Source organism: Bos indicus x Bos taurus, chromosome 4 (genome assembly GCF_003369695.1).
Source record: "Bos indicus x Bos taurus breed Angus x Brahman F1 hybrid chromosome 4, Bos_hybrid_MaternalHap_v2.0, whole genome shotgun sequence".
In the NCBI taxonomy this organism is placed as follows: Eukaryota; Metazoa; Chordata; class Mammalia; order Artiodactyla; family Bovidae; genus Bos; species Bos indicus x Bos taurus.
In genome coordinates this window covers 2,916,345-2,987,624 of record NC_040079.1, presented here as the reverse complement: position 1 = coordinate 2,987,624, position 71,280 = coordinate 2,916,345, and the positions used below count along the sequence as shown (strand labels likewise).

Below are 71,280 nucleotides of genomic sequence, written 5' to 3'. Positions count from 1 at the left end.
GAGTTCTCAGAGCTCTGGAGGCTGGAAGCTGACAGTCAGGGTGCTGCAAGTTAGGTTCCCAGGGAGAACCCTCTTCCTGGTTCACAGATGAATCCTCTGGCTCTGTCTGTACCCAAGAGAGACAGGGAGAGCTCAGGACTTTCCTCGTCTTATAAAGCCCCTAAGGGGGTCGCAAGAGTCAGACATGACTTAGCAACTAAACCACCACCACCAGTCCCATCGTGGGGCCTCATCTGTACCCAGCCACCTCCCAAAGGTCTGTCTCCAAGAACCATCCTGTTAGCGTTAGAGCTTCGACAGGTGAACTTGTGGTGGGAGGGAGACACGCACGTTCCATTCAAAGCCGAGGTTCTCATCTTCACCTGGCATCCCTGAGAGAAAGGTTTCAGGAGAGCTGCTGAGCAGAAGCAGGGACCCTGGGGTGGCGGAGGAGCCAGCCTCCAGGACACGGCCTCCCGAGGGGAGCTTCTCAGAGCGTCAGGACAGGCGGGCCACCGGGCACTGGCCCTGAGACGCCTGGGCTCCCTTCTGCAAACCACAGGCTCAAAGAAGCCAACCACCGTCTGAATCCCATCACTCACTACATAGATAGGGGATCAGAAGACCAGAGAAGGCAAGGGAGTTGCCCACAGTCACACAGCAAGGCAGCCGCAGCCCTAAGGCAGCGCACTCATCGTTTCTTTCTTGAGGAGTGATGCCCAGGCCCCCCTCCAGGGTCTAGCACAATTCTCTGGGTGTGTGTGGGGGGCAAGCCCAGCCTCCAGTCCAGAGCCAGGTTTTCTGAAAATGGGTGTCATGGTCTCTGTTCCGAGCAAACGACCAATCCGTGGATGCCTCCAGTCCCCTTCTGGTCAGCCCTCTCTCCTGGGATCTCAGTGGATCAGCCTAGGAAGCAGTAGACGCTGTATCTGTGTCCCAGGCCAGGGTCTGAAGCCCATGAGGGTTTGGAAGCAGAGCACCCTGAGTGGGTCACACGTCAGCCTCCACCGTGTTCCTTACCAGGACCTCCTGTCCTAAAAACAACTCATGAAAATGGTTACCATGGTGCCTGGCCAGGGAGGGCGGTTTCAGTCAGCGTGCTTCCCCTAACAGAGGTGTTGGGGCGTGGGCCCCCTCCCGGCTTCTGGGGGTCCCTTCGTTGGGGTGGAAGACCTCTGACCTTCGGACGGCCTTGCCTAGCCTGCCGACGTCCACGTTTCCCTGTTCCATGAGGACACCTCTCCCCGGTCAGGAGCCACCCTGCCGGCCATATCCACACTTGTTCCTCTGTGATGGTGGAGCAAAGACCCCTGGAGAAGGTCCCATCCATTCAAAGGCCCTGCGGGTAAGTTACTATGGGGTGGGGGTGGGGGCAGTGATGCAACTGAGCCCCTAATGCAGGGTTTCCTGCCAAGGACAGCTTGGGTGTGGAGGAGGAAGGGGTGACGGGGCCCGAGGAGGCGGCAGGCCTAGGGGTCCGTGAGCCGGGCTGTCCTCCCACCTCGACCCCTGCAGGGAGAGGCCACTCCAGCAGCCAGGCTGCCCCTGGAGGGATCCGTGCGCTTCTGGGAAGGGGCGGCCACAGCTCCCCGGACCCTGCAGGGCTCCCCACTTCCTCCGGGCTCCCGTCTGGATTCTCCCAGTGTGCACCTCAGTGGAGCCGGGAGCCATCCACAGCCCTGCCGGCAGCTCACGGCTCAGGGAAAGGCTGTGGGGCCCGCGGCTACACCCACATGGGAAGGCCCGCAGGAGCGGGACTGAGGGGCCTGACCCCCCACCCCAGGCATGTGCTCCTGGGCCTGCCAGGGCTTCCCACGGGCAACTGAAGGCCTTTCAATTCTAGAAAATCCCCAAAGCAGCTTACTGACCCTCGGGAGGTGTAGCCCTCCTGCCCGCCCCAGTCTTGCCTATAGAGGCCTTCCCACCAGGGCTTCCGGCTTCCTGAGTGCGGGCTGCCCGCCCACCCTCCTTCCTGGCCCCGGCCGGAAACCTCTGTCTGCTCCAGGTTCTGTTCGGCCTCGCTGGACGTCAGGCATGGCCTGGGAATCCAGGTCCCACGGCAGTTGGGCCTGAGGGAGCCATATTTGCCCCTGGCATCGTGGTTTCTACCAGAATACCCCGCCAGGCGCAGGGGGAGATTTCCTAGGCAGACACCCGGGAGAGGGTCGGGCAGGCTTGCTGCCCGTGGGGACACCCCGTCCCATCTCCCAGGATGGAGTGGACAGAGGCCCTTCTGACGGTCAGTGAGCGGCGGGGTATAAACCCACCCAGCAAGGATGGGCTGGCCCCGACCAGCGTCCAGTCCCCTGGCCTCCCCAAGAGGCCGTGAGGGCAGACAGGTGGGGTGCAGCCTGCCGGCCGTAGGCTCCACACTCAGAGGGCTGCCCTCCACCTGCCTGCCGGCTGCTGTGTGTCCCGGGCAGGTGTCCTGGCCTCTCTGGGCCCCCGCCCCACCTCAGGAGGCAGAGGCCAGCTCAGAGGGGACAAGGACGTGGGTGGCATGTGATTCAGGATGCCTGGGAGCCTCGTCTCACCCAAAGAGCTGGAAGGATGCCTGACAGTTTGCATTCTGAGTTTCTTAAAACTGCAACCTGAAGAACCTCTAGGAAACAGGTTTCTGGGCTGGAGGTGGGTGGGTTCTAGACAGTGGGGGAGTGCTGGGTGGGCTGAGGGTCCCCCAGGCTGCAGGTCCGAGAAGCGGGGCGGGGGGGGCGGTACTCCGCGGGGGATCACGGGCCAGGGTCACAGTGGGGCTGCCCCAGGCCTTCCAGACACCAGGCCGGGGGAGCGGTGGGCGGAGCCTGCGCCCTGGGGGAGGGCCCCCCACCAGGCCTGAGTCAAGAGCTGCAAGCCAGCAAAGGGAGCCCCCCACCCAGGGAACACCCACTCACCGCCCCCACCTGCTGGGGAGCTGACGCTGTGGCCTGAAGCCCACAGAAGCCGGGGCAGGAGAGGCCTCGCTCGGGGACCCCCAGCGTGCCCCAGTTGTCTGGTCGGGTCCCTGTCACAGGCTTGCTGGGGCGAGGAAGCAGCCAAGGACGCAGGAGAACTCGAGACCCCAACAGGGCAGCGTCACCCCCTGCCCCGGGGCAGCTGTGCCTGCAGTCCGTGTCCAGACGGGCCGGGGAGCGCCCAGGGTCCTGGAGAACCCTGGGGACCAGCGGCTGGCCCGGGCCTCGTGTGCGGGGGATGCCCAGGCCCCCCAAAGCCGCAGCATGGCCACCCCCGGGACGCTGTGGCTCAGGCACTGGATTCTGAAGCCCCCTTCCCCCGCCTGCACCCCTCAAGGCAGTTGGGACCCGTGCATCCTGCAGGCAGCTCGGCGCCTCCACAGGAATGTGCTTGCCTTTGTGCGGCTGTTTCCTAGGAACTGGGGGGTCAGCTGTGCCCGGTTGGCGCTGAGCTGGTTGTGGCCAGATGGGACCAGAGCCCTTCCAGCTGGGCCTGCACGAGTGCCCGGGGCCTCTGGCACGTGGGGCGGCCTGAGGCCCTGTGAGCCTGCGTGAAAGGACCAGTCCACACCTTTTCCCAATCACCTCTCCCCGTGCTCCCCACGTGCGGCTTCCTAATTCCTCATCCTATAAATGCCCTAGCCCCAGGCCTTCTGGGAGGCAGACTTGATTTGTTCCCGTCTCCTGCTCGGCCGCCTTGTGAGCAAGCCCTGGGGTCTCTGCGTTCGGCTGAGCAGCCGCCAGGAGGAACGGGTTGAGGACCGGCTGCACAGCCTCCCCTGGGACCTGGCGCTCAGGACCACTGACTCCCGCTGTCTCCACAGGCTTGCCATTTTGGAGACACCAGGTAAGGTCGGCTTCAGGCAGAACTGCCCCATTTGGGCTTCTCGGCGAGTGCCACATGCATTCCCAGGCCTTGGGGGCGTCCGGGGGGGCCCTGCAGCCCTTGCTGAGGGCTGTGTCCTCCCTCAGGCCTTGCCGCTGCTCCGGGCTGGTCCTTGGCATAACTGGTTCCTGCTGCGTGTCTGGTTCTTCTTTGTGGACAGGCCGTGTTCTTACAGGAGCTTCTTCTCAGGGAGTCTGACCAGGGCCGCGAACTGAGCAGTGGACTGCTGTTTGGTCGATTAACTCATGTTGGGCTCTTTGTGACCCATGGACTATAGCCCGCCAGGCTCCTCTGTCCATGGGATTCTCCAGGCAAGAGTACTGGAGTGGGTTGCATTTTCTTCTCCAGGGGATCTTCCCCACACAGGGACGGGACCCGCATCTCCCGGATTAGCAGGCAGCTTCTCTCCCACTGGGCCACCGGGGACGCCTCAGCAGGTGACTGGTGTGTGCTGAGACCTGCTGGTGTAACTGTCTTCAGCGGGAGATTGCATATGATGGTTGTCATCACTACCACCTGGTACCGTTAGACAGTACAACGAAGGAGACCCAAGCCTTGGCTTATGGGCAGTAGTATTTATCCTTCTTAGAACAACGTCCTTTTCCGAGGAAAGTTATCTATAGAGGATAGTTTGTTGTTTAGCTGCTGAGTTGAGTCTGACTCCTTCAAACCCCATTGACTGTAGCCCATCAGGCTCCTCTGTCCATGGGATTTCCCAGGCAAGAGTACTGGAGTGAGTCGCTTTGTTCTTTTTCTTTAAGATGGTTTTAGCAGTTCTGGGTCTTTATGTTTCTACATAGGTTTTAGGATTATTCTAGCTGTGAAAAATGTCATGCGCAATTTGCTACAGACCGCATCCAATCTGTAGGTTGCTTTGAGTGGTATGGCCATTTTAACATTCGTTCTTTCAATCCAAGAGCACGGGATATCTTCCCACTTTCTTTCAGCCATCTTCAGTTTCCTTTATTAACATTTCTTAGTCCTTTTATTGTTTTAAACCTTGGGATATAGCTGATTAACAATGTTGGTGATAGTTTGAAGTGAAAAACAGAGGAATCCTTTATTAATGTTTTATATTAATTCTCAGTGTGTAACTCTTTCACTTCCTTGATCAGGTTTATTCCTAAGTACTTTATTTTGGGTGGGGGATGCAATTTTAAAAGGGAGTTTGTTTTTTCTTAAACATTCCCTTTTTGCTATTTCATTTTTAATATAAGAAATGCAACCAATTTCTGTACGTTAATCTTGTATCCTGCTGCCTTACTGAGCTCATTTCTCCGTTTTAGGAGTTTTTCTGTGGAGTCTGCAGGGTTTTCTATATATCGGTATAGTATCCTGTCCTCTGCATATCATGACAGTTTCACCACTTCCCTCCAATTTAAATACCCTTATTTCTTGTCTTTTTATTGTGGCTAGGACTTGCAATACTGTGTCAAATAGAAGTGGTGAGTTCTATCTTTGTTACAGATTTTAGGGGGAAGACTTTCAGCTTTTCACTGTTGAGTATTATACTATCTGTGGTTTTGCCATAAATAGTTTTTTATTATGTTGAGATACAGTCCCTCTATATCCACTTTTGTAAGCTCTTTTAAAATCATGAATGGATGCTGAGTTTTTGCAGAGGCGTTTTTTCAATCTACTGAGAGGATCGTGTGATCTTGGTTTTTGCCTTGGCTTTTGTTGCTGTGGTGAACGACACTGATTTTGCATATGTTGAACCATCCTTGCAGTGCTGGGATGTATCTGATTTGGTCACTGTGTATGATCCTTTTTATGTCTTGTTGGATTTGGCTTGCTAATTTGTTGAGAATTTTTGCATCTATATTCGTCAAAGATGAATCAAACAAAACAACATATTCATCAAAGATAGTGGCCTACAGTTTTCTTTGTAGTGTCTGATTTTGCTATCAGGGTGACGGTGGCTCCATAGAGTGTCTTTAGGAGTGTCCCTCCACTTCAGCCTTGTGGAAGTTTGAGTGGAACTGGTGTAAGCCCTTCGCTTGTTTGGTCGAGCCCCACGTGCAGTCGTCAGGCCCTGGACTCGGTTGTTGTAGGGGCCTCTTGCCTTTTGTTGTTTAATCTGCAGGTTCTGTTTCACTTCTGGGCTTCCAGGTGGTTCCATGGTGAAGAATCCACCTGCCAATGAAGAGAGATGAGACATGTGTATGATCTCTGGGTCAGGAAGATGCCCTGGAGTAGGAAATGGCACCCCACTCCGGTATTCTTGCCTGGGACATCCCATGAACAGAAGAGAGTAGCCTGGTGGGCTACAGTCCATGGGGTTGCAGAGAGTCACAGACACAACTGAGCAACTGAGCACACACGCACTTCAATTGTCAGATCACTTCAGTCGCTCAGTCATGTCCTACTCTGAGACCACATGGACTGCAGCACATCAGGCTTCCTTGTCCATCACCAGCTCCCAGAGCTTGCTCAAACTCATGTCCATCAAGTTGCTGATGCCATCCAACCATCTCATCCTCTGTCATTCCCTTCTCCTCCTGCCTTTTATCTTTCTCAGCATCAGGGTCTCTTCCAATGAGTCACTTCTTCCCATCAGGTGGCCAAAGTACTGGAGTTTCAGCTTCAGCATCAGTCCTTCCAATGAATATTCAGAACTGATCTTTAGGATGGACTGGTTGGATCTCCTTGCAGTCCAAGGGACTCTCAAGAGTCTTCTCCAACACCACAGATCAGAAGCATCAATTCTTTGGTGCTCAGCTTTCTTTATAGTCCAACTCTCACATCCATACATGACTACTGGGAAAACTATAGCTTTGACTAGATGGACCTTTGTTGGCAAAGTAACGTCTCTGCTTTTTAATATGCTGTCTAGGTTGGTCATAACTTTTCTTCCAAGGAGCAAGTGTCTTTTAATTTCATGGCTGCAGTCACCATCTGCAGTGATTTTGGAGCCTAAAAAAATAAAGTTTCTCACTGTTTCCATTGTTTCCCCATCTATTTGCCATGAAGTGATAGGGCTACCTGCCATGATCTTAGTTTTCTGATTGTTGAGTTTTAAGACAGCTTTTTCACTCTCCTCTTTCACTTTCATCAAGAGGCTCTTTAGTTCCTCTTCACTTTCTGGCATCAGGGTGGTGTCATCTGCATATCTGAGGTTACTGATATTTCTCCTGGAAATCTTGATTCCAGCTTGTGCTTCCTCCAGCCCAGCGTTTCTCATGATGTACTCTGCATATAAGTTAAATAAGCAGTGTGACAATATACAGCCTTGTTGTGCTCCTTTCCAATTTGGAACCAGTCCATTTTTCCATGTCCAGTTCTAACTGTTGCTTCTTCATCTGCATATAGGTTTCTCAGGAGGCAGGTTAGGTGGTCTGGTATTCCCATCTCTTTAAGAATTTCCCACAGTTTGTTGTGATCCACAGTCAAACTCAAAAATCAAAGAGCTTTAGTGTAGTCAACGAAGCAGAAGCAGATGTTTTTCTGGAACTCTCTTGCTTTTTCTATGATCCAGTGGATTTTGGCAATTTGGTCACTGGTTCCTCTGCCTTTTCTAAATCCAGATTGAACATCTGGAAGTTGTTCACATACTGTTGAAGCCTGGCTTGGAGAATTTTGAGCATTCCTTTGCTAGTGTGTGAGATGAGTGCAACTGTGTGGTAGTTTGAACATTCTTTGGCATTGGAATGAAAACGGACCTTTTCTGGTCTTGTGGCCACTGCTGAGTTTTCCAAATTTGCTGGCATATTGAATGCAGCACTTTCACAGTATCATCTTTTAGGATTTGAAATAGCTCAGCTGGAATTCCATCACCTCCACTACCTTTGTTTGTAGTGATGCTTCCTAAGGTCCACTTGACTGCGCATTCCAGGATGTCTGGCTCTAGGTGAGTGATCACACCATCATGATTATCTGGGTCATGAAGATCTTTTTTATACAGTTCTGTATTTTTGCTCCCTCTTCTTAATATCTTCTGCTTCTGTTAGGTCCATACCATTTCTGTCCTTTATTGAGCACATCTTTGCATGAAATGTTCCCTTGGTATCTCTAATTTTCTTGAAGACATTTCTAGTCTTTCCTATTCTATTGTTTTCCTCTATTTCTTTGCATTGATCGCTGAGGAAGGCTTTCTTACCTCTCCTTGCTTTTCTTTGGAACTCTGCATTCAGAGGGGTCTATCTTTCCTGTTCTCCTTTGCCTTTCACTTCTCTTTTCTCAGCTATTTGTAAGGCGTCCTCAGACAACCATTTCACCTTTTTACATTCCTTTTCCTTGGGGATCACTTTGGTCACTGCCTCCTGCACAATGTCACGAACCTCCATTCATAGTTCATCAGGCACTCTGTCTATCAGATCTAGTCCCTTGAATCTATTTGTCACTTCCACTGTATAATCGTTAGGGATTTGATTTAGGTCATACCTGAATGGTCTAGTTATTTTCCCCTACTTTCAACTGAAGTGGGAATTTGGCAATAGGAGTTCATGAAATGAGCCACAGTTGTTTTTGCTGACTGTATAGAGCTTCTCCATCTTCGGCTGCAAAGAATATAATCAATCTGATTTTGATACTGACCATCTGGTGATGTCCACGTGTAGAGTCATCTCTTGTGTTGTTGGAAGAGGGTGTTTGTTATGACCAGTGTGTTCTTTTGGCAAAACTGTTAGCCTTTGCCCTGCTTCATTTTGTAGTCCAAGGTCAATCTGTTACTCCAGATATCTTGACTTCCTACTTTTGCATTCCAGTCCCCTATGATGAAAAGGACATCATTTTTGGGTGTTAGTTCTAGAAGGTCTTGTAGGTTCTCATAGAACCGTTCAACTTCAGCTTCTTCAGCATTAGTGGTCGGGGCATAGACTTGATTACTGTGATATTGAATGGTTTGCTTTGGAAACAGAGATCATTCTGTCATTTATGAGACTGCACCCAAGTACAACATTTCGGACCCTTTTGTTGACTATGATGGCTACTCCATTTCTTCTAAGGAATTCTTACCCACAGTAGTAGATATGATGGTCATCTGAGTTAATTTCACCCATTCCCGTCCATTTTAGCTCATTGATTCCTAAGATGTCAATGTTCACTCTTGCCATCTTCCTGCTTGACCACTTCTAATTTTCCTCGAGTCACGGACCTGACGTTCCAGGATCCTAGGCATGATTGTTCTCTACAGCATCGGACTTCACTGTCACCACCAGACACATCGTTAATGGAGCATTGTTTCCACTTTGGCCCAGTCGCTTCTTTTCTCTGGATTTATTCGTAATTGCCCTCTGCTTGTCCCCCGTGGCGTATTGGACACCTTCTGACCTGGGGGCTCATCTTGTGGCATCACATCTGAGAAATTTCCTCTCCTTCCACGTTAAATGACAGCCCTCCTGGGTAGAGTGTCCTAGGTGGCACGGTTTCCCCTTTCAGGCTTCTGAACTTACCTGGCCACGCCCTGCTAACCTGCAGTGTTTCTGGAGGAGTCCACCGGCAGCCTTGTGGGGGTTCTTTTGTAATGAATCATTCAGGCACCTGAATGCTTCCTTTAGACCCCTCTTTCACTTCTGACATTTCCATGACCCTCTGTCTTGGTGTGGGTCTGCTTGGGACCCCAGCCTCTGTGGGGTGCAGGCAGGCGGCCCTTGGTACTGTGTTCACAGAGCCACCAGTGCAGATCCTCTGGAAGCAGCAGTTGTGCACCCAGGCCTGCCGTGGGAGCTGCAGAGCAGCTCAGGCCTGGCCCGGCCCCCAGGTGCACCCACAAACCCACGGCTGCCTGGGCCGGACCTGCCCCAGCCAGGGAGCCGCTGCTGTCCACTCGAGTGCCCTGCAGGCGCCGCGTGGACAGAGCCAGAGATCGGCCCATGGCTCAGCCACGGCTCCGCAGGCGAGGGCCCTGCTGGTGTCCCTCGAGTGCTCCTGGGGCTTGTGGTGGTGGGGCTGTGCTGGGGAGTGTGGAGGCTGCTGGGGGCCCACCCTGCCCTTCACACGCTCCTTCACATCGGTGCTTTGCTTCTACAACGGCCGGGGCGTCTTCCACGCCACCCCAGTTGCAGCGGCGCCACACTCCAGCCCCTCAGGCTGTTCACGCAGCCAACCGTGGTCCTCTCCCAGGCTTGTCCTGCATGAACCAGCCGGCACGCGTCTCCAGCTGGAGACTGGCTGCGTGCAGGCAGCACAGAGCCTCTCTGCCCTGCCTGCTACGTGCTCCTCTGAGTCTCTGACCCCCCCTCTGCCCCGGCTGGTCCCCCCTTGGGTGAGAGCCCTTCTGGGGGCCGGAACCTGTCCCCTATCAGAGCTTCCTCCCAGGGGCGCAGGCCTGGTTTTTCTTCCCTCCCCACCACCACCTTTCATCCCCCTGGGTTCCCTGGAGATCTGTCCTGTGCTCCTTGGTGCCTGAGCTTTCCCACCAGGAGGTAATGGGAGAACTGTTCCGTATGTAGATGTATTTGTGGGAGGAGGTGAGTTCCACGTCCTTCTGTTCTGCCATCTGGATTCAAAGTCATGTACTCGTCTACGCACAGGTTTGAGATGACCCTGGAGGCTTGTTCGGATACCGAGTGGGCCGTCTTCAGTCATATCTGTGTTTCTCCCACCCATTTGCAAAGTGAGACAGTGCAGACCAGCCACACCAGCTCACCATGCACTGGACATATGCCTGGTGTGAGAGGAGGGCTCAACTGTCGATCTTACCGTTAACTAACTTTAAAAAAACCTTCACTTAGAGTAACTTGGGTATGCAAATCTACTTTTAGAACTGTAAGTGGTCTGAGATGTGAAGTATTTTTAAAAATTTTTTAAATATTACTTATAAATGAAGTAACACTTCAGATATATTAAACTGTAGAAACTAAAATCTAAAAGGTTTTTTATTGCGGCTACTAGAAACTTTAGAATTACATATGTGGTCTACATTATACTTCTGCTAAATCTTGAGTCAGACCAAACAACGGGACTGAGAGACTTCCTTTCTTATGAGAAATAACTTTACAACCCAATCAACCGAATAAGTTGATTTATCTTTTTCTTAAATCTTCATATGTAATTTCCTCTGAGTCTCCAAGTCAGCGCTCAGCAGCTGTGCGGGCCAGTTGGCTGTAGACAGCTCCTGGAGTGTTTAAGGAGTATTGCTTGGCAGCTTTTGAAAAAATACTCATTGAAAGGTTAATCAAATCAGTCAGACTTGCATGTTGCTTAAACAAACCCCGTTTTCACTGAAGACTGAACAGATGCACAGACTCTACCCAGAGGCTTTTATGCCATGGTCACGTTCACTTTCCTTCAAGGGTGTAAGAAGCAGGCCCATACTCTGAATACTGAGCAATCAACATTTGTGCCAACTCATGGAACTCCTGCCGTACTTCCAGGACGTTACAGATTCTCCATTCTTTCACATCAACATTCGTTCCACCTGTGGCTCATGAGCAGAGTCAGTTCTACAGTAAGTTTGTTTGCTTAGGTACAAAAGTAGGAACCACAACGGACACACACTGTGAGATACTGTTACAGATGCAAGTGCCAATGGGGTGTGTTTCAAAGAGCTTGACGTATTACTGTTTCCAGTAGACCATCGGCATGTCACGTACGAGTGCCGAGAGACTTAACGGTACCCGCACGGCAAGAGACGGGTCACGGCGAAGTCGCCACAGGTCAGGTCGCAGGTGTGGAGCCTCACTTCCCAACTGTGATGCAGAGTGGTGAACTGCAGGACTGACCCCACGTGGCTCCACGTCAGAGCCGAGAGGACATCCCACGTCCTCGGCGACGCCCGAGCCTTGCTTGCAGCAGTGCTGACCACTCCTGTGACGTGGAAGTCCCGATGTGTTTAATGCACGTGCTCCCCTCCACTGTGGGAATTAAACAGTAGGGACTGCACGACAGGAGGACAGACTGGAGCCAATTCCAGCTCGTCCTGGGAAAACACCTCAGCAACTGCCGTGGAGGCAAGCAAGCTCAGTATCTGAGGAGCACGGGGATGGGCGGTGATGCCGGGCAGGGCTGAGCCTCTGGCAGCGCTGGACCGGAGCACACGCTTCCTGTGGTGTATTCAACAGGCTCAAACGCCAGTGGTCACTGGTGACGATGGTAACCGGAGCATACGACACCTGTGGTGTATTCAACACGCTCAAACGCCAGTGGTCACTGGTGACAATGGTCTCCACTCGCATTTTTCTACCTACAACCCGACAGGAAGTGTATTAGAACTGTATCTGGAACAGAAGCAGGAGAGATGTGGGTTCCTGTGGTGGTAACGAGTCTGGCCGGTGGATGCCTGTGCTGTCGTAACTGCTAATGCTGTGAACATACCTCTGCTCAGGAGTTCATGTCTCACCTTGATAGAAAATTACTTCCACGAGAGAAAATTCTACCAGAAAATACTTTGCCTTGAAATTACTTAAAATGTGATCCACTTTCATGCAAACCCTGTAAACTATACAAAAAAAATGTGTCATAAGAAAGGATCACTCAATTCTAAGTAAAGTTCAAAAGTACATTTATTTAAAATGTGGGCAAGATTTCAATATAAAAGAAAAGAGTATAAGAAATAAAAATAAAAGTACAAAACATTTCAAATCTTTAACATCCATAATTTAGAGATAGCAAGGTCTTTATTTACATCATTTCTATTTGCAGCTAAAGTTCCATTAACAGTGTTGTGAAAACATTTAAAAACCCGGCAAATGAATCATAAAACCTAATGTGGGCTCTTAAAAGTCGTATAATACAAAACATAATTTATGTTTCCTCAGAATAAAATTACACATCTTAAATAAGATGCAACATATTTAATATATTTGTCTTCCTGCTTTAAAAACGCTTGTCCCGAAGAAAGCAGCTGGAAAACAAGGGCGTCTGCGGGCACGGCTGGGGCAGGCCGCGGCTCCTGGCAGCAGCGCAGGGGCGTCAGTTGAATTTATATGTAGGCATGTTAAGGAAAACAATCCACAGCAGTGCAGACCAGGCCCACACCCAGCACAGCCGCGTGCAGACACAGAGCCCTGGGTGCCTTAAGCCCTGCTTCTGGAAACCGGGCCCTGCCTTCCCCTGCAGCCCAGGCCTCCGCCTGCAGCAGCACGACGCAGCTGCTCTCAGGCTGCAGACGCAAAGAGAGGCCCGAGGGGTCACCCACAGATGGCTCGGGTGAGCTTTACGCTGAGTCTTCCTTCCGAAAGGAAAGGCAGCGCAGAACGGACTTTCGGACAGAGACATGGAGAAGACGGGAGAGTGCCTGGAGGGATGTGAGCGCGCCTACTCTAGAGGACAGCCCACGGGATCCAGCGAGCCTCCCAGTGGCTCCACTAGCCCTGGCAGTGTGCCCTAGCCGGGGGGCTCCTGAGCACTGAGAGGGGCCCACCCACCGCCTTCCCAAGGATATGACTCGTAGTCCAGTGTCTGAGTGAGCACTCCAGTGAGAACAAACTCGGCGTTGTGAACATCTGCCAGGAACAAAGACAAAACCCGTCAAACAGACGCACCTGCCTGCACCCTCGCCAACACGCAGCAGAGCAATGAACATACCTATTCCTCTGGCAAAATACTCTCGACACAAGTGAAGGTCATTTTCACAGGATATTAAAACTATTTCCGACAAACTCTAAGGAAAGGAAGAGCAGCCTCTTGGTTACTGAGCCTCACACATGGCACTGACGCACTCAACAGGCGTCACTTCTGTGTACCTTGTTCTGCTTGTGTTCCATGAGTTTCCGGAAAGACGGCTGTCTAGACAACACTTTGCCTCCTGCACACTCCACAATCGCTTTCATGGTGGACAGACTCGGGCAGATCCCCGGAGTGATGTAAAAGTACTTCGCCTAAAAATGAACATACGTGTACTGGTTTCAAACTGAATTCTCAGCGTGCATAATTTCTCATTCTACCTAAAAATTTTGACAAAAATGACTAAATTCACGGAGCTAAACGGTGCTAGACGCCCCCTAGTCCCCCACATGAAGTGGGCCTGGCAGAACCCAGACACGGCAGTTCAGAAATAAGCACCCTCATACGCTAGGTGTGACCTATTATTAAAAAGTGACTGGGACTTTAATTCCTGTAAGACATGAAGTATTCTGCGGTAAGAGCAAGAATAAGAACATTTTTCACAAATTCTAAAGATAAGCCGGAGTACAAAATGATTTTTATGGCTAAAATTTTCTAACACCCTTACTCTTAACTGTACCAAAAGTACCATTTTGTTTTAAACTCCTCAAACATAAAACAGACTATTTTAGGTAATGTACTCTTAACTCAATACTACAAATCTCTTTTGATTCCTAAGTTGCCTCCTTAAGAGTTAAAAAAAAAAACTGATTACCTTATTAATCTACTAAGCCACTGTTGGATACAAAAAAAATTTTCCAAACTGTTCTATCTTAGAAACATTTAAACATTAGACACATATTCAGTTAATATTTTCTCAAGAATGGTCTCCATTTTCCAGCTGAATAAACGTTTTATGAGAATAGAGTTGTTAAAAGCAAAAAAAAAAGTTTTTAATCTCTTACAAATTATTCATAACATACTCTTTGAACCCAGGTTATGTGTAATGCATCTCTCTCCGTATCAATTCTCCGAGCCCCGGAACACATCCTGGAGGAGGCCCGACTGTGCAGGGGAGAGGGGAGCGCCCGGCTCTCGGGGCAAGCCGCCCGCTCCGTTGTGGCCGTGCGGCCGCAGCAGCTGAGCTGAGCTCCCGTCCAGGCGTACCTTGAAGAGCGGAGAAGCGTGGGCCCTCCTCAAGGACTCCTCCAGACTGAAGGAGAAAAGCACTTCAGCCTCCGCGTCTCGGAGGAGGTAGTTCTGCTCGTCTGAAAAGGAAGACAGCACGACCTCAGAAAGGGCCTGGCGCTGGGGTGCACCGCGGGCGACCGGCTCCAGGCACCCCGGGAGAAACCTGTGGATGAGTAAGTCTCTCCGACTGTACTTCAGTTCCTTTCCTCCCGAAAACAGCCAGGCCAAAGACACTCTTCCTCCTGGACCAGGGTTTCTTAGCTTTTAGGAACAAATGTCCAGAAAGCCATGGACCCTCCTCTCATCCATGGGCGGCTCCCCACCCCCTCAGCTGTAACTTCACGCTGTTGGGGGGCCACAGCGCCCCAACCCAGACCCAGGTGAAGGGCGCCCGTGTGGAGGCACAGCCAGGAACCAGCTTCACAGCCGGCGTGTGCCTGCGGGGATCAGCAAGTTCAGAGCCACTGGATCCGGCTGAGAGTCAGTAGTCAGTTTACAGATGTACCAGAAACAAGTTCCTTTTATACACGAACACATACAGCAATTTACAAAGAATGGTTTTCCCAGATCTTGAGAATCTAAAATTGTTAAATAATACCTAATCTGTCAAAAAAGATCACAAAATGTTTTAATCTTATGAATACATCTCATTCAGAAAAGCGTTTCATTTCATCATCGTAACCAAACTAACAGTCCGGGGTCGGGATGAGTCAGAAGACACGCTGCAGGGCTGACGGGCCGTGTGCTGGGTCTGCCCCTCGCCCTTCTCTTCTTAAACAACACCTTAAAAACGAGGAAACCGTTCTCAGCTCAGAGACCACAGTTGCTGACTCCATCACGTCACTCGGGAGACACTGAGATTTAACAACTGCTAGAAACGCAAGTCCATCAGCCAGCAGCAGAAAAAGGCATTACACTCAGTGAAAGAAAAGAAGAATGTCTTAAAAATGAAGTTAAAAAATGAACAAAGAAGTACTGTCATGCATGAAGTGATATACTTAAACGAAGGGATTTATCTGAAATCTTAGTGTCTACAGCAGGATGAAGGTTGCTGGGCCTGCTGAAGAGCTGTGACGGATGAGAGGAAGCAGTCCGTGTGTAAGGGGAGAGAGGACTCTGAAAGGAACACAGTGGCTACGACAACCCTGGGTTTCTAAGAGGAGCAGCTGAGTGACATTAACTTGGTCGGAGTTGTGGCAAGAGTCGACTTGAAAATCAAACTTGCCACAGCAGCGCAAAGGGCATGCGCACCCCAGAAAGAAAGAATCTACACAATTGGTGTCTCAAACTATGTAAATACAAATACAAAATGTCAAAACGCCTTTCCCCAGTGGCTGGAAGCGCCCACTGTTAAAGCTGTCAGAGCCCAGGCAGGGGCCGTGCTGCAGGGTTGGGGGTGCAGGGGTGGCCATCAGGGGCTGCCTCCACACAGGGGACTCGTCCAGGGAGCTAGTGTGTCTAGGACATGGGGAGCAGGCATCTCGCTGCTAGAGCACAGACGCAGGAAGGGAGAGGCGCGCGTGAGCCCTGTGCTGTGGGACTGGCACCGAAGAGACAGGCATGAGATGCACCATGGGAGTCGGCTCAGCGTAGCCAGAGCCCACGGGCCCAAGCGCCGTCAGCTCCCCAGTCTGCCCTGAGGAACCGGGGGTGGTGGGGGTCCCTGGGACGCGCTGGCACTGGCCTCGGGGCAGAAGAGCCTAAGACAAGCCCAGGATGCTCTGTTTCGCCAAAAGCTACCAGGAGGTCACGACTGGTGGCAAGAGCGGAGAGGGCACCAAGGCCAGCCCGGCCGGCGGCCACTGGTCACAGTGGGCGGCGTGGGAACGGCGACAAGACGGCAAGGAGACGTGAGGAAACAGGATAAACGGGAGTCGGCCGTGGGGCAGCGGCAAGTGCAGCCTTCAAAGTGCTCCCCACAGACGACTCGAGAGCAGGCGGGGCGGAGAGGGGGCCACCGTGGATACCACCCAAGCACAGGTCCGCTCTGTGCAGCCCCCGGCAGGAGGCATGCAGGGGAGGGGCAGGGGGCACGCAGCAGCGGAGTGACGGTGCCACCGCAGATGCCCTAACTGCCCTGGGGTGGGTGCCCCGCACTGACCCCCAGGCCACCCGCCCCGTGTTCCCAGGACACTCCTGGGCGCCCTGGCCCTGCTCCATCCACCATCCCACGCCTGGAACCCCCGCTCGACAGCCAGCGCAGCAGAGGACGAACCATCAGGAAGCAGCAGGGCAGGGCGACAGAGCTCTCCCCCGGCACCTCCCCCATCACCACGGCCTTCCTATTTCACAGCAAGATGCAGAGGCACCAAATGGCGCTGCGACATGAGATAATCTGTTCCTTATCCATTTAAATTCACAGACTTAAAAAATGAACTCGGCCTTTGCTGGGATGAAAACAGGGACAGATCAAGGCACGGCCCCTCCTAGCTGGGTGCCCGTCCCCGAGGCACGGCCCCTCCTAGCTGGGTGCCCGTCCCCGAGGCGCGGCCCCTCCTAGCTGGGTGCCCGTCCCCGAGGCACGGCCCCTCCTAGCTGGGTGCCCGTCCCCGAGGCGCGGCCCCTCCTAGCTGGGTGCCCGTCCCCGAGGCACGGCTCGGGCCCTCACCGACGAACTTCTGGCACTTGAAGCACTCCTCCAGCCACTCAGGCGTGACGATGTGCTTCACCACGGAAATGGCCGTCAGGAACTTGACCGTCCGCGTGACCTTGCTGGCGATGAGGTGGGTGCACTTCTGTGCGGACTCGGCGACCTCCCCGCCCAGGATGTACAGCTTCTGCAGGCCGGGAACAGAGCAGACGTGAGACCATCCTGTCTGCAGAGCCGCCCGCCCACCGGCAGCTGGGACCTGTCTAGACCGTGAATGGGGCTCTGGGCCGCGGAAAATGGTGAAAGCGGTGAAGTCAGACGTATGCCACCGCGCGAGCAAGGTGGAAACTGGGAGTGGCAACGAACATTTCCCTCATCAGTGCCGCACAAGCCAAGAGGAAAGCGGGCCCTCCACCCGACACCCGGAGGACACCCCTGGGAAGGGGCAGGGGGCTCTGCAGACCCCAGGCTGCCTATGCCCACATGAGCGTGGTAAGGCCTGTTAAGACACAGTCTCTAAGAAGTGACGACACAAAATTGACCTAAGACATAGACACATAAGAGCTGATCTCTTTACACCGAATCTTAAAAGAATTTTATAGTAGCATTTATAATTGTTTCTCTTCCTTAAAAAAATAAAGGGAAATGTTTGAATCCCTGTGATACAGGTCAACTAACTTTAACCATCCCCTCCCCAGACAGCCACATAACAAAACACAAGCCCACAATCCCTCCCAGTTTTACTTCCAGAAGTGCGTTTATGTAAATAAATACAAACACACTGCTGAGCCCTGGGCCCGCCACACTCGAGAGAACAAGTCTCAAGAAGACGGTGGGTTCATTCAGGAAACCTGAGGAGCACAGCTACTCTCATAAGCTGAAATCCTTTATGAAAACGGGATTTGCGTGGCTTTGCTAACGTGTGATTACCAGGCTGCTCTTGGCCTCCTCACCTGAGTCGTCCTAACAAGAAAGCAAGCGTCTAAGGAGGAAGCTGCAGCAAGACGAGGCGGGAAGGCGACGGTGTCCGGCGAGAGTAAACACACACCATAAGCACCGCGGCAGCACGGTGTTCCTGACTACGTGTTACCTTAGAGAGACAGCTAGCCTAAAGCAAATACGCAGAAAGCAACATTCCTAAAAGTCCTTACGCAAAACAGAAGCAAAGTTCACCTTTATGTACTGCTGAACCTGAACAGGCTCAAATCCAGTGAAAAGCACAAAAGGGGTCAGTTCCGGGGTTAACTTCTTGGTGGGAGGTGGAATATCTTCGATTCTATGAAACACACAGAGAAGAGAACGGCTATTGCTTCCCTCACGTGTTCTTTACCAAACGAGGGGTTTCAACAGCTTTAAGAGGCTCTGAGAGCTGAACCTGTGTGGTTCTCTTTCCGTCAAGGGAAAGCGCCGTGGCTCAGCTGCTCTTTCCTCCCCACCATTTACAGTCACCCCAAAGGGCTCTCGCCTGGCACCCCCAGGAGAGGGGCCCATCAGGCACCATCCCCACCCCGCGCTGGCCCTGGGGGGTCTTGAAGGCGGGAGCAGGGGCTCCCAGGGGTCCCTGTGGTCCCGGCCCCTCACTGTCTCCCACAGGCCCCATCTCACCCCAGAAGCTCTGACACAAGACAAAGCTGGTTGACTCAAGCACACACTTTATATTAAACTTTTTCCCCTTTCCTTAAATTTTTTCAAATCTTATTTTTAGGTGATATGTGAGACAGTCTATTAAATTAAAAAACCTGTAGCATTTTAACGATGGATATAGTCACATAATTAGGCTTTTACTAAAGAATCCAACGGTCCCCAGCCTGGGTGGCTGTGGGGACTGGAAGGAGGGGACTGAGGAGACAGAGACCCTCACGCAACGCGGCCCAGGGGTCTCTGGGCTTCAGCAGACAAGACCAGGACACGCCTGGGCACAGCCCACCCCAGCCCCACAGAGGGCTCCTCCCCCTCCCGATCCGGGCCAAGGGTCGAAGCGGGCTTCCAGGCGCACGCTGAGGAAGCCTGGGGCTGGGCTCAGTGCCCCCGCCCGGCCCACCACAGCAGCTCGGTTCACAGAACAGGGGTTCTGGTGAGATAGAAAAAAGATAAAAAAAGAAGATGGGACTGTTTTTCTTTTTTTTTTAATAAGAAAGGAAAGACACTGGCTATTCCCCATTTGTCTCCAGCAGTGAAACCAAAGCTGTCACGATACAGCTGCAATGCGAGCAAGCAGCAGATCCTTCCAAGTCCTGGTGGTTCAGCTGCTCAGTCGTGTCTGACTCTCTGTGACCCCATGGACTGCAGCCCACCAGACTCCTCTGCCCATGGGAGTCTCCAGGCAGGAACACTGGAGTGTGTGGCCATGCCCTCCTGCAGGGAGTCTTCCCGCCCCAGGGACTGAACCCATGCCTCTTATGTGAGCCGCATTAGCAGGGGACTGAACCCATGTCTCTTATGTGAGCCGCATTAGCAGGCTCCTCTGCCCATGGGAGTCTCCAGGCAGGAACACTGGAGTGTGTGGCCATGCCCTCCTGCAGGGGGTCTTCCCGCCCCAGGGACTGAACCCATGCCTCTTATGTGAGCCGCATTAGCAGGCGGATTCCCTAGCACCAGTGTTACCGGGGAAACTCTTCCAAGTGAAAATCCCAACTGCCACCGTTTCCTAGAACTTCCTGTGAAAGACCATCAACCGTGAAAAAACCAGGCGACGCTTCCTACCTGGCTCTTTTGGAAGAAGGCTGGACATTAGTTACTTCATTCTGCTTCGGTTTGGGAGGTAGTCTCACACCCTGTAATTAAAGGATGATTTACCTTAGTCAGCCTCCCCAGTAACACAGCAGCTTCTGAGCGCTTTCCACCCCCCTCACTCACACAAGAAATGCTCCCCACTGCACAGCTGCAGAGACCACAGGCTGCGAGCTGCCCAGGGAGGCCCTGGCACTGGCCACCCTCCCTGTTCACCTGACCCAAAGGTGCTTTAAGACGTCTTCACCCCCTCAGTGCCTGTGACAGATTTAATTCTCAACCTTGAACTTTTCAAAACACTTTTTACTACAAATATTTTGTTTTTTTGTGTCCCAGTGGAATCTGCAAAACATAATGATTGCAATTACACCCCTCCAGAAAGACGGAGGTTCCCCTCTGAGGGTGCACGACGCTTGGGTCACAGCACTCTGGAGATGAGGGCAGGCCTCTGACGGCCACGCCAAGACCCGGGCACAGTGCCCGCACTCCTAACACCATCTGGAGGCCCTGACCTGCGGAGATGCCGAGCCCAGAGGGGAGCCGGTGCATGAGGCTCCCACAGCCAGCCTCGCCCTGGCCTCTAACGCAGACCTTCTCCCACAGCACACTCATTTATCTACTGTCGGAAGCAACTGCCTCTCCACCGGAGGTGAGGGTGGCGGTGACCCCGCCGCCCCGAGTGAAGGGCGGCCCCTACTCATTCCTACCAACCAACCCCTGGCGCTCCAGTGCAGAACGGCCCACCCGAAGGCAGCCCACCAGAGACCCCAGCCCGCGGGCTAGAAGCCCACCACCACGGCGAGGAGCTGCGGTCAGGGCTGACACGCTGGTGCCCCAGTTCCCACCTCCCGAACCCCAGGGAGACACACGGTCTCCCTCTCTTCTGCTCTGCAAACCTTCGCAGCTCTCTGAAGAAGTCGGGGCTAACGGGTGTCGTGTGAATGAGGAACTCCCAGTATCATCAACAACGAGGGGAAAAGGGTGCACTGAACAGCTTACGACAGGCGAGAAGACTCAGCCCTCATTTGTCACGACGGCTGGTTACTACGAGAGCTACAGATGCAGACATATCGCTACTCCTTCGTAACACAGTAACGCCACAGAGGTGACTAACTTGACATACCATCAACAACTCTGACGACACTTTCAGCGGAACTCTCCAAGCATCTGAAGAGAGAAGACGGGTTACTTTCCAGAAATGCCGTGTAAAGGGCCCGTAATCAACACAGAAGCCTTTTCAGGACCCCCACACACTATTACATATAAAACAAGTTAACAATAAGGACCTGCCATACAGCACAGGGAACTCTAATCAATATAATAGCTGCATGGGAAAAAAACCTAAAAAAATAGATAAATGTACAAATGTGACTGATTCACTTTGCTGCACCCTTGAACCTAGCACAACATTGTAAATCAACCATATTCAATAAAAAAACAATTAAAAATGGAGGTGTATCAGTAACAACAGAAATGAGACGCCTCTCCAGGTGCGGGTCATCCTGGACACGCAGAGGCTCGGGTGACGGCCTCCAGGAAGTGAGCCGTGAGGACTACTCCTGAGTTCACAGGGAAGCCTGGCAGGGGCCGAGGGTTCCGTGTGAGACAAAGCCAAGCAAACCACCCGCCCGCATCCAGGTGCAGGCACCGCCCGCCCGCGTGGGCCACACCCCGGACAATTCTGGGAGCCCCGCACTCTGGCGTCCGAGAAACTGTCTGTAACGAGCGCAGCGCGTGGCAGCGGCGGCCTGGCTGGGCCCTCGAGGACAAGTGTCACCGAGGAAGGGCCTGGCGCCTGCACCATGGCTTCAGAGTGGACGTCACACCCAGGTCTGTCCCAGGGAAGCAGGCAGACGGTGGATCAAAACCAGGGAAGGCTTTCTTGCGACTGAGGCCATTAGGACTAGAGCTGGAAGGGCTCCCTCACGGGAGCGCGTGTTCCAGCAGCTGGGAGTGACCACTCCCTGGAGGGGCGCTCAGGTGCGTGAACAGGCTGAGCGCCATCTAGAGCACAGTCAGGGTGGCACAGAGAAGGCAGCACCGAGGGGAAGCGGGAGATGAGACAAAAACTGACACCACCCTGAAGGCAAGAGCGGTGCCTGGAGCGCCAGCCCACGGCCACGGGGAGCCGCCCGCTCACCCAGAAGGCTCAACACCAGCTGCGGGGTCGGGGCGAAGGGGTCCTGCAGGCCGAAGGCGGTGTAGCGGCCGTACTGCGTCTGCCGCAGGGCCTCGAAGTTCCCAGCAGGATGTCCCCCAACCACTGGGCGTTCACGCACGGGATCCGCCACTCTTTGGCCTTCTCGTACTTTAAACCAGTCGGTCTTTTTTGGTGTGGGGGGTGGCAGGGAGGAGAGGAGAGAAAACACATTCATTAGTATTACCAGTGTTCACACTTATACTTCTGTTAATACAAGCCAGCCTACACTTGCTCACACTGGAGTGGCAGAGACGGACTGCAGAGCTGACCGGGCTGTGAGGAGGTGTCCCCGTGACGTGAGGCTATCGCCCGGCCTGCTGTCAGCTCAGCACTGCCACCTAGTTTGACTGCAGCCCCTTAATCATCCCGTTTCATCCCACTGCCAGCATCACCACCACGGTCACTGCTGCTCTGTCAACAGACTCTGACGTCCACCCCAAAACCCTGACAGACCGAGGGACCCGGGGCGGGGCGTGCGGGGAGAGACGGAACCCTGGCTGACAGAGGGACCCAGGGCGGGATGTGCAACGACAGACGGAGCCCCGGCTGCACAGGGGAACGTGGGGCGGGGCGTGCAGGGAGAGACAGAGCCCCGGCTGACCGAGGCTGTGCGGGCCCAGACGGAGCCCCGGCTGACCGAGGGACCCGGGCAGCGCCGGGTGGGGAGAGACGGAGCCCTGGCTGACGGAGGGACCCAGGGCGGGACGTGCAGGGAGAGACGGATCCCCAGCTGATCAAGGGCCCCGGGGCGGGGCGTGCGGGGAGAGGTGGATCCCCGGCTGACCGAGGCGGTGCGGGCCCAGACGGAGCCCCGGCTGACCGAGGGACCCAGGCGGCGCCGGGTGGGGAGAGACGGAGCCCTGGCTGACGGAGGGACCCAGGGCGGGACGTGCAGGGAGAGACGGATCCCCAGCTGATCAAGGGAGCCGGGGCGGGGCGTGCGGGGAGAGGCGGAGCCCTGGTGGCCGAGGGGCCCGGGCGGCGCCGGCGGGCGCTTACTCTCTGCAGATGAGGACGGTGTTGCTGCGGCACAGGTAGCCCGTGTACTTGGCACCCGCCAGGTACGCCATCAGCTTCAGGTCGTCCCTGTCGTTGTCGACAAACCCCGTCACAGAGATGATCTGAGGGGGGAAAGGCCCAGTGAGGTCAAGAGGGAACGACGACTTAACCCACTTAATATGCGTCTTCTCCGTTAGCTGTGCTGCAGACACGTGCTTCCGTCCCCCCTCCAGCACTGGTGGGCACGTGGGGGCACCACCTCTGACAACGCCGTTACTGGCGACAACACTGCACACGAGCCGCCAGAGGGACGAAAAGCAAACACACCAAAGCGGAAACGCCTCCCTGTGTCAGCGCGACACTGTTCCGATCACGGTAACACAGCTACCTAGGAATACTGGTCAGCTCTTCTTACTGACCCTGGATTTGGGCTCATCTGACCAGGAGAACCGACAGGAGAGCACGTCTGGCGGGCTGTGGCCACACTTAATTGTAAAGTGAAAGTGAGGTCGCTCAGTCGTGTCTGACTCTTTGAGACCCCACAGACTGTAGCCCTCCAGGCTCCTCCGTCCATGGGATTTTCCAGAAAAGAATACTGGAGTGGGTTGCCATTTCCTTCTCCAGGGGATCTTCCCAACCCAGGGATCGAACCTGGGTCTCCCACATTGTGGGCAGACGCTTTACCATCGGAGCCACCAGGGAGTAGGCATTTATTAAACAGTGTCCAAGACTCGGGAGAACCCGTTAAATGTCAGGAAGCTGGGACTGTTACGGGGGACAGAGAAGGAAACAAGATGCTTATTCCGTCCAGGGAGGCGGGGGGAGCCTTACGTGCTGGGAGCACGGCTTGCCCCCCGGGGGGAAGGCCACGGGGAAGTGCAGGGCCCGATGGGGCGGCACCAGCTTCTTCTTCTTCAGGACCGTGTTCAGCCAGTGTGCCGTGATGCACCTCTTCCTCTCCTTCATCGCCTGTGAACATAATAGAGCGGGCCGGTCGCTGGGGGCTTTACCGCAGGCAACACACAGAGCTGTGAGGCTGTAAACTACAAGGTCACTTCTGCTGGAAGTCCTATCAATACAGGAGCTCCAGGAGCTTAGCACCCACCTCACTACACTAATAAACTGCAGCAGCGTCCCCGGTCACCTGAACACAGCCCAGAACTGTTACCGTTCACTCAGGAGTAAGAGCCGACCGCGGGGGGGCGGAAAGCTGACAGCCCAGGAAGCGAGTTCAGGCACGGAAGAAGAGGACACTCCCAATCATCACAATTAGATACCCCCGTGAGAACACAGCAAGTTCCAAAAACCTAACTGCCCCTGAAGTTAACCGCAGGACGGGGAGCTGCCAGCAGGAGGCCCTGCCGGGGCGGACGGTGTCCACCTCCCCCTCACTGGGAAAACTGCCTTTCCGCCCTGGTCCTCACGGGCAGAGAAGCCGGGGGCCACAGAGGTGTCCACACGCCAAAGGCAGATGGAAATGAGCGAGCAGCAGTGTCCTGTCTTCAGAGACGGGAGAAAGTCCTCTCCAGGCACGACTGTCCCAGCACCACTCAGAGCCCCCTGGTCCCAGCAGAGCCGAGCCCTCACCTGTGCGAACAGCCCGCTGACCTGACTCTCGCACAGCAGGTGGGTGCAGCGGCTCGAGAACGTGGGGTCCACGGCTCCTCCGTGCGCCTGGATGATCTGCACACACACGAGACCCATGGTCAGTCAGCTCCCGCACCCGGGGGAGGGCCTTCGATCTCCAAAGGGACAGAGTTCACGAGACCCACCACGTATGCACGCAGTGTATTTCCCAAAGTGAGAACTAACCATCAGTTATATCATGGGCTTTCCCAGCCAGCACTACACAGCAAAGACGAACTAAGCCCTGTTTCATCTGAACTTCCGGAGGAAGAGTGGGATGCTCTCTTTCTAAGACAGGGCGCTGCGGATGTCTTAGATAAACCAGCTGTTCTGCACTGTGGGGCATCCCATGTCTCAGGGGGCTGGCTGCACCCTGACCCCCAACCCAGGTGCCAAGAGCACTTCCCTCGCTGGGACAGTGAGAAAAGTTTCAGACAGCGCCAACTGGTCCCTGGGGCCAGAAGCGCTGCCTTTAAGAACAGTGTGGAGATTCCTTAAAAAACTGGAAACAGAATTGCCTTATGATCCAGCAATCCCACTGCTGGGCATACACACTGAAGAAACCAGAACTGAAAGAGACACGTGTACCCCAATGTTCATCGCAGCACTGTTTATAATAGCCAGGACATGGAAGCAACCTAGATGTCCATCAGTAGATGAATGCATAAGAAAGCTGTGGTACATATACACAATGGAGTATTACTCAGCCATTAAAAAGAATACATCTGAATCAGTTCTAATGAGGTGGATGAAACTGGAGCCTATCATACAGAGTGAAGTAAGCCAGAAAGAAAAACACCAATACAGTATACTAACGCATATATATGGAATTTAGAAAGATGGTAACAATAACCCTGTGTACGAGACAGCAAAAGAGACACTGATGTATAGAACAGTCTTTTGGACTCTGTGGGAGAGGGAGAGGGTGAGATTATTTGGGAGAATGGCACTGAAATATGTATAATATCATATATGAAACGAGTCGCCAGTCCAGGTTCGATGCACAATACTGGATGCTTGGGGCTGGTGCACTGGGACGACCCAGAGGGATGGTATGGGGAGGGAGGTGGGAGGAGGGTTCAGGATGGGGAACATGTGTATGCCTGTGGCAGATTCATTTCATTATATGGCGGAACCAATACAATACTGTAAAGTTTAAAAATAAAATAAAATTAAAAAAAAACAAATATAGTAAAAAAAAAAAGAAACTATATCCTAAAGAGAAAAAAAGGAAGCAAAGCAACATGAAGTTAAATTTAGTTTCTGAATTTTTTCATACCGTCTTGTATCCCAATTGCAGTGGTTGCATGGTTGTGTGGCACTGAGGGGAACGCTGTTACCAAAAGGGCGAGAACTTTCTTGGGTTGGCCAAGAAGTTCTTTTGATTTTTTTAACTAAAAGACGTATTTTTAATGCGGCCCAAGAAGTTGAACAACGTGTTCACTGTTTTGTTCCACTACCTGCTACCACTTTCCAGGCAGCTTCACAATTCCACGTTCCCAAGACTTTCTATCATTTTGAGCAAAGAACTGCTGTTCCAGGTGCCTTTTTACAGTCTTCTAGGGAAAAATTTTTTTCCAATGAGAGAATTTTGTAAAGACCGAAATAAATGGAAATTCTAAGGTGCCATGTTTGGTGAATATGGTGGATGAATCAGAACTTCCCAGACAAGCTCTCACAGTTTTTGCCTGGTCATCACACATCGGAGAAACATGAGGTCTGAGTTATCCTGATGAAAGCGTGTAAGTTTTCTGTTGATTAATTCCGGGTGCTCTTCACACAGGGCTGCTTTCAGCTGGTCTAATCGGGAGGAGTGCTTGTTGGAAATAACCCTTTGGTCTTCCAGATGGAGCCACAACAGAGGACTCCGTTCCACCCCCTCCATACACACATCACCTTCTCTGGTGTGGCTGGTGGTTGTTCGTTTCACTTGCCCCCAAATCTCTTCTGTTCACTATTGTAGAGTATCTTTTCACCACTGGCCACAGTTTGTTTTAAAAACAAAACGTCTTTTGCTACGTTTCAGTACAGAACTGCATGTGAAGAAAAGGTCAAGAAGGCTTTTTCCGCTTCACTCGTGTGGAACCCAAACATCAAAGTAATGAGCACAGGCAGGCTGGTGCACCTCTCTCAGTGCTGGGCCTGGACACCCTGAGCGTGCCGGCCGCCTCACGCGGTATAATGTTGACTGCTCTCGGCTAACGTCTCGATTTGCTCGCTATCAACTTCAACTGGTCTACCCAGCCATGGGGCACCGTCCACAAGAAACCTCCAGCAGGAAACTCTGCAAACCACTTCCGGCACATTTGATCAGTCACTGCACCTTCTCCAAACACTGTACAAAGCTCTCTTTTATTCCTTTTCAGTTGTGTTTTTACCTTTCTTGAAATAATTAAGCATAATATGCCAAGAATATTCCTTTGTTTCTTTCATCTTCAATATTAAAATGGCTACACAGAAATTCACCAATTTTGATAACTTTTTAAAAGAATACAAGCTGATAAGACAGCTGTCACAGAACAATCTAACAAAACTGTTCTGCACGAAGTTAAAGTCAGTTAAGCACTATTAGAGCCGTCTTACATAAAAACCAACAAGCTTCTTGGCCAACCCAGTGTGAGTATAGGCATAGGTACACGCGTGTGTGTGTGTGCGTGTGTGCGCGCAGGTGTGTGTATCTCAGTGACCTCACCCTTTTCCAGGTGGCCAGCAGCTGCTTGTCAGACATCTGCTCTGGATAATCTGCGATTGCAAACACACACCCCAGTAGGAAGCCTTCTTCTGGGACTAGAACAGAATCACACGAGGAAAACGAATCAGAGCCTGCGTGCTGTGAACGTGTGCACGGAACACGAGAAGGCGCACTCTGCAGAGCTCGACGTGAATCTATGAAGTTAGTCACGCCTGCCCGTGACGTCTCCACCAGTCGAGGACCTCTGCAGAAGGCCCTCAAAAGCAGCAGCTGCTACAAATGGAGCTACTCGATCACCCCCATCACGTGACTCAAAGCCGGGCGCCACCACAGATTACGTCTGGGCGCCGAGCGCCCTGAGCGCTCCTTGCGGCAGCCCGCTGTTCCAAGGACACCGGTGTTCACTTCAGGGTGGGGACGGAGGCCCAGAGCCGAGAAACCTAACAATTCCGAACTATGGTCCCCATTTTCTAACTATTTCTCGAGGCGAATCCTTAGCCTGCCCTCAAACGCTCTCAGAGCAGGCACAAGGGTTTCGGGAGAGGGAAAGAAAGATGCATGTTACTAACTCTCCACCGCCGGGTCGTGTCCGAACAGCGGGGGCTGCGCCTGCGCCTGGGGCGGCGGGGGCTGCAGGGCCTGGGCTGGCGGGCCAGGCAGCTGGGCCGTCGGCGTCGGCTGCATCTGCTGCAGGCGCTGCAGGTGCTGGAGCTGCTGCTGCTGCAGGTGGGAGAGCTGCTGCTGCTGCAGGGGCGGCTGGGGGCGCTGCAGGGGCGGCTGGGGGAACTGGTGCGGGTGGGCCGGCGGCGGCGGGAACGGGTGCGGCGGGGGCGGGGGGTAGGGCTGCTGCGCCAGATGCTGCTGCTGGAGCTGCAGGAGCTGCTGCGGCTGCAGGTGCAGGATGGGCTGCGGCGCCGGGGCCGGCTCCGGGGCCACCTTCACTTGGCCGAGCAGCACTGCACTCGCGGGGCCCTGCTGGCTGTGGTTCACCTGCTGCTCCAGTGTCTTCGTCGGTGCCGAGAGGGACTGCAGGATCTGGAAGCAGAGATCAGGCAAGGGCACGTCAACAGCTGCTGCCCTCACCTCACAGGCCCCTCAGAGAGCGGAGCACACACCCGACATGCCATGGGCTAACCCTCACCAGCAGGAGGCTTCGAGCCCACTCGCCTCTCTCCCGGCACACACACTGCCAGCTCAGTGAAGTGGACACGCTCGTGCTTGAGACCTCTTCACCAAAACGCGGAACGCAGTAAGTAAAATGGAAGAGGCTACAGAACAGACGTGGGCAGATACACTCCCTAGAGTGGCTGACTCGCTCCAGAGCAGAAGGACTGGGGCTGCTGGCAGGGGGCTGTTCTTTCCCGCTGACCCCACAGTCCTGCTGCGAGCACGATACCCCGCCACCCCCCACCTCCCCCAGACCACACAGCCTGACCAAGCCTCCCTCCCACAGCTGCCGTTTCCCAACAAACAAAGGGTCCAGAGGACACCAAGACCCCACCCGCACGAAGGCACGGGACGCTGCAGCCCTGGACGGCAGCCGCCAGTCCGCCTCGTCCGCGGCCACCCTGCTCTGCCACACACACGAGGGACAGGAGAAGCCAAGCCCCAGGTGTGTGCATGCGGGCAGCCCTCCCCAGCTCACAGGCCCGTGCACACACACTGGACAGAAGGCCTCAGGCTGGAGCCCCCGCCGGCCACAGCGTCCCCCGGGCTCACCCCCTCCTCCGGACAGGCGTCGGCCAAGCACCCGACAAGCACCCCACGAGCTTCAGGAACCAGGGACATCACCTCGCAGAACGTCACATCCCATGTTACTTTACTACCTGCTCAGCGCCGGACGTGACAAAAGAAACCTGTCTTACGATGAAGTTTCCCTACATGCTCATAAGAAATTGGAAGCCAACGTGCTATGGTCAAGGAAAACAGTAACAAACAGATTTTACTAAAAGGCAATGCCAAAGAATGTTCAAACTACCACACACTTGCACGCATCTCACACGCTAGCAAAATAGTGCTCAAAATTCTCCAAGCCAGGCTTCAACAGTGCATGAACTGAGAACTTCCAGATGTTAAAGCTGAAGGCAGAAGAACCAGACATCAAACTGCCAACATCCGCTGGATCATAGAAAAAGCAAGAGAATTCCAGAAAAACATCTACTTCTGCTTTGTAGACTAGGCCAAAACCTCTGACTGTGTGATCACAACAAATTGGAAAATTCTTAAAGAGATGGGAATACCAGACCACCTGACCTGCCTCCTGAGAAACCTACATGCAGGTCAGGAAGCAACAGTTAGAACTGGACATGGAAGAACAGACTGGTTCCAAATAGGAAAAGGAGTACGTCAAGGCTGTATATTGTCACCCTGCTTATTTAACTAATATGCAGAGTACATCATGAGAAACGCTGGGCTGGAAGAAGCACAAGCTGGAATCAAGACTGCCGGGAGAAATATCAATAACCTCAGATATGCAGATGACACCACCCTTAAGGCAGAAAGTGAAGAGGAACTAAAAAGCCTCTTGATGAAAGTGAAAGAGAGTGAAAAAGTTGGCTTAAAGCTCAACATTCAGAAAACAAAGATCATGGCATCCAGTCCCTTCACTTCATGGCAAATAGATGGGGAAAGAGTGGAAACATTGACAGACTACTTTTTTGGGCTCCAAAATCATTGCAGATGGTGACTGGAGCCATGAAATTAAAAGACGCTTGCTCCTTGGAAGAAAAGCTACAAAAAGCCTAGACAGTGTATTAAAAAGCAGAGAAACTACTTTACTGACAAAGGCCCGTATAGTTAAAGCTATGGTTTTTCCAGTAGTCATGTATGTTTGTAAAAGTTGGACTATAAAGAAAGGTGAGGGCCAAAAAACTGTTGCTTTTGAACTGTGGTGTTGGAGAAGACTCTTGGACTGCAAGGCGATCCAACCAGTCCATCCTAAAGGAAATCGGTACTGAATATTCATTGGAAGGACTGATGCTGAAGCTGAAGCTCCAGTACTTTGGCCATCTGATTGAAGAACTGACTCATTGGGAAACACCCTGATGCTGGGAAAGATTGAGGGCAAAAGCAGAAGGGGACAACAGAGGATAAGATGGTTAGATACCATTACTAACTCAGTGGACATGAGTTTGAGCTAGCTTCGGGAGTGGGTGATGGACAGGGAAGCCTGGCGTGCTGTAGAGCATGGGGTCGCAAAGAGTCGGACACGACTGAGCGACTGAACTGAACTGAAAAGTCAACCAATACAACCAATCCCCATTTTTGTATCCCTGTCATTTAAATAAAACTCTGGAAATTCAACTTTAACATAAACCGAAGTTATAAAAAAAATCTCAAATATGTTTTTAACATACATCTTTCACTTAAACAGACTCCAAAACATAAACATTATATAATTTGCAAGAGTAACAGGCCTTGGATTCAGTGATGAAACAAATTAAAACTCAAATAAGTTAAACTCAAGAGTTTGAGTACATCTGTCTTAAGAATCACCCTAAAGGTAAGAGGAGAATCTCCGGGCACTCTGAAAACTTCGCAGTTGAGCAGAAAAAGCAGATTTAAATACATTTTTAAGTAACAGGATAACTCTTTTCTCTATGCAAGTATTAAAAAATACCCAGTCAAGTGGGGCAGAAATGAAGCCCACCACAGACCCAGCCGAGCAGAGAACAGCACTTGGGACGCTGACCCTGCAGAGAAGCAGGCGGGAGTGGGAGGGGACCAGGAGCCCACACAGAGGACACACGCTGGTCCCGTACCTGGGGGGCAGGGGGGGCTTCAGGGAGGTTATTACCACTTTACAGCCTTGGGGACCATTAGAATGGGCGTCCCTTGTAGCTAGCTCAGTTAGTAACGCAGGAGACCCTGGTTCGGTTCCTGGGTCAGGAAGATCCCCTGGAGAAGGCATATAGGCTACCCACTATGGTATTCTTGCCTGGAGAATCCCATGGACTGCAGCCTGCCAGGCTCTTCTGTTCATGGGGTCGCGAGAGTCGGACACGACTTACTGACTACACCACCACCACCGTTAGAATGTAACCTGTGTGCATGCACTGCTTCCCCTCAGCAGCAGCAGCCCCCTCGAACCCAACAGCCTGCCTGTCTGCCGTGAGCAACAGGGCTCCCGAGGGGCTCCCGAGGGTGGCATCTGAAGGGGCCGGCACGCCTGGGGCAGGCGGAGAGGCAGGCGAGGGCCCAGCCGGCCTGAGGTGGGCGCCGCCCACAGGGCCCGCACCTGCCCGCCAGCCACCGAGACGCCCGGGAGCGCCCTCCCCGGCCACCAGATGCTGTGTCCAGCTTTCCAATCTGCGTCTGGCTGGAAACCCGCCTGAGTCCACCTGAGCGAGCATGTGGCGTGCCACACTGCAAACTACAGTTTTCAGGGCACGCCAAGTCTGGACGTCGCTCTGTGCTGTCACAGTCCTTATTTAAGTTCCTGACGCTGAACGCCACATTTGACATACACACGCACAGCTCCTAACCGCCAGAAACGTCCAATTTCAGCAGGACTCTGATGGCTGCTGTCTTTCCCCAACCTCCTGATCTAATTTTAAACTAAATCTTCTAACTTTCAAAGATTCCTTTTCTCCACACCTAGCAGTGAAATGTCCCAATGTTCCGACACTGCTAAAGAGCTCCGCGAAGGTCTCCTCCAAAGGTTTCCGGTCAGTATTACAACCCTGCCCTGGTGAGGACGGATCCCTACCCCACCCACACGGCGGGCGGAGCGAGACTGTCTTCCTTGGAGGTCGCACCTGCAGGACGACTGGCGGGAAGGCAGACGTGTGCCCCGCCACGAACCGCACATTTCCAGGTCCAAGGATGCAGATTCCAAGGTACAGGGAACTTGGGATTTAAGTCAAGCTCCACTGCCCTTGAAAGACACTGGCAACGCCATCACCGACGAGCAGGGCCCTCTGCGCTGCTGGCGAGGGGGCACCAGGCACACCTGTCCTGTCTCCATGGCTGAGGAGAAGGAGGCTGGCATCCCTCCCCCCACCTCTCAGGCAGCCCCAAGGAACAGCCCAGGGAGGCGTCTGCCGGCCCGCAGGGCAGGTCCCCCGGAGGCTTCCCCAGCCTCCCCTACCCCGATTTCTGACTTCCTCCCCTTCTCTGCCTCTGGCCCCGCATCCGCACCCCACCCTCCCTGCGGCCCCTGCACGGCTGGGTGCTGACACGGGGCCCACAGGGGTGCCTGCTCTTTCCCAGGCTCCAGCTTCTCCCTGGGTCTCGGCGGCACCACCTGCCGTTCTCTGACTGCCTCCTCGCTCCTCCCGCCACTCGCCACTCACAACCGGGGCCAGCACACAATGTGCAGGTCCTCTGGAGCACACCAGACGCCTCAGCAGACCGTGGCCCGCCAGCTGCGGTGCGCGACCTTGCCCTCCGCCTTCCCCTCCGAGGCCGCCACTCTCCCCAAATCGCCTATCCGAACGCGCCAGCTCTGACCCTCCGGCTTCCCCTGTGGGCTGTGGGTGCCAGCCCCAGCGCCCAGCCCTCACCGGGGGCCAGACCCCACCGCGCGCACTCTGCCAACACCCCAGGGTAGGGTGCCCCCTCACCCTGGCTCCTAACCAGCTCCAGCACGTGTCCGGAACCTCGCATCCATGTCAGGACACTTGCCCCCCAAGTCCCTGACCCCGTGTCCCCCCCACACTACCCCTAAGCCTGGCCGGGGGCCGCCCCTCCAGCGTCTCAAGGACCAGGTACTATCCACTTGTCACTGCATACCCCAAGACAAGGAGGCAGGGAGGGACACTTCTTACAGACTTTTAACCAACAGGACTCTCAAACTATCCCCCCGCGGCCTCCCCACCACAGAAGCCAAGGCCCCGCCTGCCAGGCCCCTCCAGTCCTCAGGACACGGCCGAGTCAGTCTGCTCGGGGTCTGAGGGTTGCCCCCCACCCAAAACTCGCTTTCAGCTCTGCCAGGGCTGCCTGGGGTTAAGTGCCTGACCTAAGGAGCCTCCTCCGCCAGCGGCTGGTACAAGACCTGGCACCACCGTCCAGACACCCACATCGTGGGGAGCCCTTCTGCTCAGACCTGTCTGCGCCCTGCCTGTCTTCTGCACCTGAGAGGGGCTGGGCTCCTCGTCCTCACTCACCACCTTTTCTCCAGGGACCCCCCCGCCATACACACACACAGGGACCCTCCCCACACACACACAGAGGGCCCCCTCCACACACACACAGAGGGCCCCCACACACACACACACAGGGACCCTCATACACAGGGACCCCCCCACACACACATACAGAGGGCCCCCACACACACAGGGACACACACACACAGGGACCCCCCTACACACACATAGGGACACACACACACCTCAACTGCCTTCTTTTTGTCCTGAATGGAAAAACAGCTACTGAAGCGTTTAAGATCCATTCTGTACAGCAGGCTCCCATCACAAAACTGTAAAGTAAAACTGAGGCTTCTTCGATCACTGCGCGAACCATGCCTGCCCTCTACCGACCCACAGCTCATGCTAAACACCAAGGCACAGCGGGCAGCCTCAGGCTTCCCTCTGGCGCCACCATCGGGGCAGCCTGGCCGCAGGCGTGTGCCGCTCAGCGGGGTCAGGGCCTGTCACTGTTCTCTCGGGAGCCCGCGACACTGAACACACGCATGTGCAGACACAAAGACTGCAGAACACGCCCTCGGGCAAAGAAACACTGCTTGTATGTAAACTGTTCTGAAGAAGCAGAAAATTATCGGATATTCTAAGAAGACTGAAATCGGACATTTACATTTCTGTCTCTAGAAGAGTGACTTACGTGCGCCACGTTGGAGGGGCGGCTGGACATCTGCTGGATGTCGGCGTTGTTCGTGATGTTCCTCAGCGTCCGCATGGCCGGACTCCAGGCGGCCATCACCTCGGGCCTCTCGGGGCCCTGCAGGCTCTGTCCCGGAGCCAGCAAGCTTCCGCGGACCTCGGGCGGCAGGATGCCCCCGGGGACAGGCGGCACGTTGGCGCACAGGTTAATCAGCCCGGGCTCCTTACCGGGGGGCAGCCGGCGCTTCGCTGCCGCCAGCTGGGGGACCTCTGCCGGGGTCCAGTTTAAGTTCCTCTCTTGCTTCTCGGGCGAGGAGTCTGAGGAATCGTCGAACATCAGCTCCCCTTTGGATTTCTCAGCGCTCGACTTGGGTGAGAACGGCGGCTCTCCGGAGGGGGAGCCCTCCTGAGAGCTGGCCAGGCTGGACTTCCCGTCCGTGCTGCCCTCATTCGGGGAGTCAGGCTCCTCATTGCCCGCCCCTTCCTCCTCTTCCTCTTCCTCCTCCTCCTCCTCGTAGACGATGAGGCGGGGGTGATAAAGGGCTTCGTCCTTCCTGGTCTTCTCCGAGATGCAATCCAGGACCCAGTCGGGGGTCACGATCTTAATACTGGCTCTCCTCAAAGCACACTCGTATTTCTCCTGTGGGTGAAGCACAGACACACACACAAACAAGCTGCGGGGTTTATCAGATCTCCTAGCATCACAGACGCAAAGCAAGAACTCTAGGAAGACAAGAGTCAACTCCCGTTGTGGCCACTTCACCCACAGGAACCACTCAGACCCCTTCAGACAGCAGACAAGAAGAACCACGTATCAGGGGTCACAGGACGCCGTGGCATGTGCCAACAGCAGTCTGAAAAGACTGTGCTTCAATTCTTGTGTACAAACGCAACTTCTGACAACACGCAGCGCCAGGACTCCCGTGAGACGCTCAGGAGTGAAAGGCGTGTCTGCTGTCCAGCGTGCTGTCCAAGAGCCGCTCGGAGCCGTGCTGCAGTGGACGGAGCCCCCAGGACCACAGGCAGTCACAGGGCGTGAGGACACCGCTCCACCAGGCACCGGCGTGCACCAAGCTCGTTCTACTATAAACACAAAGCCGCAATGATTCTGACCCGAGGCTTCCGACTGAGCTCCGCACAGAAGTCAAACAGGCGACGGGACTATGACGGAAGCCAGCGCCAAGCCGCGTGGGCCGCGGGCAGGGAGGCCCGGCGGGGTCTGTGGGCAGCGAGCGGGGGCGCCTGGCAGGTGGACGCTCCTAGGGGCAGGGCAAACCGGAAGGCACGCACGAGGGAAGAGAGACGAAGGAAACGCTACGCGAGAGCAATGTGATAAAGCAGCTTTAAGTGAACCCGTTCGTAAACGTGGCTCGGTGAACCGACAGATTCCGACCCTCCTGTGCTAAAGCCTCGGCTAACAGCCATTCTCCAGAAAACACATATTTGGGGCCATAAACTATACCCACTTCCGGCTGCACGCCAGGGCCAGGGGCGGGCTGGAGGACCCGAGGACCCTCCCCAGCTCCGCCTTCCGCCTTCAGTGGAGTGTAGCATGTACACCCGGAAACCGGCTCCCTCCGCCAAACACTGAGCAACATACCCTGTGTTTTGGCCGTTATTAAATTCCTCCATTCATCTCAATTTAATACATTTTAAAAATTCAAGAATACAGAAAAGTTTCATCATGCCATTTATGTATTTTCTACATAAATTGATCAAAAATGAAAAAAATTAAAAGTGCCATTTAGTTTTGTGTATATACTCAGCTAGCTCAGTTGGTAAAGAATCCACCTGCAATGCAGGAGACCCCGGTTCGATTCCTGGGTCGGGAAGATCCCCTGGAGAATGCATAGGCTACCCACTCCAGTATGCTTCGGCTTCCCTTGTGGCTCAGCTGGTAAAGAATCCACCTGCAATGCAGGAGACCTGGGTTTGGTCCCTGGGTTGAGAAGATACCCTGGAGAAGGGAAAGCTACCCAGTCCAGTATTCTGGCCTGGAGGATTCCATGGACACAACTGAGCGACTTTCACTTTCAGCTGGTCTGACAAATCCACTCGATTCATATACTGCCTCCAACTGTAATGTGACCTTTTACAAGTATTCTCTCATAGTTTTAAAACTTATAAACATTTCATTCCCCTTAAACTAGCTACCTAAAATCAAAGGACTTATTTTCAGCTATAAACCAGTTGATGAAAAAAAAAACCCTATACTCTTTAATCAAAGCATACTACTTATCTCTTAAATTGTCATGTAAGATACAACTTTTTACTTAAGTAGACTTTAAGATTCGCCCCAAATTTTCAGAGCTTCTCCTTGGATTATGTGCCTTACTAAGCTAAAGCACACTCACCAGCTCACAGCTCACTTTCTCGTCAGAGAATGAGCACTCTGAACGGTACACATCCACAGGCTGCCCTGCTTCCCAGGGTCCAGGGAAAGGGCCCCTCCTGGCAGGTGGGTCTCTCAGCTTCCACACCCCCTTCACCCCAGACCCGCACGCCCACCTCCCACTCAGTGAGTCAGTGCACTCGGGGGAGACACACGTGGTGTTGATTCAGACTGAAGGCAATAAAAAATATGGAGGTAACGACAGACATGGGAACATCAACTTGTCAAAAGACCTTCCTACTATGAATACACTATACTTAGTTCTAAATAACTGTCCACGGGAGGAAAAAAGCTCGGCCTCCACATGAGAGCAGTTCTCGCACTTCATGTGGGGGTGCAGCAGAAGCCCCGGGTTCCTCACCCCAGCAGGTCCTGTTTCGCTCGGTCTGGGGTGGGCGGGAGGCCAGCCTGCAGCCCTAACACGTCCTGCGGGGCTGCGCTGCTGACCTGCACCCCACTCGGGAACCTCAATCCCCACGGCCCCACCCGTGCTTAGAGAAGAGCCCTGGGCTCGAGCAGATAAACACCGCTTAAATATTCCAGGTTATTAAGAAGGATAGTACACTGAGAACTGCTCCAAATGCATGTTTTAATTATACTCAGTACGACCCTTTGTAAAAATTGTAAAGAGCACTAACACACATTTTCACAAAATTGAAGTTTTAGTCGATGTGAAAGGAAACCTAAAGATTAAAAAATCTGTCCAATCTTCACCATGAAATAAACCCAAATTTCTTTGTATTTAAAAGTCACATCCGGTTCAAAGTAAAATTCGTCATCTCCCATCCATTGTGGAATAAAGCTGTTTTACAAGTGACATAAACTCACATTATCAACTTTTGCAAACAGAATCCAGTTAATTTAAAAGAAGTTCAAAGAAGACATGCGATGACTGGAAATGCTTAGAAGACATTTAAAAGGAGAACGTACATGGGTCGCTTACCCCCTTTGGCTCGGGAACAACCAGGTGCGTGCACTTCCTGTTGAGGTTCAGCTGGCAGCCGCCCCCGTGGAAGGTGAGCATCGCCCACAGGGCGCTTCGGTCCTCAGGCGACACCTGGTGGGAACCAGAAATCACGCTTCCATCACACTCACCGACTTGCCTGCCCACTTTATGTGACATCATAACCACTGTGCTCATCTACTTTTTTCCTTCTTAAATGTCATTAACCCAAGCATATTAGTGGGAAAAACAGATGAGCTTTCAGCTATGTGCTTGTTACAGTAAACTTTTACTTCTATCTTAAGTTTTATAAACATCACCTTTTTTGCCTTGTCACCAAATAAACTAAAAAATACTTACGTCTACACTCTAGGGGCTGAGTGGAGGATTACTTCATTACATACCGAGATGACAGGGAAACAGAACTAGTACCCCACACTCCATCTTCCAACTCAGTCATTTTTTAACATGTTTCAATACAGTAGTATAAAGATCATATTCAAAGGATTCCTTAAGAATTAATGGATAACAAATAAATGCTTATTATGAAATGAATTAAAAATAAAAGACAAAAATACAGTGGCGTATAAGCTCAGGGGAAAACATAATTACCAAGCACACAGAAAATGAGGCAAGCATAAAAGGCGTAATTCCTATGCTTGCGCACGCAAGTGATGAAGCTGAGACGCAGATGCGATGGCTTATGCTGTGACAGAGGCTTTCACTCCAGAACCAACAGCTCCATTTATTGCCTGCCTACTATGTGCCAGGAACTGTGCCAAGGGCTCCTCGTCCCTGTGACCCAGCAGAGGACGCACGAACTCACAGAAGTCAGTGCTGATCACTGTAAAACCTAGGTCTGCCTAAGCCCAGGTCTGACTCCAAACTGTGCTTCCCACTGCTCTAGACTGCTTCGCTAAGGGCAGGTCCTACTAAAAACAATTTCTAAAAAATAAAACTTTATCATCTGAAAGTCAAAAGAAACATTTAAGGAAAACAAAGGTGTTAATTCTAAGATAATCACTGAAGTCAATTTTAGGTAACTTACTATAAATTGTGAATTATAGTTAAGAATTCTGAACTTTGTCTCAAGCTAATTTTTTTTAAGTTTAACAAAATTTTTTCTTTTTAACTGTCATTATTCAGATTGCCGAAAATCTAACATCCTGTATCTACTCTCTATTTTACAAATATTTCTAGAAATTATTTTGCATTCCATACTACTCTGTGAATACTAACAAGAACACATTAATTTTACAAAGTCACCTTAAAATCATTATTTTGTATGTCTTTAGTCAGTGACACATTTCAGGAAACTTGATCAGAAGGTGTTATTTTTAATAGTGACTTCCACAAAAACATATCCTGCAGCATTTGGTGGTGAGATTTAATTACATGATAAAACATACAACTCTAATAAATCGTTATATAATCTTTATTACAAATGAAATAAAAACCCCAATCTAGACGTGGCTTTATTATTTTTAGTTCACTGACTAGTCCTCCAGCCTACGGCCTGGACCCTGGCTGGGTTTCAACAGAGCACAGCAAGCTGCTGTTGAAAGAACGCTGCATGGGGGAGGCGAGGCCCTGCATGGACCAAGCCCCCAAACTCTAACTTGTATCAACTTGGAAAACTTCCTGGAATCAGTCTTCATCAACCTGCGTTCGCATTAAGTGACGTGAACATATCTGCACCAGCTCGTCCAATGAATCTCTACCAGTGTGATGGAGAATGCTCTTTCCACACGAAACTGCTAACAATAGCTACCTAGTGGTGACGGGGTCATGGGGACATTTTAATTTTCATTTTTATACTTTTCTGTATTTTCCAAATTTTCAAAAGCATTTATAACTGGGGAAAAAAATGCTCTTCTTTTTTAAAACAGCAATCTTCCTAAAGTAATCTATCAGCTCAGCTAAAAGAGCCTGGACGTCTCCTCGACCCATCGGGCTCAGATCTGAGCGCTTCCAGAGTGTCTCGGGCACCCCACCTCCACCCCGACCTGTGCGCGGCTGCCCCCTCGCTGCACCCCCGCCCAGGCAGCTGGCCCTGACCCTGGGCCACTACCCTCTCAGCTCAGCGCCCCTGGCCCCTGCACTCCCGCAGCAAGCTGCCCCCAAGGGGCACTGAGCCCCCTCCGCCCTGAGTAGAGGGTGCTTCTCGCTGCGCCCCCGCGGGGAAAGGCCTCCCTCTGCACCAGGACGGCCCCCTCTCCAGGCCTCCAGCCGAGACACTCCTGGGGTGCAGCTCCGTGAGCCCCTCTTCGTCCCTCTTGCGCACGAGCTCTCAGCCCGCCGACCAGGGAGGAGCGCCTCGGGTGCGAGGCCTGTCCTGACCTCAGAACCTCGGCTGGGGCCTAGTACAGTGCGAGGCACAGGGTAGGCAGTCAAGAAATTCTTTGTTGATTGAGATACAGATGGAAAGGGCCTCCCAGAGTGCAGTCAGGCCCTGGCAGGCTCTCACACACAGGGACCTGCCCACCACCTACCCAGCACACGACAACCGCGGCCGCAGCCTGCGTCAACACCGGCTCGGGAGAAGGCGGGTGATGTCTGTGCTTCCCAACTTCTGCCGGCACAAGCGCCCTTCCCTACCTCTCCCTGGAGCGCTCTGGAAGCCTCCAACAAGAGCTCCAGCATCTCAACACCCTGACGGGAAAAGACAGAAGGTCACTGAGAACCGCCAACAACAGTCCCTCCGCGGCGGCGGAGCCCGCCTGCCCGCCTGCGTGTGCGTGTGCCCGTGGTGCAGCCCCGCCTGCCCGCCTGCATGTGCCCGTGCTGCAGAGGCTGCTTGGGCAGGTTACCCACGCTGCCCCTACCCCGGTGCCACCCACACCCTGTGTCCCCACCTGAGGGGAACCTGTCTCCCGCCTCACAAAGCACCCGCACAGGCGTGGTGGGCGGGTCCTGCAGCTGCATGCTGGACAGACACTTGGTATCCATCTCACAACTGAGCGAGCGAGTGTCAGCAGCCAGAGTTAGTGTCCCCAGCGTGCTTTGAGCTTTCCTCACTCTTGGCTGAGCCATCGACTCTGATGAAGCAGAGCTGCCTTCGCCACGAATGACGGACGGTGAGAGCAAGTGCAGTGAGCGATGGACCCACAAAAACCACTTCCATCACAGTGAAGGTCGCACGAAGGGTCTGGGGTCTGAACAGCACACCTGATCAATCTGCTTCAGGGCCATAAAACCCTTGTCAGCCATCTCGCTAAATCCGCTGTTTTGTCCACCAGGGCCCCAGCCACCCCCCGCGGTGAAGTGCACACCTGGAAAGCCCCCGGCCGGCTGGGCCACCTCCCTGACACCCGCCCGTCAACCCCAGCTGCCTCTCAGGTTCTTCCCGGGGTCCCCGCTCTCCCCCACGCTGACCTCACCTGTAGCTTTCTCAACCCAGAGCTGGAGGTGCATGCAGGCCAAGCCCGCATGCAGCCACAGCCAGCCCCCTGCCCGCAGCACTGAGCCGGGCAGAGGGACTCAAGCTGACATTCCGCGTGCCCCCACTGGCCCCAGCGATGAAACCTCGTGGGGCCTGACCCCCTGGCTCCTAGAGCTGCCCCGCCCGCCCCCGCTAGCATCTCTGCTCACTCTGAAGCCTCCTGTCTCCCCACTCAAGGGTGTCTTCCTGAGCCTGCGCCTCCCTCCACCCTCCTCTGCAAGGATGCACTTCTCAGCCTCCACGCATGTCCCAGGTCCCTGCGCTTGGACAGTACTGGGTTTCAGGCTGACTTCATCTCTTCCCCTCTGAAGCCCAGGCCCAGCTATGCTCCTAACTTGGGAAAGGAAATCACGCGGCCGTGCCCTTCTATGGAACACCCACCAGAGGCCCACTGTGAGCATCGGTCGGCTCCTCTTCCTCTGCGCCCCCGCCTTTCCTTACGGAGACCCTCCAACTCCGTCCACCCACTCCTCAGGTCTACGCTGTCTTCAGGGACACGGTGCTAACCTGGGTTCCAGCGCCCGTCTCACCCCATCCCTACCCCGCCCACTGTTCCTGCTCAGGGCTCTCAGATCAGTTTCACCTACAGGAATGCAAGTGATTTTTAACTTGTTTGCTCTCTCCCTGTATTTTCCAAACGTCCTTATGTAAACATCTGCACTCAAGACTAAATACGTAAGGCACTAAGGAGGGAAGCCGGCACCTCGTGGAGCTCCCTCCCGCACCCAGGTTTCCGCCCCGTCTCCTCTCCACCCCAGCAGGCAGCCCCGCTGAGGCCTCTGAGGCCGGCGCCCTCACAGTGCTCGGAGCCCCCACCTCCCCTCTCCTCTCCCCTCCAGCTCCACCCACTCCACCCGCTGTGCCCTGGCCTCGCAGGCCTCGCAGACCTCTCCACGTCCACCAGGGCCGTCCGGACCCTGCCATCCACACGGCCCCGCCTTCTCTAAGCTCACAGGTGACCCCTGCGGCCCAGCCACGCGCACCGACCCTCACACACCAAGTGTACTGACTATGTATAACCCGCTGCATATGCCAAAACCTTTGTCAAACGTAACTGCATCTCTATTTCTCCAAGACTAGAAGGCTCTCCGGTGTCAAACTCAGATCCTTGATTTAAAACCCTGTAATCGCCTCATATTCGCAGTGCTCATATTCTAATCAATGAATAATCTTATTTATTTTTCCAAGTCAGGCCTGCTAAAGACCATGTCACTATGACCTTGACCCTTGAAAACAGCCACAGGACTCCCTGCCTCAGCTTCTTCCTCTCTTGTCTGGACAGTGGGCTCTGAATCATGAATCCAGAGATCCAATCAGTACAAATATAATTAAATGCAAATTTTACATTTTAGCCACAGTATATTGTTTACGCATGAGGAGTAATAATAATAAAATGTTTTCATTTTAAAAACTTTCCTGATGCTTATTATAAATTTGGAACATACAGAGAAGTATAAAGAAAACAATAAAAATTGCATGCAACCACAGTACCCATTTTAAAAAGGTTTCCATTTTAGCCAATTTTAAAAATCATCATCATATAAATTTACATTTATTACAAAGATGTGAAAAACACTGAAAAACACAAATACCAACAAAATTTCTATTCTTAAGGAAAAAAGCCAACTTTTCAAGGATCTCTATTAAATCGAAATAGCAAAAACAAAAAAGAGAGGATTTTATAATTTTAAAGAACTTCCAGAATTTACAAAAAACACAAAATCACTCGACATACTGTCTGGGCAGAGAAGGGGTTGTGGGGACACCACCTGTACAAAAAGCTGAGTCTGTCTGATAATCCAGGGTATTAAACTGATGTTACCCGGTTCCAGCCTTCTGTCACAAAGCTGTAAGAAGGCAGGATTCTAATCAAAGTCCTTTTAGTCTCACCTAACATCCTGGACACCCTGTTCTCGAAGGTCTCCTCAGAGATGGGGAGACCCGAAGTGTCATGATAAGAGCCTCAGACGGAATGAGGTCCTCACGCTACAGAAACAGATCGGGCTAACCAAGCCTCCTCCTGCCCAGTGGCTACGCCTGACCCCGAGGAAGCTCGAACACCACCAGCCTGACTTTTCATAAAAGCTGTTTACAGACTGAGGGTTTCCGGCTAGGGACTGAGAGGACAGACCGGGACGGAACGACACTGAACACGCACCGCTCCAAAATCCATCAATGCCAATGTCTTGGTCCCCCTTCAGATGTTTCTTTTTTCCCGGATATTTCTTACATATTTTATTTCGTTGATGTAATACTGTACATAACTATGTTATATCCTGCTTTGTCCCCCATTTAAAAAATTACCCATATGTCTGCATACGTTTATAAAACAAAATTCAAAACTGGCTAGATAGCTAGATTATTATGTATTAATAATGGACCAGAATAGTTTCTTAAACATTTCCAAATCGTGGATGATCTGCTTATTTCCAATTTTACCCTCTCATAAATAATGCTGCCTTTATGCATCAATCTGCCGTTATCTCTATCAATTTGGGATAAACGTCTAAACACATGAGACCTGCAAGGAAAACAACAGAGTCTCCTCCGGCTCTGACATGGCCCGACTTTTCTAGAAAACTGCTCACCGATGTGCACTCCTGTGGGGGTGGGGAAGCCTGGCCACAGCTCGGCCACCACTGAACACACTGCCGCACATTTGCAATGCAGACAGTCTTACCTCAGTGCTGTTAACGGGCACACAAAGTGCATCGAATGTTCTGCTGTACTTACTGAAATTCCTCTTCATAGAAACATTTCACTGGTCTGCATGAGCCTCTTACGACAAAAAACTCTGCTTTTATTTCTGAATGGAGTCTCCTTGTCACCTTTTAATTTCACTTTTAACATGTTTTCATACTCAAGTTTTAAATCTCTGTAATTCTTTAGATTAGAAAGACCATTTTCTTTAGAAAGACCATTAAAGCTTTGAATCTTAAGATTGGGTATGAATGCTTAAATAATTGTTGTAAGCTCATACTGAATATGGAGTTTAGTTAAGCAACACTGGTTTACAAATACAACATATGTCCAATCATACAAAAATTCAGAACTGTTACGTAAATAACACAAGAGGAACTGTGCCACACTTACCTGAGAGAGGCAGGCTGTGATTCCAAAAAAAATCTGACACGACTCTGGAGAAAAACCATTTACTCTGTTGCACACATATTAAGAGTCCAATGAAATGACGAGACCAGTGCAATCTCTACTCCACTAAGAGACAGCTCCGACCCGCCCGTCGGACACCACCCACCTTCTGCTTCCCACTCAATCCCTTTAGCAGAGAGGCAGACTTAAGCTGGCCAAAGAAGAGCACAGGGCAGGCGGGAAAAGCACCCAACTACACACAGACACACACACACACACAGATATACACACACAGAGACACACACACACACACACAAAGACACACACAGACACATACAGACACACACACACACACAGACACACACACACACAGATACACACACACACACACACACACACACACAGCCACATGTGGCCCGGCATTATCCCAAAAGAACACTGGAAGTCTTGAGCTTATTTTAGCATGATTACTCCTGTTACCTAGAAGAACCTTTCATAAAAGAACCCAAGTTCTAGTTTTAGCACCATCATACTCTGTGAACTTGGGCAAGACAACTCTGAGCTTCAGCTTTCCCTTCACTAAAGCAAGGATTAGCATATGTATGTAATTGCCAAGGTCCGTCCCAATCCTGAAGCTCTGGCTCTTACAACTCCATCACCTGGGACTTCCCTGGCGGTCCAGTGCTGAGACTCGCGTTCTCAATGCAGGGGCCCCGGGTTCGATCCCTGGTCAGGGAACTAGATCCCACATGCCACAACTAAAGATCCTGTGTGCTGGAACAAAGACCCAGCACAGCCAAATAAATAAATAAATATTAAAAAAAAAACAAAACCCTCCATCAACATATTCTTTGAGCGCTCACAGCATGCAGCCCCGGGCACAGGCCTCTGTCAGCAGACATGACCTCCAGGGCCTGAACTTCGCAGTCTGTTCAAAGCTAACATGACTTTTTAAGGAATCTGGAGTGTCTGGACCTCGAATGAGTTACAGCGTTACTTCTGCGTGCTGAGTCAGCACGCAACGCAGGGGCAGCTTCCTGGGCGCAGAAATGCAGTCCTGGCGACCCTCTGCCTGCTGTGCGTGTGCGTGTGGGAGGCAGTGTGTGTCTGTGTTCCAGTCACACTAGGGAAACTCGCAGTGCAGGGCAGCCCCCAGGGCAGGAACGCGGGCCTGACGGCCCTGTCTGCAGAACTAGGCCCCAAGCAGACACTTCACATTAAGGGTGGAATTAACGTAGAAATGGATTAATGTATTTCCATCCAACGTAATAAAAATAACAACACTGCATGATATAAAACTAAAACTGTCCTGATGTTCTCTTTGCCCATCTATTCTTCAAATAGTTCGTGACTGGGTTCATAGAGACTGAGAATTTTACAAACAGTCCATCTAACCAGACCACAGAAGCCATCTGTTCCAAAGACAACAGAACTGAGGTCCAGACTGCCTGGGTCCTAAAGCCAATTTGTGGAACGAGAACTTGTGCCTCGGGCCCAGGCTACAGCTGCCTCCACACAGCTGGCCCCTCGCCCCCAGGGGGAACGACAAGGATCAGAACAGACGCCTGGATACGGAAGGGACAGAGCAGGACACACACGACCTCCCGACTCACACGTCAGCGCAGGAAGTGAGGCTTGCTTGAGTCTTGGACCCAGAGTCACCCCCTCCCTCCCTCCTTCCCCAAAAAGGATACGGGAGAAGAGCTCCACACTGAACGGACAAGATCACCCAAGAAGGCTGAAAAAGAAAACAAAGTGCAAATCAAAACACAGTTCCGGTTCACATTCAAAACGCCACCATGCGCCCAGTGCTGCTCCTGGAGATGAAAGGCTTTGTTATCACCAGTGGTACAGCATCCAGACTACAGTCCCAGCTTTCAAGCATCAGGGTCAAATATTAGCTATTAGTCCCCAAGGGGAAAAGCCCACCCGTGGAATGAAACGCTACCGGCTCTTTAAAAGCTTATATATACAGAAGCATCTATCCCAGGTTTCCACACTTGCTCAGTCGCTCCAGGTGTGTCCTACTCTCTGGGCTGCTGCCTAAGCCTCTCATCCAGCTAGAAGCTGTCTTCACAACTGGAGGCTTACCCTACCCACGTGCCAGGCACACATGGCCCCTCCAAGTCTCCTCTAGAGTCCGGAGTCCTGGCTGGTCTAAAGGTGGGAGTTTTGGGGTTTTTCTTCAGGAGGCCAAGGAGATACAGTGTTTATAAATCACATGAGGCCTTTCTGTCTGCTGATCTTTCTGTGAACCGCAAAACACGTTACTTACTACCTTTTTGGGTAAATTATATTTTTGAATAATCATCTTACTTTGACATTTAATTTTGAAAATCGCATTAACCATTATCCTGGTAGGTCTGCTTCACAGAATTACTGTGAAAAACACACAGCAGCCGGCTGACTCCAGAAACCTCAGCTGCTTGTGTGACACTCACGTCTAACATACCACAGACACCTTGAGAGAACCTCAGAGATCCGAGTGCCCTCTCCTTCTATGCCAGGCAACATCAGCAATTCCTCAGCATAAGTCTACATATGTGTGACATCTGTGAAGTGAGTCACTTCACACTGATTTCACCACTTCACCACAACCAGTTGTGGTTCTGTGGCTGAGCCACCAAGCAGGAAGGAGTGTGTAACATCGCCCGTGACTCTGGCCCTAGGGAGACTCCAGTGACAGGGGAGGGAGCCGGCCCCCCAGGAACCCCCAACAGGCTCCGCCTCCCGCTCCATTCGGCATCTCAGCTGCGACCCCAAAGCCCTCAGCGGCCACCACGTGTGGAGCGCCAGGTGGCTTTCCTGAGACCAGTTCCCCAGCCGCCCTGGGTCCACGGCAGGAGGATACGGCAGAAGACCAGGTCAACACCCTGACACGTGACTCAGATGGGCGGGCCAGAGGAGCTGGCACCGGGGACAGGCACCTTACCACTCTGCCCACAGCAGTCACCCGGAAAGCTGCCCCTGGCGGCTACAGGAGGGGAAAGAACAGGTGCACTGAGAGACTGCTGGGCTGGCTGCTTCAAAGTCATCATAAACAGACTCACCTCGACCCCCTCATCCAGGTAAGTCTAGATAAGACACTGCAGCTGAGGAGGAGAACACTCTCGTACCAAAGCAGAAGTGGAGAGCTAGAAAAGCACAGTAACAGGGAGCTGTTTATCCCCAAAGCAAGCAACAATACACAAAATAAAGCCACTGCAAGTCAGCAGAATTAACGCTTTCAATGAGGCCTCCAAGGCCACTGGGGAAAGCATTTCCACAAAACAAAAGGTTTAAAAACTCTTGGTGCCAAGCTTCCCTGGTGGCTCAGTGGTGAAGCATCTGCCTGCCAACACGGGAAACATGGTTTCGATCCCTGGTCCAGGACAATCCCACATGTTGCAAAGCAACTAAGCCTCTGCACCACGATGACTGAGGCTCCGCTCTAGAGCCCAGGAGCCACGGCTACTGAGCAGAGCCACGACTGCTGAGCCCAGAGCCACGACTACTGAGCCTCCGCTCTAGAGCCCAGAGCCATGACTACTGAACCTCTGCTCCAGAGCCACGACCACCGAGCCTCTGCTCTAGAGCCCAGGAGCCACGACTACTGAGCCCAGAGCCATGACCACTGAGCCTCCGCTCCAGAGCCGAGAGCCACGACTACTGAGCCCAAAGCCATGACCACTGAGCCTCCGCTCCAGAGCCGAGAGCCACAACTACTGAGCCCAGAGCCATGACCACTGAGCCTCTGCTCCAGAGCCAAGAGCCACACCTACCGAGCCTCCGCTCCAGAGCCAAGAGCCACGACCACCGAGCCTCCACTTTAAAGCCCAAGAGCCACGGCTACTGAGCCTCCGTTCTAGAGCCCAGGAGCCATGGCTACTGAGCAGAGCCACGACTACTGAGCCCAGAGCCACGGCTACTGAGGCTCCGTTCTAGAGTCCAGGAGCCACGGCTACTGAGCCTCCGCTCTAAAGCCCAAGAGCCACGGCTACTGAGCCTCCGCTCTCGAGCCTAGGAGCCACGGCTACTGAGCCCAGAGCCACGACTACTGAACCCAGAACCACGGCTAATAAGTCTCTGTTCTAGAGCCCAGAGCCACGACTACTGAACCTCTGCTCCAGAGCCCAGAGCTACGACTACTGAACCTCCGCTCCAGAGCCCAGAGCCACCACTACTGAGCCTCTGCTCTAGAGTTCAGAGCCACGACTACTAAGCCTAGAGCCACAACTACTGAATCTCTGCTCTAGACCCCAGAGCCATGACTACTGAGCCCAGAGCCATGACTACTGAACCTCCACTCCAGAGCCCAGAACCATGACTACTGAGCCTCCGCTCCAGAGCCACGACCACCGAGCCTCCGCTCTAGAGCCCAGGAGCCACGACTACTGAGCCCAGAGCCATAACCACTGAGCCTCCGCTCCAGAGCCCAGAGCCACAACCACCAAGCCTCCGCTCCAGAGCCCAGAGCCACGACCACCGAGCCTCCACTCCAGAGCCCAGAGCCACGACCACTGAGCCTCTGCTCCAGAGCCCAGAGCCACGACCACTGAGCCTCCGCTCCAGAGCCACGACTACTAAGCCTCTGCTCTAGAGCCCAGAGCCATGACCACCGAGCCTCCGCTCTATAGAGCCCAGAGTCACAACCACCGAACCCCCCGCTCTAGAGTCCAGGGCCATGACTACTGAGCCTCTGCTCTAGAGCCCAAAGCCACGACCACCAAGCCTCCGCTCTAGAGCCCAGAGCCACAACCACCGAGCCTCCACTCTTAGAGCCCAGGGCCACGACTACTGAGCCTCTGCTCTAGAGCCCTGGGCACCAGGCCCCACGTTCAGCTGAGCGCAGCCAGCAGCCTGGCGGCACACCAAGCGGGTCAGACGAGGACTGAGTCTACCGCGCTGTCCTGGAGTGAACGCAGACTGCTGCACTGCTCTGGAAGACTCCTCCACCCCGTCCCCACACTGCAGCCCTGGATAGCGCAGTGAACCACGAGGTAAAGGCAGGCTGGCGCACTGAGAGGGAGAGTGAGCAGCGTGCCCGGCAGCAGAGGGGATGAGACGCAGGGCCATGGTCAGCCGACTGGGACACGATGGCCGCGCTGCGACTGCGTGATGGCTACTTCTGGGCAGCCGCGTGGTGGACACCCTTCCTGGGAAAGCGACCTCTGGGAGGGATGTGCTGATGGGTTCAGGACTTCAGCAGCGCCCAGTCACCAGCCCGCACTCCCCTCAGAGCTGGTGCTGGTAGGCAGGACAGAGGACCAGGTCCCCCAGGATCCACCCCCCCCCCCCACCCCCCAGGGTCTCTACACTGAAATGCGGACTTACTGCCATCTGCCTCCCTTTTTTTGTTTACACTCCCGTTTGGGCCATTTGTATAAAAATAGTAATATGTATACTTATAATACGTATTATCTTACATAACAATTTCATTTCAGGGTAATAAAGAGGGTACTACAAAATATTTGCTACAAAAGGGGCTTGATGGGGTCGTCAGACTTGAGAAGCACTGCTGTAACTGGGCTGGGGACAAGGACCCTGGCACCCCAAATTTGTTACGAAGGGGCTGCCCTTTGAAGGCTCATGAAGAGTCCACACAGTCTACCCGGAGCCACCGTTGACAACGGGCTGCAGGCTACCATGGGGGAGAAGTGGTTCGGTCTGCACAGCCACGGAAGGATGGAAGCAGAGCAGGGCCCCAGGGTGCCTGGTGCCAGAGGCAGGTCCACTATTCCAAGGCGGCACAGGGGAAGCGGGCAAGACACCTGTGACATCAGTCTTCACGAAGGACCAGGTGGAGTGAGCCCGCTGGCCAGGCAGAAAGACACGGCCAGCCAGAACAACTGCTGTGCTTCAACACCGCAAAGCAACCGTGCGTGGTTCTGACGCGCAGCAGCTGCGGGAGGGCCTGGCGGGCAAGGACCCTCCTGTGAGACAGACCTGCCTGCAGGCCCGCTCTCCCAAGGCGGGCTTTTGCACCTGCGAGGCAGTGTTCAGGGCCTGCGTGCTGCTGAGGCAGACGGCCGCAGCGCAAGCCGGCCTGCAGGCTGCCCGCCACAGCACCCGGCCCCAACTGCCAGGCTCTCGGTATTAAGCTACAGTAACCTCCATAGTGATTTTAAAATAACACATGCAACAGCGTGAAAAAGAGAAAAACGAAAAAAACTGGAATAAAATCATTTCAAAACAAATGCCTAATATGAAACTGAAGGATCAAAATTACAAACCTAAATTTCAAAAACCCGCATTTAACAGCAGTTGGTTTGACCCTCAGCAGCAACAGAGCAACAGGACGCAGATCAACAAGCTCCAAGCTTTTGGCCACCGGCACACGATCCGCTTTCTAGAGCGAATGGCCCACAGCTCTCAAGCTGGGCAGTGGAAGCGAGAGCTACAGGGAACAACCAGATGCTACTGGGGGACCATGAGACCAGCGGCCACCGTGACCCTTGTCGGAAAACAGCGAACAGCAGACCTGCCTGCCTGGACACCAGGGCCCCTGGCCGCTGTGGGTGCGAGGGAGCCCTGCTCCAGGTGTGTCTTGGGGAGTCAATCCAGCTTCCGAGCAGAATTCACCAGCGTCATCTGCGTCAAGACAGCACGTCCACCGCCTTTGACATGCTTTCTTGACTTGGAGAACTTCCAGCCCATGGCAAACGGGCTCACGGTAGCAGGTGCACAAGCTGTAACGAGGAGGACCGGGCCTTCTGCCGGCTGGTCTCGGAGGCATCAGAGTGCTGCAAGCGCTCCCCACCCAGACTGGAGCCTGAGCCAACAGCCTGAGAAGAGCCGCACAGAAACTTCAGCGCACCACTTTCAAGACACACGACCAAGGGTGTAAAACGCGGCCGATTTACCACCCACCTTGACGACAGGCAAGTCAAAGACCTCGCGGGCCTCTCCCACCTCCGGATTGTCCCCATCTTCCGAGATGATGTGCGAAGCGAGCGCGTTGTACGACACTTCCTTCGCTTTCCCGGCTTTCAGAAGCTGAATAACCTACAAAAAGCACACAAGTTACAATGGAACACGCCGCATTTCAACGCATACCAGTGATCATGAACCGTGAAAATTCTAATAAACATCCACCACGTTCTCCACAGAGGATTAATACCTGCCACCGAGTCATTTGCAAGGAAACCTACGGGGACGACAAAACGCATCAAGTCTTGACTCACTGACAGGGAGGCACAGAGCTCCTGCGACCGACGTACTGGACAGTGTCCCTCTTGAAGACAGAAGGACTGACTGACAAGGTGAGCACGAAGGGCGAGCACTGGACACACAGCATCTCAACAGAAAGGCGCGGGGACAGGCAGTTCTGATAAATGGAGAAATTCCGCAAGAGGCGCTACAGGAGCCGCATCTCGAGGAACTTAAAGGCGTCGGCCACACAGAAACACAGTCAGTGTGCGGAGAGGGCGGCATGCGACACGCTGGGCAGGACACAGACCAGACCCTCGACGGTGTGGCACAGATGCCGGGCCTTTGTATTTTACCCCAAGATAAAATACAGAGTGTCTTCTGAAAGAGAGGCCGAGGGGCAGGCGGTCAGCAGGGAAGACCACGATCAGACACAACAGGAAGACCGCCGCCAGTGGAAGGACAGGTATACACTGCGGGAGTGAAGGCAGGACAGGCGTTAAGAAGCACCTGCGATAACTCAGGTGAAAGAGGCAGGTTACCGAACTGGACGGGAAGATGATGCAAGGGAATTAGCAAGACTTGGTGACTGAGGGGGCGTGTGCAAGAAACTGCGACACCACAGCACAGCTCCCAAGCACCACTACGAGCTCACAGGGGAAAGAAAGTTTTAGTTTAGGGCACGGCTTCCTCTGGTGCCACTGTACGATTTAGGAGGACACGCAGCGCATCGAGGAGGACACCAGGGTCCCATCCGAGTAAAGCCATCTGTGTAGACAGAGATGGGGGCAAAGCTCTGAGCCAACAAGATCCCAGAGCACACGGGGGCGGAAACGGAGGCCGGGTAGGCACAGAGGCTGGAGGGCAGGTGGAGGCCCCTGGCCAGGTCTGAGCAGCACACCGCAAGCTGCGGGTGGTGAGAGCGCCCTGTGTGGTCGTGAGCTAGAAGTTCATCTGACACAAGTGAGCTCCTGGAGTCCACAGTTTAAGATTCAGAGAATCAACCATCTTTCAGAAAACAGTTTCAGACCTCAGTGGCTGCAGGACATTTTTAAGCCCTTAGACTTGATTCACAGTTGAGTAAGCACGGCTCCAGTTCAGCTTCCTCCAGGTTTTAAGTAATATTTGCTTCAGTTCTGTTCAAAGTCTTAAAATGAACCAGAGGATAGGCAGCAGAGGGGAGAGGGACAGCAGGCAGTGAGGAAAGAGCACCCAGGCTGGAAGGGAGAAGCCTCCACCCTGCTACGGGCACTTACTTTCACCTCTCTGAGCTCACCACCTGTTTATCCAAGTCAAAGCCTCTACTTCAGAGTTAGAGGAGAGAAAGGATCCACCTTGGGGGTTGCCGAGCATTTAGTTACTAGGACACCAACTCACAAGCCTCTAAGAAGGCCAAGACCCATCAGCCTGCCGCAGATCTTCTGCCTCCAGTTTATCTATTAAGTCCCCGTCTCTATTCGGGAGGCCCAGGCCTCAGTTCTCCACGCTCAGCACTCAGCCAAGGCGACACCCAGGCGATGTAACTGTACAGACACAACTTTAGGGAAGAGAACACCTAGAGACCCAACTACAGTTCATTCCTACAGTGGAAGCATAAAATTCTGACATTCAAACAGATGCAATACTTTAGGAGAGGACAAGAGAGGACCGAGCTGCAGACCTGCGAGCTGGGGGGCGGGGGGGGGGGGGGGTGCTGCCACCCGGGGGCGGCTAACTGTCCTCTGAGCACCCCGGGACCCGCGCCCCTACTGGCTTCACCCTGTCGAAGGTCCCACCCCGGACCCACCCGTCAGCCCGGGCTGCCGCGGGAGGGTGTCCCAGTCCGGACTCCGCCCACGAAGGAGCGGAGAGAGGGGGTGGGGTGGGGCAAGCCGGCGAGGCGCCGCGCGACCGCAGGCAGGCGGGTCGCCCCACGGAGAAGGAACGGGGATACCCGGCGCTGGGCTCTCCGCGAAGACCCCCTCCACGTGCCCACTTTCCTCCAAGTCTGGGCACGCGCCCCCCACCCAGCGCCCGCCGCGGGACCCCGCAGACGCGCCCCACGTCCCCTCCTGGGGTCCCCCCCAGCCCCGGGTGCCCTCCCGCGGGGGCTGCAGACCCCGGTGCCCGCTCCGTCCCCTCCAGCCTTGCTCTCCGCACAGCCGGACTCGCGGGCTCCCCGGGACCCGGACGCGCGCGGGGGGGGCGAGGGGACGCGGCGGGGTGGAGGCGGGGTACCTGCGGGTCGAGGTCGCCCACCGCGTAGTACTTGACCTCCTTGAACATCTCCTCGGGAACGCGGGGCACCTGGCCCGACATGGTCGCGGCGGCCCCGAGGCTCCGCAGAGGCGGCTCCCGCCCGGCCCCGCGGGGCCCGCTCCCCAACGGCGCGGCCGGCGCACGGCTCCGGCTCCCGCACTACAAGTCGGACCCTCGGCGCCCCCGCCCTCGGCGCCGCTGGAGCGCGGGAGCCGCGCGCGTCCCGTGGGCCGCACCATCCCGCCGGCCGTCGAGGGGGAGCCGAGGGCCGGGGGCCGCTCGGCCGGCGCCGCCCGGAGCCCTCCGCCGCGGCCCCGGGGTCGGGGGTTGCTCAGCGCACGGGACGCCCGCCGCGGAGCGTAGGACGCGGGGCGGCCGCCGCCCCTGGGGGAGCTCGGGGGTCGCAGGGAGACGCGCCCCCCCCGGCGGGCTGCAGTGGGCCGGCCCCGGGGAGGACAGCAGCGCGGCGGGCCCTCCCGTCGGCCCGCGCGGCCGCACGCGCTGCGCATGCGCGCGCCGGGGGCGGGGCCCGGGCGAGCGCAGCGCGGCCGGCAGCCGCCCAGCGGGGACTTGAGGTGACGGTCTGGAGCGGAGTGGAGGTGGGGGAGGAGGAGGCCCGGGCTGGAGGGCGGAGACCGAGCGCCGCGGGCTGCTGGAGGCGCGCCGGTCCCGCGGGCGGGCACTGGGCTTCTCCCCATCGCCCGAGCCGGCTCCTGCCCGGGGACCCTGTGAGGTCGGAACCAGCCCCGCTCTCCTCACTCCGGGCGCCGCTGACGACACCTGGCGCGACGCGCGCCCGCGCTGTGACGTAATCGGGCGGCGCCCTGAGAGCCGCGCTCGGGCGTACCTGCGCAGGGTGGGAGCGGAGTCGGGTGGCCGGCGGGACCCCCGCGTCCCCCGGGGCTTACGCCGCGGCCGGGGCCTGGGGGTGGAAAGGCACGTGAGGGAGGCCCGCTGCTGCTCCCTGCTAAGCGGAAAGCCGTTCGGTTCAGTCGCTCAGTCGTGTCCGACTCTGCGACCCCATGGACCGCAGCACGCCAGGCCTCCCTGTCCATCACCAACTCCCCAAGTTTACTCAAACTCATATCCATCGAGTGGGTGATGCCTTCCAGCCATCTCGTTCTCTATCGTGAAGTAAATGTTAATGGAATTGGTCGGGGGAAAAAAAAAACTTTTCAGAATGACTGTGGCAGCCTCATTTCTGAGGCTATCACTTTTTAGTCTGCGATCATACACAAGTTCTGAAAGTGAGTTGTGGTTAGTTCATTGACCAGGACGGCAGTACCCAGGACACTGGCTCTGTTTAATCAGCAGACACGCCTTTGATTGTCTGTGCACTCGTTATGTGTGTAATAAGTGGTTTTTGTATGGGCAGAAAGTAAGCACATTGTGTGTTAGTGGCTCAGTCATGTCCGACTCTTTGCCACCCCATGGACTGTAGCCCGCCAGGCTCCCCTGTCCATGGAATTCTCCAGACAAGAATACTGGAGTGGGTTGCCATTGCCTCCTCCAGAGGATCTTCCCGACACAGGGATGGAATCTGCGTCTCCTGCATTGGCAGGCGGATTCTTCACCGCTGTGCCCCCTGGGAAGCCCAAGCCTTTTAAATATCCTTATGTTTTATCATTTTGATGTTTTCTCTTTTTTCATTTGTCTATTGAATAGTCTGAAACAACGCTGTTCTGATGCTAACTTTTTTGTTTTTACAAATAATAAAAACATTGGGTACTTGCCTGAATGAGTAAGAATATACTGTTCTCCTTTTGACTACCCAAGCATAAGTTTGATATTGGCCATTGTAACATTTCGGAGAAGGCAATGGCAACCCACTCCAGTACTTTTGCCTGGAAAATCCCATGGACAGAGGAGCCTGGTAGGCTGCCGTCCATGGGGTCGCGAAGGGTCGGACACGACTGAGCAACTTCACTTTCACTTTTCACTTTCATGCATTGGAGAAGGAAATGGCAACCCTCTCCAGTGTTCTTGCCTGGAGAATCCCAGGGACGGGGGAGCCTGGTGGGCTGCCGTCTATGGGGTGGCACAGAGTCCGACAGGACTGAAGTGACTTAGCAGCAGCATTGTAGCATTTTACCTTCTTTGTTAAGAAAATGTAGGAGAGATAAATTAGTTCTAAATATCAAATCAAAATTGGCATCCCCTTTTATTGACCTGTGTGAGAGAACTTACGAGCTTTTTTCTTCCTTCATTAAACAGGAACTAAGCATGTATTTTTATAATAAAAGACTTAAAGCATATCTCAACCAGGTATTTTATTTTGTAAGTTAAAAAAAGAACTTGTAACATTCAGCAGGGCAACTTTACCCTACTGTGATTTCTGATAGTCAAGAAGGCAAATTATGGAACTAAGAAATCTGTTATTTAAAATCCTCAACCTGTCAAGAGATTGTTAAACATTAAACTGTGCAAGGTAAGTGTTGTACACGTTGGGCCTTATCTCACCGACATCAAGAGGGTCCCGGTCAGTGGCGCACAGAGAAAACATGCAGTAGGGTGTATGTAGCGCACTGCTGCTTTGCCAGTTATAAAAGAAACTTCTTTAGATGAATTCTGACTTCACCTGGATAAGGCATGTTCTGAGGAAGTATAAGTTCATTTAACAAAAGCTTTGTACTTCTTTAACTTCGGTACATGTATGACCCCAAATGCGACATTGAGCATTAATATATTTACAGCTTCTCCCAACTAAGTTCAAAGCATGATCATTTTGTTGGTAATCAACCTTCAGAGAACAAACAGCCTGTTTAATACTAATTTGATAAATAGGGTAATACACATTTCTCATGTTTTATTTTGCAAAATTGGGTATCTTGAAGCTAGCAGAAAAAAGTGTGAAATTAGGAAATGGAAAGTAGAGAATATTTAACTCAAATTGTACTTACTGGCAGGAACTTAAGGCCGTTATTTAAGTATTTACAAATTTTTTTAATGCATATCTTTCTATTCTATGCAACAGTCTCAGTCTTGGTGTCATGTTCAGTTCAGCTAGTCACAAACCCCTTAAACTTAGGTACTGTTAACTTTTAGTAAATCTCTAGTTGGGGTTTATAGACTACAACATTTGACCTTTTCATGAAAGGGAGTACTTAAGTTAGAGGCATCAGCAAGCCAGCATTTTCTCACAGGAGAACCTGGGAGCCAAAAAACACGTGTTTCTTTATGGGAGCGGTCAGTCAGCCGACCCACAGGCACAGCTGCCACCAAAAGTCATGTGTTCAGTGTAGAAAAACTAGGGAACATGAGTCAGGGAAAAAAGTAAATTATCTCAAATCCTATCCTGGAAGCAGTGTTACTGAAATCCTTCCAAACACTGTCTCACACAAATACATTTTTCCCTGAAAAAAAATTACGGTGCTGGCCTAAAAACAACAGAAACAAGAAGGTCCTTCCAGGTCAGTAGATAAAAGATCTGCATCGTTTAATGGATACATAATGCTCCATTTTTAAATGTACCTTAACTTACATACCAAATAGGAAAAGGAGTACGTGAAGGCTGTATATTGTCACCCTGTTAAATAAACTTATATGCAGAGTACATCATGAGAAACGCTGGACTGGAAGAAACACAAGCTGGAATCAAGATTGCCGGGAGAAATATCAATAACCTCAGATATGCAGATGACACCACCCTTATGGCAGAAAGTGAAGAGGAACTCAAAAGCCTCTTGATGAAAGTGAAAGTGGAGAGTGAAAAAGTTGGCTTAAAGCTCAACATTCAGAAAACTAAGATCATGGCATCTGGTCCCATCACTTCATGGGAAATAGATGGGGAAACAGTGGAAACAGTGTCAGACCTTATTTTTCTGGGCTCCAAAATCACTGCAGATGGTGACTGCAGCCATGAAATTAGAAGACGCTTGCTCCTTGGAAGGAAAGTTATGACCAACCTAGATAGCATTTTCAAAAGCAGAGACATTACTTTGCCAACAAAGGTTCGTCTAGTCAAGGCTATGGTTTTTCCTGTGGTCATGTATGCATGTGAGAGTTGGACTATGAAGAAGGCTGAGTGCCAAAGAATTGATGCTTTTGAACTGTGGTGTTGGAGAAGACTCTTGAGAGTCCCTTGGACTGCAAGGAGATCCAACCAGTCCATTCTGAAGGAGATCAGCTCTGGGATTTCTTTGGAAGGAATGATGCCAAAGCTGAAACTCCAGTACTTTGGCCACCTCATGCGAAGAGTTGACTCATTGGAAAAGACTCTGATGCTGGGAGGGATTGGGGGCAGGAGGAGAAGGGGATGCCAGAGGATGAGATGGCTGGATGGCATCACTGACTCGATGGATGTGAGTCTGGGTGAACTCTGGGAGTTGGTGATGGACAGGGAGGCCTGGTGTGCTGCGATTCATGGGGTCGCAAAGAGTCAGACACGACTGAGCGACTGATCTGATCTGATCTGATAACTTACATAACCAACTCTGTGAATGCCTTTGTTTCCAGTTTGACGGTTTCAGGGCTGTAAACTCATTGCACAGTTAGCCCATGGGCCGGGTCCTACACTCTTCCTTCCGTGCTCCGAGGTCAGGGACTAGCGCCACCCAGCTCCCAGCTCGAGGCCCGCGTGCAGAGCACAGAGTGAGTGTTCATCACCAGGACTCCGTCATTGATTCTGGCTCTGGCGGTGGTGCCCCCGGAGGCATCTTGACTGGAGGGGAGGGGAATAGCTGGCCTCCAGGGACAGAAGCCTGGACGCCCAGGGCAGCCCACACAACGACCGCCCTGTGCACAGGGCCCAGGGTACCGCTGTCGGGGCGTGGCCAGAGGACAGGCAGCACGTGCAGCCTCCACCCGATCAGGACTCAGGACTCGGAATGCTTCTGACGGCTTGGGGGCTTGCTCAGTTGGCGTTCCTCGAGGCTGCTGTTTAGGAGCCACTTCCTGCCTGCTCTCCAGAGGGGAGGAAGCAAGCAGAACATTGCTCGGGAGGCTCCCTGGCCGCCAGGCCTGCGGAGAGCCGCCTACCACCCAGTCCACCCACTTCCACTGGCCAGAACCAGGTCTTGTAACCCCAGCCTACCCGGCAGGGGAGGCTGGGAAACTGGGTCTTCCTGGTATCCAGGAAAAGGAGATGGGATTGACGGCACTCTGCCAATTTCTGCAATCTTTAGTTTCTAAACAGTTCTAACAAACTAAGATCATACTAATAGAATACAATAAAACATTTAAAAAGTTTATTAAAGATAATTTTAAAAAGCCATGCTTGCACCTAGCCACTTGGTAGACACATGCTGAGTTGGGGGGTCGGCGGCGCTGCAGGGAAAGGGTGGGTGTCCTCTTAGCCTCAGGCGTTGGTCAGAGGCCTGCAGCAGCCTCCAGCGCCCCTCCTCCCGCAGGTCTGCACCCCGTCCGCGGCCTTGTTCCCTACCCAGGATGCCGACCTCGCTGGGTGACAGTACAGGCTCCCAGTTGAATCTGCTGAATGAGGAGCCGGCACAGCTGAGAGGGCAGGAGAGAGGGAGACTGCTGTGTGTGTTTCTTGGACCTCTGGGCAGGCTGCTGCTGGCAAGGTCACGTGACCTATGCAGCTGCCTCCTCTGAGGCCCCGCTCTCCTTTCTTTCCTCATTCCTTTGACCCTTGGTTCCCCCGCCACCCACACGTCTGCCTCCACCTTTGCAGCCATCCCTTTATAAATCCGCGTTCTCAGGTGATGCTAATGTGAGTAGGCTGCTTCAGCCATGATCTGAATTACATAACAGACATGGAGACCTGATGGAACATTGAGAAGTCTTTTCTTCCAGATAAATGTTATGCCTGCCCTCGAAAAGCTAACAAATATTTGGGTGCACAAGCCTGACAGTGGTGGAATTAATAAACGCAGCAGAGCTTTAGAGAAGCACTCCTCGTGTGCCAGGATCGATGGGACAAACTTCTCAGATGGAGCGGGTAACAGAAACGTTGGCCGTTTTAGATAGTAATTGGTTATTTGATATAAGGGGTAAATAGGAAATAATACAGAATAAATGCCAAGTATATGAAGGTCGTTATGAATTGTAGCGGCCATCTGATGGGAAGCACCCGGTAGCACTGGCATGGCCAGGAGTTAGAACACGCTTGTTACGGCCTTGGGGCATCCACATGGACTCACCCCCGCCACCAGGCCCAGAGGGGACCCCAGAAAGGCCCTGGGCCACAGTGCTCCATGTGCTTGTCAACTGCATGGAGAGTGAGACAATGTAAAAAGGACGGAGGGTCCACAGGCGTCCAGCAGGGCCTGCTCAGACGCTCTTCACCATAGAGACACCGCGGCCAGTGGCGCTGAGCACCACGACCTTGGTCTAGTTCTGCGGTTGCTCTGAGGCTTTTCCTGGCCGTTGGAAGCTATTCCCAGAGGTAACACTGATGGGCGTGATGGTTTCCCGTCATGGACAGAGTTAGGCTTCTTTGAAAATGTATCCTTAGTCTCATCTCAGACTGTTCACCAGTAAATCCTAGACTAGGACCTGGTTCCATATCATAAAACACTGACAAGGATCTGACAGTCTTCTCCGACTCGAGCTTCTGACCCAGTCCTCCTGTTTAGATATACTTCCATCTCAGATGTGCTTCCGTCTGCAAAATGTTGTGAGTCAGCCTCACCTTTTAATAGAATATCCTGAGGATGAGGAAACAGGCTCAGAGAGTTTAAGTGACTCGATGATGATGAGAATCGCTAGCAGATTTGGGCTAAATCCACCTTTTTATATTATATTTACTCGCATTCATTCTTTTAAAAAAACAAACGATTTAATTTCAATATAATAGAAGTAGAAAAAAAAACAAAGTATTAGCGGTGTGTAAGGTATACCTTGATAGAAGTTGAAAATAGTCTACTGATTTATATTTTTGCAGCTAATACGTATTCAGTCCTCTCTTGGAATTGATTGAAGATGAAGAGATGATTGTTAGCTCTAAGTTCAGAATTTCCCTCTTTTAATGTCTTGTGTCAGTTTTAATTTTCTGATTTAATTAGTTTCCTAATTAGAAGGGGTTAAATTAATTAACCTCATTATTTACTATATATTTAATGATTTCTCCTCTATAGGGAGTTACTTCATTTTCAATAATTGGAAAGCTGTGGCAAGAGGGAATACTGCCGAGTTCTACACTTATTGCTCTACGATCAGTGGCAGGACAGGCCAGATTGGAGGGAATTTTAGGCGAGATACCAGATACTTGCAAACTTCCCAGATACTTCCCACTTGTTCTGAAACACGGTACAGGTGAAAACATGAGCTGGGATTCAATAATTTCTGCCAAATTAAAACTCAACAGATACATCCTTTATGTAAGGCCAAAATATCCTAGAACATAGGATGTTATGAGAAATAGCCCAACCACGTGATTTTAGTTATAGACATAAGACAGCCATGAATCACCGAATACTGCTAAGTAACGCTAATGAAAAGGAGAGTCTCTGAAGTTACCACCCGGTCTAACGGCATATTGCTACTGCTACTGCTAAGTCACTTCAGTCGTGTCTGACTCTGCGACCCTATAGACGGCAGCCCAACAGGCTCCCCCGTCTCGGGGATTCTCCAGGCAAGAACACTGGAGTGGGTTGCCATTTCCTTCTCCAATGCATGAAAGTGAAAAGTGAAAGTGAAGTCCCTCAGTCGTGTCCGACTCTTAGCGACCCCATGGACTGCAGCCTACCAGGCTCCTCCGTCCATGGGATTTGCCAGGCAAGAGTACCGGAGTGGGGTGCCATTGCCTTCTCCGAACAGCATATTAAAAGATCGTTTTTCCTCAGACTTGTCAGTGGGCTGAAAGGAAAACATTTTGGTAGGTCACAGTAAAATCTTAAGCCTTATAACTGCATGACTTATGGAAATCAAATAGGCCTCGTTCTTTCATGTTTATAGATGTAGAAATATAAACAATTTGTGGATAACTAAAAGCAGAGACATTACTTTGCCAACAAAGGTCCATCTAGTCAAGGCTATGGTTTTTCCAGTGGTCATATATGGATGTGAGAGTTGGACTGTGAAGAAGGCTGAGCGCCAAAGAATTGATGCTTTTGAACTGTGGTGTTGGAGAAGACTCTTGAGAGTCCCTTGGACTGCAAGGAGATCCAACCAGTCCATTCTGAAGGAGATCAGCCCTGGGATTTCTTTGGAAGGAATGATGCCAAAGCTGAAACTCCAGTACTTTGGCCACCTCATGCGAAGAGTTGATTCAGTGGAAAAGACTCTGATGCTGGGAGGGATTGGGGGCAGGAGGAGAAGGGGATGACAGAGGATGAGATGGCTGGATGGCATCACTGACTCAATGGACGTGAGTCTGGGTGAACTCTGGGAGCTGGTGGTGGACAAGGAGGCCTGGCGTGCTGCGATTCATGGGGTCGCAAAGAGTCAGACACGACTGAGCGACTGAACTGAACTGAACTGATGTTTTAATGTAGCAATACCCCAAAAAAGATGAAATAACTGCTTTTTAGAGAAAATGAGGCTGTATCCACGATACGTCCGAGTTGTTCTTTTTCCCACCAAGAAGCACCTCCCGGCGCGGGTCTGAGCCGCTGGGCACACGGGCTCTGCACCACACCACGTCCCCCCACTGGTCCTCAACACCACGGTTCCCCAGCTCCACTGAGAATCCCACGAGAAGGCTTGGGCGGGGGCACAGTTTTGAACCCAGACCTAACGTAGTAGGAAAGTGAAGCAGTCTGATTGTAGGAAGTTCACCTCAGCTGAGCAAGCACCGGGGCCTTAGGTGCATTGCAGATGGGCCTGGCTTAAGAAGCCAGGCCCAGCAACATGCACCCATGGGAGGCCCGAGCTCCAGCCTAGAAGCAACGTGTTCCATGCCAACACGAGTAGTAAAAGGTGACGGAGTTCAAAGCAGGGAGCTATCATGGGGACTGGGATGAACACGGAGGGCTTCTTGGAGGAGGTGACTTTTGAGAGGGCTCTGAAGGATGACGGAAGGAGGGGACCAATGGCCACTTGGAGAAGCAGCCTGCGCAGAGGCCTGGGCCTGGAGGGAACATGGGGCAGCAGGACCAGGCCAGACCCCGGAGCAGAGGACGTCGCAGAGGAGCCACTACAAAGAAGTAGGCTGAAGGCCATCAGGGAGAAACCATGCAGGAAGATACAATACCGCCCACGTGGCTCACAGCATGGGATCTACTACAGATCCTCGTCCCCAAATGTAGAGGCTGAAATGGAGGCACAGGACGCGGTCTCTCGTTTGTTCCCATTTGGAAAATACCTGCTCATGTTCAGCGTGGGGCAGGGCAGCATTCAGAACAGCACCAGCCAGACAGCGCTTCCTGCCCTTGCCCAGCTCTCCAGCAGCTCCCACAGCTGGCGGAGGAGGTTCAGTCCCACCAGCCTGCCGGCTGTGCCCCCATGACCTCCTGTGACCTCCCCCAAACACCCACTACACACTCCAGAACCCAGCACCCCAGCCTGCCTCCTCCACCTCGCTGCATACACGCCTCTTCCCACCAACCGGCTGCTCAAACCCCCTCAAACACACCCACCACACACCCCCACCTCCTGGCCTCATGCAGACCCCGAACCCCCCCGACCTGAAACTGCTGTACACATGCACAGCTGAGCCGACCACATCTCTGCTGTGTCCGTGCACAAACGTCCCCTTTCGTGAAACATCTCTGATGCCTTGAGACAGAACTGCTTTGGTCCCTTCTGTTCCCAATGGTAAAGAAGTCATAAACTGGGGGTTCTCTGGACGGATCAAGGCTGACTAAAGCCAACCAAGTTGTGAGAGAGTTTATCTCCGCTCCGTGGCATGGCTGCCCAACGCATCTGTTTTCAAGTCAGGGGACCTAAAATGTGGGCTCTTGCCTTCCTCCCAGTGCTTCTATTTAAAATTCCAAAAGACTTGATCTTAAAATACTTGCCCACCTCACACAGTACCCCCACCCAACTCCCACATAATCCTGCCACTGCTAACGGTCTTACTGCTCTGAACAAGTATGTCCCCAGCCTCTCAGGATGGTGCCCAATGCCAAGTGGATGATGGATAGATACTGAGGGAGTAGATGGGTGCGTTTCAAATGAGCTAACATCACCGCTAGGGGGTTTCCACCTTCGTTTTAAGGCACCACCAAACACAGTCAGAGCTGTGCAAAATTGAAAGTTCCTTCTTCAACTGGAAGTTGCTCCACTGTCCCTGATGCCCGCGCTTTTCTTTACAGATGGGGAGACAAGGTCCAGAGAGGTTAGGCCAGGGGCCAGCCAGCTTGTCCTGTGATGGGCGAGATAGAAGACACTGCGGGCATTGTGGTCCAGGACACCCGTTCTGACTCCTTAACCCCACCACTGCAGCGAGACGGCAGCTGTACAGGAACACATGTGCCGATGGCCGGGGCTGGCTCAGTGGCACCCCTTCTTCGAAGGCGGGCGGCCGGCCAGCTTGAGCCCGCGGGCCTCGGCTTGCTGACTGTGGGCTGGGGCATCCAAGGTCACAGGCTCACAGACTCCATCCCAAAGACAACACCCAACAGGTGTGAACTAACTCGCAGGTCCCTGGAGCCCCAGCCGGCACTTCCTCTACTTGGCTGCGCCAACTCTGCAGTCTCCGGAGGTCTGTCTGAGTGCTTGACCATCAGGAAGACAGGGGAATTAGGGCTAATTAATTAGTCCAAACTTTGAAGTCCAGAGAGGAAACAGCCTCATATTAACTGCAAACGATCATCCTAAGTAATATGCATGTGGCACTTTCATTAAATTTTCTCTCAAATCTTGAAAAATATGTATCTCCTGGCTGCCAACATTTTCGTCTTAGGATAATTATGAAGCTTCCCCAAATAGTACTTTCTCAGCCTGCGATCCGCAGCGGGGCACAGTGCCAGCTGCTGAGACTTGATGGAGCTGTTTAATTTGAGACTTATTAGCACAGCACAGGTGAAAATGAATAAAGACAGTGAAATTTACTCAGAATGTACCCACTGTACATGCCTATTGTGTAGTGATGTTCATGGGGAAAAGAAATTATATGAATCTAAAATGAAGATACTTCAGTGTCTATCAAGACAAATTCAGGCATTTTAGGAACATCGTCCAAAGATAATAAAAATCATTTTACTGCGATAAAGGCAGACATTTCAACATGAGACAACCATTCTTATGAACATTTATTCACAAAAAGAAAACAATCACAGAATAACAAGACCAAGAATCTTAAACTTTAAGCTTGTAACACATTTTTGTTGTTGTTCAGTCACTAAGTCGTGTCCAATCCCATGGATTGCAGAACTCCAGGCTTCCCTGTCCTTCACTATCTCCTGGAGTTTGCTCAAATTTATGTCTACTGAATTAGTGATGCTAGCTAACCATGTTATCCTCTGTCTGTCCCCTTCTCCTCCCACCTTCAATCTTTCCCAGCATCAGGGTCTTTTCCAATGAGTCAGCTCTTCTTATCAGGTGGCCAAAGTATTGGAGTTTCAGCTTCAGGATCAGTCCTTCCAATGAATATTCAAGGTTGGTTTCCTTTAAGATTGACTGGTTGGATCTCCTTGCAGTCCAAGGGACTCTCAAGAGTCTTCTCCAGCATAATTCAAAAGCATCAATTCTTTGGTGCTCAGCCTTCTTTATGGTCCAATTCTCACATCTCTACGTAACTGCTGGAAAAACCATAGCTTTGACTATACAGACCTTTGTCAGCAAAGTAATGTCTTCACTTTTTAATACACTGTCTAGGTTAGTCATAGCTTTCCTTCCAAGGAGCAAGCATCTTTGAATTTCACAGCTACAGTCACCATCCGCGATGATTTTGAAGCCCAAGAAAATAAAATCTGTCACGGCTTCCACGTTTTCCCCTTCTATTTGCTATGAAGCGACGGGACTGGATGCCATGAGCTTAGTGTTTTGAATGTTTAGTTTCAAGCCAGCTTTTTCACTCTCCTCTTTCACTTGCATCAAGAAGCTCTTTAGTTCCTCTTCATTTTCTGCCATTAGGGTGTGGTATCATCTGTATATCTGAGGTTGATATAATTTAGGGGCTGTGAATTAAAAGTGTCATTCTTTGTTTATTAACGTTCAAATCCTAGCCAATTCAGAAGATAATTTTTTTGAGATAGTAAAACCCAGCTACACAGCAGTTCTAATACCACATTCGATTTCCTGACTTGGGCTCTAAGTAATTCCTTCCTGTTGTAAACCAGTCATTCCCCTCACTTAAAACACACTATTCCTTAGAAAGACGAAGACAAGGATTAGGGTGTTAGTGGTCAGGTACAGAAGGCCATAGGATGAGTTGAACAGAAAACCAGAGGAGAGGAAGCCCCAGAGTGCTCTCGCTGATGTCAGAGTCTCTTCTAGTTCAGGTATCATGTAAGAAAATTCTAAGGGGTGAACATTAGGGACACTGGTGATCCTTCTGCTTCTATTACTCACCTGCTCATGTAGAACAAAGAATCTGCTCCAAACCTGTGCAGAGAAAGAAAAATCAGACTATGGAGAGGAAAGAACCACCTCACTGAGCACAAAAGCCATTTATATTTACAACCTTTTTCCCAGCCAGCCATTTCAAGGATTAAATGATTTAATAAGAGTCCAGGATAATTCTAATACGTTTCTAAGTGGGAGGATTTATTCAATCTATTTGCCTATGTCTGGCAGCTCTGAGAACTTTCATAAAATATATATTAAAAAAAAAAAAAAAGCAGAGGGCTTTGCAGGTAGAATTGAGTCCCGTGTTCCACTGCTATAGAAAAATCTCAATGTACTGGAGAATATGTATAATATGATCATAAATGGAAACTTTCCATTATATCTTGGGCTTTGTGACTGATGCATTTTATCCCACTTATCTACAACATGTTCATTAGAATCTGAGAAAGAAGCTTCATGAATCCTTTCTCTGTGTGTTAATCACTCAGGCACATCTGACTCTTTGGGACTGCATGGACTGTAGCCCACCAGGCTACTCTGTATAGGATTCTCCAGGCAAGAATACTAGAGTGGGTTGCCATGCCCTCCTCCAGGGGAGCTTCCTGACTCAGGGGTCGAACCCGGGTCCCCCACATTGCAGGTGGATTCTTTACCATCTGAGCCCCCAGGGAAGCCAGTGAAGGTTCTTCTCTACCTTCCTCCATCCTGTCCTTGGCTCTGTCTAATGCTCCAATGGCACTCTTGGTTCTTCACAGTGGCTTTAAGAAATGACCGCAAAATAATGCAAAGTGGCAGGCTGTCGTCATAGGCACACGGCATTATGACTTTAAAGTTTGGTTATTATGACGTGAAGTAGGATAAAGCTTCATACTGCTATGAAGAGTGCAATGTGTAACATTCTTAATAGTTTTAAGTAAATGGGTTCCTGACAGTCACGCGGGCTCCATCCTCCTGCAGGTAGTAGTACTGGAGGCAGGTAATTCACCTGAAACAGACCATTTTAAACTGCAAGATATGAGCTGCTCCTGCTGTTAAAGTTTTTATTAAAGCATAATACAAAGCATTATACATATATAATATTACATTATATGTGTATAACATCACATAATATATATTACATTACTGTATATACAATAATGTGCTCAAGCCCTACTTGGAGAGCTCAAAGACCCTGACGAGGTGGATACACCTGTGTAACCAGCGAGAGACACGGTATTGCCTGTATTACACTCCATCGCAAACCACAGCTTCCTGTCCTGACTTCTGATATCTTAGAGCCATTTTTCTGTTACTATGTCTATATAAATAGATCCACATATTTTGTGTCTTGTCTTTGGCTCAAAATTATAGTCTGTGAGAGCCATTCATATTCCTGCACGTCATTTCGGGTTCTGCATCCATATTGCTGTACCGCAGTCCCTGGCAAGTGCTCTACAGTGGTTTATCCACACAGCGATCCTTGGGCATTCGAGCAGTTTTCAGCTTCTCGTTACTGTGAACGTGCCACGACGAGCATTTCCACACATGCCATTTGGTGGATAGATGCACGCGTTATGCTGGACACACATAGTCTGGCCGTGGAATTGCTGGGTTGGAGGAACCGCGTACCTACGGTTTAACAGATACTGACTGCCACAACATTTTCCCAAGTGGCTGCACCGTCTCATTCCTGCCAGAGGTGGCGCTGTCTCTTTCCTTCTGGCCGTCCTGCTGGGTGAGTGGTGGTGGTGCAGTATGGTTTTCATTTCTTTGATTAATGAGGTCGAGGACTTTGTTTAATACTTACCGGACATTTGGCCACTTTCACATATGAAGTATCTGTTTGTGTGTGTGTGTGTGTAACGTTTTGCCCTCACCACAAGGCATGCAGGATCTTGGTTTCCGGACCTCCTGCGTTCGTAGCGTGGAGTTTTAACGACCACTGGACCGCCAGGGAAGTCCCAGTGTCCGCGGTATTCTTGCTCGTGTTGTAAAACTGCCCCTCCTACAGCTTCTGAGCGCAGGCGTGAGGCCCGTCCTCCCTCGTTTCTAACCTGCTACGTTCCTGGGAGTCCCGTCCGTGGCCACTGCAGTCCCAGGCTCTCCAGCTTTTGCGGAATCCTTCCAATGACCGACAGACTCTCTCCGAACGCCCCCGTCCACTCTGGGACTCTGGGATGCTCAGCCTCAATTACCTAGAAGGCAAATATACCAGTACTTGTTTCAGAACTATTATCCCCAGCACATCATTTTGGTTAAAGTTGTTAAAAGTTAGTTTCAGGTTTCTCTTTACTGATTTCTCATCAAATATAAGTGTTTTGTTGAAAATTTATACTTTCTATGCAAAGTATTTCTCCGTTTTACAATTAAGTGCAGTATAAAACTGGTAAGAAAAAGCGTTTGGAACTGAAAATATTGAGACATCATGTTCTGAATGGTTAGAACCATCTCTTTGATTTACACAGATTTTTTTTTTCCAAGTGAAGTACTGAACACATTAAATTCTGAACTATGGAAACCTCAAATGTTTTCTCTGCAAAAAGTGATTTTTTTGAATACTAATGTCAGCGAGACATACATTGGTTTTGAAGGCTTTGGGGAATTTGAACTCAAACACTTCAAAGTCTAATTTCTTAAATATTTTATGCATATTTACACACGCTATGTATATATGTGGATATATTCAACACATACACACCATTTACTTAGCTGTACCAATAGATCCTTTCTTGGAATGTCTGAGTTTAACCTTGGGGGAATTCTAGTAAGGCGCATGCATAGCATGTAAGATCTTGACCCATTTTCACGATTTCACTTCCTTTTCTACTCAGATGAGCATCAGCCCCTCAAATGTACTCACAGCTCTCTCCCTACCGCAAGAGCTGGAAGGAAGGGCGACTTTGCGGGGCTGAAGACAAGGGGGCATTGGGAGTGCGTGCAGTTCTTGTTCTGAATCAGAGCGTGGGAGCCTCCATGGGGCAGGGAGAAGATGGTGCAAGATTAAAAGAGACAAAATTAACATCCGATCACTCAACACAGAACCCGCGGAAGCCAGAAACTCCCCGCCGTCCGTTTACTGAAGAAGGCGGCAGGCGCGCACGCCCAGATGAGGACGAGAGACACGGACCCGAGGCTTTTCATCAGACAAGGGTACGAGTCACCTGCCGAGAGACCCTCCACTAGACGAGGTCCAGTGCCCCTCCTGCCCGCGTGTGGGCCAGTCCTGGCGGGGCGAACATTTCAGACATTGCCTGGGGCGGCCGCGACACAGACTATGCGTATTTTCTTTCTGGTTTTAGTTAGATTTTCCAACCGATTCAAAAGAGCAAGTCCTAGGACCACCTGTATTTGGCACGTGCCGCAAAACTGTGCCCATGGCTTTGACTCAGTCTTCAGTTTTGCAGAACCATCTTCCTGAGCTTGTCAGCCCACAACCAACTGTGGTCCCTGCCAGCAAGCATGGTGTGGAATGGTTGGCACTAATGAGGTGAGCTTAAAGGAACTGAAGGACTTTGAGTCAGGGAGATGATCAAAGAAAATGGTGTTCAATTCTTTTTACTTTTTTTTTTAATACTTTTTTTTTTTTTTTTGCCACACCATGTAGCATGAGGGATCTTAGTTCCCAGACCAGGGATCAACCCCATGCCCCTTCAGTGGAAGCTTGGAGTCTTAACCACTGAACTGCCAAGGAAGTCCCCTGAGGTTCAGTTATTTTTAAAACAAGGTCTTACATAGAACTCCAGTTTGACTCTTGGAGAAAACACCCTTATGGGGAAGAATTTCAAGATCTAAATAATTTGAATTGGGGGAAACCAAGACAAGATTTGGGATTCCCTGGTAGCTCAGCTGGTAAATAATCCACCTGCAATGCAGGAGACCCTAATTCGATTCCTGAGTCAGGAAAATCCCCTGGAGAAGGGATAGACTACCCATTCCAGTATTCTTGGGCTTCCCTGGTGGCTCAGACAGTAAAGAATCCACTTGCAATGCAGGAAACCTGGGTTCAATCCCTGGGTTGGGAAGATCCCCTGGAGAAGAGAAAGGCTACCCACTCCAGTACTATGGCCTGGAGAATTCCATGGACAGAGGAGCCGGACAGGTAACAGTACATGGGGTCGCAAAAAGTCAGACATGACTGAGTGACTTTAACTTTCACTTTTCAAGACAAGATTTGTGGAAATGTACTCCAAGCGCCAGACTAAGAAAGATAAAACCCACGAGTGGGCTGGGCTGGACTTTGTTGATGCAGACGTCCTCTCCTGGGGCTCAGGGCTCAGAGCCTCAGGGAACAGCTCCTGGCCCTGGGTCCCGCAGCCAGCGCCAGTGAGGTGGGGACGCTGGGCATTCCCTGTCTTACCCTGGCACCGAGATGTCCAACTGAAATAGTGTGTGAACACCAATGTAAGCCACTGCGGAATCAAAATGTTTTTCTGGTAGCTACATTTTTTTTGAAAAGTACAAAGAAAGAGGTGAAATTAAATTAATAAATCCAAAATACTATTACTTCAACTTCTAGTCAGCATAAAAAATAATTAATGGGATATTTTGCATTCATTTTTCACAGTAAGTCTGAAACCTGGTGTGCTTTTTACACTTGGTAGAAGGCAATGGCACCCCACTCCAGTACTCTTGCCTGGAAAATCCCATGGATGGAGGAGCCTGGTAGGCTGCAGTCCACGGGGTTGCTAGAGTCAGACATGACTGAGTGACTTCACTTTCACGCATTGGAGAAGGAAATGGCAACCCACTCCAGTGTTCTTGCCTGGAGAATCCCAGGGACGGGAGAGACTGGTGGGCTGCAGTCTATGGGGTCACACAGAGTCGGACATGACTGAAGTGACTTAGCAGCAGCAGTAGCAGCAGCAGCACATCCTAATTAGGGCTAGCCACACTTCAAGTGTTCAACAGCCAGAAATAAAGAGGGAGAATACATCACTTACTCTACTGATGTCAAGGCATTCAATAAATAAATCGTTCATAAACATTTTTTGTACAAAAATTCCAGCTACTAATTGAAGAAGAAATTACAGAATATCACCACGTTGCAACCTAAAGTGAGATAAATGGAAAAAACTGATAAGTGAAAAGCTGAAGGGGACCATTATAATGGATTGATCTGCTTGACATCACCTGAACCCTGATTAATCTTATCACCATTTATTATGTGTCTCTTATAACATAATCCAGAAAGTACTCTCACCAAAAAACCCACAAATACATGTAGGCTAAACAATATGCTACTAAACAACCAATGAATCACTGAAGATATCAAAGAATAAATTTTAAAAAATATATGGAGATTAATGAAGATAAAAACACAGTGATTCAAAATCTATGGGACGCAGCAAAAACAGCCGCAAGAGGGAAGTTTATAGCAATACAAGCCTACCTCTGGAAACGAGAAGAATCTCTCACAAACAACCTAACCTTACACCTAAAGGAAGTAGAAAAAGAACAAGCAAAACCCCAAACTATTAATAGTAAAAGGAAACAAATAATAAAGATCAGGGCAGAAATAAATAGAGGCTTAAAAAGCAACAGAAGAGATCAATGAAACTAAGAGTTGGTTTTCCAAAGGCTATAAAAAAATTGATAAACTCTGAGC

The 71,280-nt window shown here is 52.0% G+C and overlaps 1 protein-coding gene across 1 annotated transcript; it reads right to left on the bottom strand.

Moving 5' to 3' along the window:
- Window positions 1–12,355: 12,355 nt before the first annotated feature.
- On the bottom strand, window positions 12,356–53,528 carry PAXIP1 (PAX interacting protein 1). Its single transcript, XM_027538501.1, is given in 22 exon segments — window positions 12,356–12,685; window positions 13,142–13,202; window positions 13,285–13,360; window positions 13,443–13,577; window positions 14,470–14,570; window positions 17,102–17,270; window positions 18,257–18,359; window positions 19,787–19,857; window positions 20,937–20,980; window positions 21,954–22,058; window positions 22,061–22,137; window positions 23,013–23,134; window positions 23,844–23,981; window positions 24,600–24,695; window positions 27,331–27,425; window positions 27,900–28,365; window positions 34,111–34,749; window positions 37,445–37,558; window positions 43,980–44,043; window positions 45,671–45,714; window positions 50,826–50,960; window positions 53,322–53,528. Coding segments are annotated over 22 exon segments (2,952 nt in total). The 5' UTR covers window positions 53,403–53,528; the 3' UTR covers window positions 12,356–12,669.
- Window positions 53,529–71,280: the final 17,752 nt, after the last annotated feature.